The following is a 67,299-nucleotide window of genomic DNA, read 5'->3' as shown; positions in this document are numbered from 1 at the left end:
ATCGAGTTCCAACAAAATAAATAATTATTATCTTTATAAAAAAATTATATTATTAAACCAAATATAAATTACTTCGTGATTGTACATAAATTAAATTAAAAAATTTGAATTAAAAAATTATACAAAAAAATGAGGAATTTCATATAGTTAATTTGATACTAATGTCGATATATTTTTGTCAAATTTTTATGATATCTTCAAACATATATTTTATTCAAAAATAAAAACATCATCGTTTTCTCAAAATCACATAAAGCCATATTATAACATCGACTGAGATAAATAATAAAATGAAATATTAAAATCACGATGTATCTCGCTGCATTGCGCGAGTACGCTTCTAGTGTTATCTAAAATAAAGATTTTTATAGATTTAAGAGTGAAAATCTTTAAATCTTCAGATTTCTCAAGTTCGTTTAAGGAGAAAAAAGAAGGAAAGAGAATGAAAATCATGTCGGTTTTTTACCCAAAACTTTTCTCTTAAATGTCGGAGGAAAGGAAAGAAGCCCGATTGGTTTGAACTTGGGGCTCGAAAGGTCAAAAGTGTCTAGAGATCTCAAGTTCGAATCCAATGAGAAATAAAAATTTCTTTTGTGGCCACGGATGTTCAGATGGGGTGACTCCGGGCTACCCGCGAAGCAAGTGGCCGTCCTGGGATTAGTCGACTCGCATAACGAGTTGGATATCCTGATTAATTAAAAAATGGAAAGAAAATGATTTATTACAATTATAAATATTTATAAAATTACAAATTTATCTATCCATTACGTTCCACATTAAAATAAATAAGGGTATATTTTTAAAATAATTACGTTACACATCTGAAAGGGACTCCACGCTTTAAGTCATATGAACCCATCTAGCCTCTATATACGTTAGAACGTCTCTTCTTTCCCGATTGGCTCTTTTGAAATAATCGAATGAGATTCCGCATATCCAAACATAGTATCAACTCCTCCAACTGAAAGGGACTCGACAGTTTAGGCATTTGCACGTATCTGGCCTTGGTATATGTTGGAACATTTCTCTCTCCGACAGCTCTTTTACAGTAATCTAATATGTTCCACGTGTTTAACAAAAATCAGAAAGGGACTGATACTTTATGACACCTGCACCTATCTAGCCTCAGAATATGTTGGAATATCTATTTTCTCTTCCAGGTGTTCTTTAAAGTATTTTCTCCAGACAAGTAGGATAAAACAGGACAATACATGATAGAACAGTTGTTCAGTGTTTGGTAAGACAAAATTGATAAAATGACTAATTTACCCGTAATGAGTTGTTTATATCTTTCATGTATTTTGATTGATTAATGTAATTTATTGAATTATAATAAAATAAATATTTTTATAATAAAATATATTCTTATAAAGTTTTTATCAAGACGATTAATATGATACCAAAATAAAAGATTTATGTAGTTTTCATTTTTTACTTTAAACATTTTTTATTATTAAATCAATTATATAAATTAACCAAAATGTATAAACCGTATAAAAATAATATTTTTAAGGACATTAAAGTGAAAATTTTAAAAACATAAAATACAATAAATAAAATTTAAAGAATGAATAAAATGTAAAAGGAGATGCATGTCTTAGAAAATAATTATGTTTTTTTTATGATATATCAGTAAAACGTAGGCTTGTTCCACTCCGCTCCACATAATTTTTTTTGCTAAACATGGAACAGTGATCATTGTTTACTTCTATCCAGTGTACCAAACGCTTCCTCAGAGTGCGTTTGGAGACGGGACAATACGAGACATAATGATAGTAGAATCTGTTATCCTACATTTGACGTGACATTAGTCTGGGACAAGACATCATTTGAGCGAGACAAAAAGCATTTTTTACGTTCTACCGACATTAGGGAGACGAGCATGAGGTAAATCACTAAACTACTCAAGCCAAATTAAAACCCTAAAACCTTCTACAATCTTTCAAACGTATGCCTAAATCTCGTCCTTCCAGTCCTATCCGTTCACCTCCCGTCCCTATACCAAACACACTCGTAACGCTCTTTTACAGTAAGCGAATGAGATTTCACATATCTAACAGGTATCCGACTCTCCATCTGATACTAGCGATTCTATACCTGTCAAACCTTAATATATATGTTGGAACATCCCTTCTATTCAATAACAAGATGGTCGGAACAAAAAACCGAGACAAAATTATTAGAAAAACATAAATTACACGTGGAATACAAGTCATTTCCAACAAAATTAATTAATTAATTATAAATAATTAACAAGAAAAATGAGAGAAGCCATTGGAGAGCTTGAGATGAACACCAGACTCTTTCTTCTTCATCGTCTTCTTGAATTGCTTTGATGCTGCCTTCAAAACCTTCTTCCATCCCTGTTCCAAATTCATCAAATCACTCCATTTTTTTCACAGAAATCTACTCATTTCAATGAACAACAAACATGGGTTATCTTTACCTTTCTTTGATTTGGGGAGGAACAACCAGAATCTGCAACAACACCAGAAGAATCCGAAGAAATCGGTCCCAATTGATCAAACCCTCTGAAGCTGTTCCTCCTTCTCTTCATCATCACCATCTTCTTCTTCCCAATTTTGGGATGAATTCTGAAGCAACTAAACACACACGAATCTGCAATCTTATCCTTGATATTTGCCGTCAGTTTCTTCATCATCACCGCCGCCGTACTGGTGTCTCCGCTGTGCCAGACCATCCCGTCGCTGCCGTGTTCATCATCGTCGTACGAAAGCTTCCTCTGCAGATCCGGCGCCGGTGATGATGGGTTGGAAGGGTGGGGGACTAACGGCGACCAAATTGAGCTCTGGGTGTAGTCGAAATCGAAGGCGGAGTTGTCGGGAAACTTGCAGAGAAGTTCGTTGGACATGGATGACAGCATGTATTCCACAACCTTCACCGACGGGATGCCGCCGTAGGTGTTCATGAGGAGGCATTCTCTGTCTTCTTGTTGGTGAATTGGTTCAGGTCCGTTGAAATCCATGGATGGTTGGTGGATTTTGGTGGGTGTTTGCAGATGAATTTCATGGAGAAATTCGAAGATAAAAGTAGCCGGTAATGAAGAAGATGACAAAAACTAGCCGTTGGAGAGACAATCTGGGAGACTCCATTAATGAAGTTAAAATAAGGAAGCATGGGCTTCTAGCTAAGCCCATGATGTTTTAGATTGGGCTCGTGTTTGTTTTTTTGGGCCGATTTAAAATTTAAAGTATATATAAATGGTTATTAGAGATGGTTAAAAATGGGTGTTGGGTCGTAGGGGTGTTCAAAATACCGGTCAACTCAACCCGAAAAAACCCAAACTTAGGTAATTCGACACATAGTTGATATAAAGTTAGGTCAAAACGCATCCATTGGATTGCAATTGGGTTTGGATCGTTTGAACTCAACCAAACTCGATGAACCGGATGTCTTTCTATATTGTGAATTTAATATGATTATTTAGTCAAGGATTAATAAATTTAAGTAGAAGTTAGATTAATCCGTGATTAAATATATTCAAAATTATATTACAAATCGTAATTTTACTTTTTTATTTGCATGAACCTTCAACTTTCTTTTTTAAGTTTGCTACTCTCTTTTGTATGTTATCGATTTGGTTTTAGTTCTTTTAAGCACAAACGTGTGGCTAGATTGTAAAATAATGTATTGAAATTGTCAACTCGACCAACCCAATCCAACCCGCACGGTGTGGGTTAGGTTGAGATTTTTCAAACTGCAAACATTGGGTTGAGTTGTACAAATGTCTTCAACTCGGCCATCGCAACCCATTACCCATGTGCAACCCTACTGGGTTGGGGTGGGCCACTCCCTAATTGGTCCATTCAAAATCGGGTAGGCCGATCTTGGTCCCGACCCTGACCAAAAATCCTAGAACCAATCTAGGTCCAGTTACTCGCCTGGCCCAATTTTAAAAAAAGAAATATATATGTTCTAAATCTTTTCCACACAAAAATGATATACATTTTTTTATAATTATAATTCTTCAATTTTAGTATTGAAATACATTTTAAATAATAATTTTAAGTAGATAACATCTTAAAAAATGAAAAAAAAAACACGAAAATCTTATAACAACATTGAAAACTTATAATATAATTTATATAATTTGGAAAATCTGGCCTGTATATAATTGGTCCCGGACGAAGCCGCACCTTAAAAAATGTGTAACCAGTCCTAGACTGTCAGGCTGCAACTGGTCCCTACCAGAGCAGGGACCTTTACCAGGCCAGGTCAGGCCAAATTTGGTCATACTAAAAATTAAGTTTAATTGGCCGTTGTTGACTAGTGATACAAAATGAGACGAAGGACCGGAGTAGCTTGACTAAGATTAGTTACACAAAGAATTGTAATAGAGCATGCACGCTTAATAACCCTATCAATCTTATATTTGCATCGATTATTGTCGTGCCTGATCCAAATCCGTTTAATGGGTCAGGAAAAAAAGTTGATAAAATGTCTACTACTTATGTTTATAGTTTTAACTTTTTAATCGTAATGTTTTTATCTTTAACTTTTTACTCGTGGAAAGACATTTTGTCTCTCATTACTACTAATTTGAGGGGTATTATAAAAAATCTAAAATTTTATTGGGTTTGACGTATTTTTTGAATCATAAAAGGATATCTGCAAAAGGGTGTGTGTGTATATATATATATATGTGTGTATGTATATATATATATATATATGATTGGATTCACGTGTGACTAACTTGTTTTTATAAGACCTATGAGACCACGTTATATTTGTTATAATAGAAAACATTAAAGCATATTATAATAAGAAATTTCTCTCCCTCTCTCTCTCTCTCTCTTGTTATTTTGATATTAAAAAATAATAATACCAACATGAAAGACTATAATAAAGATTCTAAATGGCGTAAGGAGTGACTTATAGCGACAAATTATGTATATCACACATACACACACACACACACACACACATATATATAGTCTTTCATGTTGGGATCACGTGAGACTGATATGTTTTCGTGAGACCCGTAAGACCACTTTTTACACTTGACAACAAAACACTGTGAAGACAACCTTCAGAGTGTTTTTGCTGAGAATGTTCGACTTTTTTTTTTGCTTTCACAACGTTTTATTATAAAGTTTCAAGTGTATAATTAAAAAACAATATATCAGAAGAAACTCAACCTAGCTTCAACTACGGTCATCTACATATGTGCTTGTAGGCCACTAAGAGGTTTACCTAAGGCTATAGACATAACCTATAGTCCTAGAATTTATGTGGCAAAACTTGGGATCACCCATTTTTTTTTTAATATAAATATTTTATCTATAAAATACATATTATATATAATACAACTATTTTATATAAGATTTAAATAAGTAATGATTAAAGATGTCTGTTTCATTAAGCCAATGATTTAGATCAGAAGGAAACTTGGTAACATGGATTAGTTCCCTTTGCATAATGGCAAATGATTAATCCAACCAAGCAAAAACTAAACTAGCTTATAGGGAACAATTATGAGCTTAATTGTTACATAGGAAGACAAACATCCAGTCCACTACTTAGTTGTCTTATCACTAACTAAACTATACCTAATTATGCCACCATCTTAATCAAACTACTGATACCATATTTAACTGATAATGTCTTGAGTTCGTTTTTCAATGATCATCAGTTCGAGTCCGTTCAAAACCACAGGAGATTTCTCTATGCTAGTTGTTCACATATGGCAATTTTGACTGATTTATTCAGTTATATTTTAACTGTAAATAGTCAAATAGGTAAAATCTTAAAACTTAACTAACAAGAGATGAATCAAAACAGTTAAACCGTTCAAAATTTATCCAGATGCTTACAACTTTTTAAATCACGTTATTTTAGAAAACTAGATTATTATTTGTAATGATATTTCATATATTAAGTACCGATAAGATTTAGATAAATGGTCAACAATATGTTGGCAGATCAATTGAACCCTGTTCATTTTGACTATATAAACGTAAATCTGTGTTAACACAATACACAACTCGTTTGACACGTTTATTTTGCCAGCTCCAGCTATAATGATTAAAGTTAGAATAAAAAAATAATATAATGATGAAATATAAACGTCCATAATTAAAAAAACACAGTATTAGCATTGTGCAATCATTACAGTTTTAATTAACTAAATGACAGTGAGAGAAAAACTTTTCTCCATCTCATAATTAAGGATAGGGGTGCTCATGAGTTGGGTTTGATCGTGTTGAAGACATTTGAACAACCCAACTTACTGCTTCCGGTTTGAAAGATCTTAACCCAACCCAACCCAACCTAACCCAACCCAATCCAAACTGTACGAGTTGGTCAGGTTGATACTTTGATACATTAAAATATTATTCTAACATTGAATATGTTATTTTTCTACTCATAATTTCTTGTTCATCATCAACCATTTGATACAACTTATCCATACTTCTTACGTATATCACATTCAATTAATTTTCTTAATTTACATATATATGTTCACAGTCAATGAACATATATACAAATGAGTTATATAGAGATGTGAATAGATTGAATATATGTGTATATGAAGAGCTACATGATAGTGTAATTGTCTGATATGTATATATTAATAGAAATTCAACAATCATATTAAATTCAAGAAATAAAAGGATATCGGATTCATCAGGTTGATTTGAGTTCAAATAATAATAACCTAATATCAACAAAATACCTACAGTTTGAAAATTTTACAACTCGATTAAACATCGTGTTGCTTCAGGTTAAGTTATTTTGCATGGGTTGGGTTGGATTGATCGGTTGGTCGGGTTTTTGAGCACCCCTAATTAAGGATATAATGAGAAAGTAAACATTATTTTTATGTCTACCAAAAATATTATTATTCATTTTATTTTGTTTTTTATAATTTTTATGGAAAAAAAGGGAATGGTCCCAAATGGTATAGAGGGATAAGTAGGGACATAAAAGTCAAAATCATGTGATAAATGGTCAAATTTTATAAAATGGGTTGCCCTTAGAAAGGCCAACATCCCATTTTCTATCACAATGGAGGCTTGCATAAAGAATGATAGTCTTATGTATCCTCATAACCATCTTTTTGTTTGTTTCTATCACAACAAATGTTTTTGGCCCTAATCATTGGCATTCGGTTTCGCTGGACCCGACTCGGTAAAATTGTGACGTGGGTCGATAACGATAACAGATAAAGATTACTTTAGATTGATTCAGAGTCGTAAACTCGTGTTTCGGTCATTTATGATTGCACTGATTTGATTGGTGGAAATCACAATTCAAGATACCATTTTGTAACAATAAATAGGTAGTGGGTACCATTATCCCATTATATTTAATTCTAAATCTGAATGATTGTTCAACTGGTAATATCTTGAGTTTGTTCCATATAAGTCATCTGTTTAAGTTTCTTTAAAGCCATTAGAGGGTTTGTGTTGTTGTCAATTTCAGGTACCCGTAAGATTAATTGAGTTGTGTGCAAGTTAACTCAGATATTTATACTTACCAAAAAAGGATTACGTGAACAAATAACCGAACTGGTAAATGACAAAATAATGAATCTAATTACTTTGTAATTGTCACAAAAACCTGATTGATCGAATACGACAATCGAGCTGAGGAGTTGAATCATAATTCTAACATGAAAAGGACTGAAAGATCCCTTTGTCCAAAAACTGATATAATCTGACTTAAAATGTAATACAACTGAAAGTTTCTTTAATAACAAAATACCGAAAATACCAATTAATACGCAAAAAAAGGAAGAAACTTGTGGACCATAACCATTTTCTTGAATATCTTGAAACAGTTACTAAGAAGTAAATAGGTCATGCTGAAAATAAAATTTTCAAGAAATAAAATTTGATCTAACGATATTTGGGTTACTGGTAGAGTAAATAAGTCATCTTGACAACTCACAACCGTTAAGACACAAACTGCTACCAAATGGTCTTTGATCTAGTGGTATTTGAGTTACTAATAGAGTCAAACCTTTCAGAAGATCAACTATTCAAATCTTATACACATTTACCACATATATATAGACTTGAGATCATGTGAGACCAAGGGTTTTTCGTGAGACCTGTAAGATCAATTCTCAACCTTTGGATTAGATCTACAATTTGACAATCTGAACATTCATAAACACCACGAGACTTCTTAATAATCACAAAATTATCACTGTGCGACTTTAGACTATTGGATCATTAGCTTATAAAGTTGATCAATAAACATAAATTGGTCTTACGGGTCTCATGAAAAACACTTGATCTCACGTGAACCCAACCCTATATATATATATATATATATATATATATATATATATATATATATATATATATATATACATATATTTGTATATTTTTGGAGAATGGCATTGAGATGAGAATCCTAAATGAACCCTCAAATTAAAATCCAAAAAAAATTGAAAAACATTAAAAAAAAAAAAAACTTCATCATAATAATAAGGAATTAATATGCAAAGGAATAATGGTGCAATTGTCCCAAGCACATGATCCACCATGAAATGTAAATGAGATGGTCCCAAAAGGGTATTATAGTAATTTCACTTCAAATCGTAGTTGACTATATAAACCCATTGGATGCTTATTCCCCATGCATCCAAAATCCTCAAAACATTTCAAGAAGAATTAGGGAGAAGATGGTTTCAAAGGTGGAGCAAGCAAAGGAAAGTCAACAACAAAAAAGTCAAAATCACCACCATAACGACCACCACCACCACCATCACCGGCGGCAATTGGTGATCCAAAAAGAGACAATAATGCAGTGCAACAAAGGCAACACGACTAAGTTCAAGAGAAGCACCTCCCACCTTGAAGACGACGGTGTTTCCTCTGCCATTTTGTTGCTAGCGTGCATCGCTTGCGGTCCATGATCCATTTACGTGAAGTTCAAATCATCGATGACTTACCAGTATATGTATATGTGTTTTATAATTTTCTTAGTTCATATCAGTTACTTGCAATTTTTCACTAGAATTACTGTACTGTTTAGTGCTTATTACAATATCACATTCAAGAAAGTAATTGGATCAATAAGCATGATAAAAATTTAAGGTACATTCAGTTAAACTCGTATAAAAATGTTGTATCATTGCAGAAACTGTGTTTTTAGAGATGAATGCCATCTGAGTTTGATTTACGAGACAAACCTTGTCGGTGGGTTGTAATACGAAAGTTTCAAGAAAACCAAATAGGTAATATGTACAGTTTAAGATTAGGTAAATGGGTAGGCAGCGACGGAGACACTCTAACCAGTATAGTGATATTGACAGGGTGGTGTGGCTGGCTCAGGGGTTTTCGGTTACAAACCCTTTAGCAGAAACACGGTGATATTGTCGGTTTTGTCCACAAGTTGCAATCTGGAGTCACTATTATAAAAACACATCATATTTATTACTATTTTAAAGTATAAAATTAAGAGTAAATTACGTTTTTCATCCTTATGGTTTATTGAAATTGTTATTTTCATCCTTGTACTTTTGAAATTACAATTTTCATTCTTATGGATTAGAATTTATTATTGTTTTAGGACAAAAACAACAATTTCGAACTCATAAGAACAAAATCCGCTACTTTTAATAAACCATAGGGAGGGAAAACGTAACTTAATCTAATATGTGGGCAGTCACAAATGAGTTATACCCTCCTTTTGGCAAGATTTAGGTACCGTTTATCAAACGCTTACCCGGTAAGTGCTTGTTAAGTTATATTAACTTACCGGATGAATATGACAAAGACCAAAAATCTTACACGATAAGAACGAGACAATGAACAAGATTCTTACCCGGTAAGTGAAGATGACGATTCTTACCACGGTAAGAGTTTATCGGGTAAATTATTGCATACGGTGCCGTTTTGGTGAATTAAAATCATACCCGGTAAATAAGTAATAGTGTTGAATTTTACCGATAAGCATTTTTATTTTACTGATGGAATTTATTTAAACTATTACATCTACAAATCTGGGAACTTGTGCATTTTTTTTATTTTTATAAACCTACAAGTGATGATATTCAATGAATGTATTCCATAAGAAGACGTGGGGCACGTGGTTGAATCTAGGAAGTCACATGCCACAGAAGTCGACCAGACCACAAGACCAATTAGGGTGTGGGCTACATACATACAAATACAATGAACCGAATGGGTTTACTTGCTTAAGTCACGTGCCGTTGTTTTGGGAAGGAGTCATAGACCAACAAAACTACTACCGTTGTATATGGGGCTACATACAAGCAACCACCCAAATCCAAATGTAAGAGGATGTCATCAAATAAATCAACTTAAAACTCTTTTGTCTTGAAAGATATATATATATATATATATATATATATATATATATATATATATATATATTAGTTGTATATCCGTGCAATGTGGTGGGAGTCGTGAATTTTAATGATTTTGAAGTTTTACTGGTTTTATTAGAAAAGATTTAACTATGATATAAGTTACATTTGGTCTTTACATATTAATACAATTTGAATAAATAGAGTTATGGTTCCAATTACAGTCTATTGATGAAAAAAATTATATGACAGTTTAAAATCCAACATATTTAAACAACTTTACAAATGTGCTCGATTTACGTCAAGAGCAAAGAATCAAGAATCGAGAGCGAGAGCGAGACCGAGAGTTATAGAGCAATTGAATGGGAGATGAATAGGAGAACTTTTAATAACTCATGGTGAATATCAGTTTGAATCTCATCTTGGGGGATGTGGAGAAGACATAGGAGGTATGAGAGGGTGAAAACTTGAATGAAATGTGTCAAAAATATATTGGGAACATGAAAAGAAAAAGTAATAATGTCCATTGGTAACTTGTATTGTATGTTATTGTAATTGTAGATTAAGAGATTTTAAGATTGAATGTATAAAGTAGTAGTACTTAATGCATTATGAGTTGTTTTTAAGATTTTTAATACTTTGTGCATAAATGTATAGTACTTTATGCATTAAAAATTGTTTTTAAGAATTTTGATAAATCTGGTTTATAAAGTAGTTTATATATATATATATATATATATATATATATATATATAAATTGGTTTTCTGCTTTCAGTTAGTAAAGAGGCAAAACAACTTTACTTAGATATACAAAAGGTTTAAGTTCAGATTCATTGAATGTGAACTAGGGGTTCATCCAAACCGTCCACACCGCAGTTTAGAACATGTGCTGTTTCCGTACTATACGATGCTTTTGCAGTTTTGAGTTACCAAATCGCGGTTCAAAGCACACCGCACTGCATATTTTATATATTTTGAGTTTTATATATAATATACACATTAAGATTAAGGATCAAGACGGAAACAAAAGTGTGACACTTGGACAGTTCACAACTCACAAGTTCAATTTAGTTTTAAGTTTTTTTTTATTTACTTATTAGACAATTTTTAATTATACAATATGTATTTTGGAATCAAATGTATTGAAACTCTTTCTTTTTATGGACTATGGTCATGTTATCATTGATATTATAATGTATTTTCAAACTTATAATCATTGAATTGTAGGCATGAAATACAACAGGTAAAAACCACATAAACCGCACCGCACTGCATTTTGCGATGCCAGGTTTGGGAAAATGCTCAAACCGTATATGGGGTACGGTTTGGGGCGAATACCCCTAGCATGAACCCTTCTACTAGCCTTAACCACTAAATCAGCTCTGAAATGCCTCCTTACAGGTGGTTCCTATGGGGCAGGTTCTGCATTGGATTCGTTATGGTTTCTGGTAATCAACTTTTACTCAAAATTTAAGATTTCTTTGTCATAACATAGGTTACTAGTTCGAGGTTCTTTAAGGGTCATTAGGGCACATACAAACTAACCCGGACACCCACGATTAAAGATGGACAAACCAGTTAACCAGTCCCTGCTGTAAAAGATCACGTTGTACCAGGTCCAATTATGATCAGTTGCCTTGTAAAAATCTATGACTAGGGTAACCTGTAATAACCAGTCCTTCATAACGGGTAGGGAACCGGTTGTAACTGGTGGTGGTTGCTATTTCAATTTTCAACTCTTTCTTTATTATTATACTAGAATTATACTCGTGCAATACAAAATTATTTCGTCTCTCCCGATTTTATTTTACGGATTTGTGTAGTTAAGAGAGACAAACAGAGTTAGAGAGTCTTATGTTAGTTATTAGTTTTATGAACATTTTGTCGTATTAATAGGGCTAATTGTATTTGTACGTTTATCAGTTTTTCATAAGTTAGTTAACTTTGAGAATTAGTGCATCATGTGTTATTTTATATGATTTTTTTTCCATCTAAGATCAAGATTTAGAATATTAATTAACATATATTTGTTTTACAATATGTTTGTTTCACAATGTAAACATTTTTAGTTTGTTTGTGAAACAAAAGTTACACATAAAAAAGTTTCATACTGTGAACCACATACATATGAAGCGAACACATTGTGAAACAAATATATGTTTATCAATGCATTAAATGTTAGCCTTAGATGAGCAAAAATCATGTGAAACAATACCTTGAGATAAAAGTTCTCACGGTTATCCCAATCAGTTACGCAAGGCCCGATGTAAGACCTATTTACGTAACTAGTTGAGCCGGTTACATAACTAGCGCGATCAATCCCGATTTAATTACCATTCCACTTAGAATGTAGATATAAATAACAGTTTATACGTGTTCATAAATAAATGGCTGGATTCTAACACAAACCCGACATATATCGATCACCACCACAATATTCTTCTAAAAAACCCACGTTTTTGTCGTTCCATGCTCTTCATATCCTCGACTGCAAACAATAGAAACAAGTTACTAACTCCAACGTACACACACACACATATATATAGGTGAAGATCGTGTGAGAAGGGAAATTATGGTGAGAAGCGTAAGAAATGATCTCCACCCTTACATGCACATTAGATAGAGATGCACCGGATCAATCCTCGTATCAAACGCGATTTATGGGTGGGTTTGAGATTAAAGGGGATCAAAGGTCCAGATCCCTTCTTAAGCTTCTCATAACTATCCTCCTCACATGATCATTCGCGCGCGCGCACGCGCACACGCACACACACACACACATATATAGGGACCAAATCAAATGAGAACCATAAAGAAATGTTATAAGCCTTTGAGAACGATTTAGAAAGATCTTTTATGTGATTTTTTTTCCCACTAAATGAGAGGATTTAAGATATTGCTTCACATATATTTGTTTGATAGTGATAATCTCACATGTATTTGTTTCATCACGTGAATCTTTTTTACGTTTATCTTTTGAACCGATATAAAAATATATATTGAACAAAAAAAGTTCCACATGTAATTTTTCAGAAAGCGAACACAAACATATGTGAAACAATACCTTAAATTATAGATCTTGATGAAAAAAATCATGTAAAAAATATTTTTATATCGGTTCTCACGGGTTTGCAACTTTTTTGTGGTTTTCATTTGATTATTGTCATATATATATATATATATATAGAGAGAGAGAGAGAGAGAGAGAGAGTTACAAGAAATGAGAGAAGAGCCAAATCGCAAGTGATTCTAGAGCAAAACCGCATGTGATACAACACGTCCGGAAGGACGCACGCGACCAAGGTCATGTGAAAACTCGGGCGTGCAATGGCGGGTCAATGCGCCTTGTTTATATACACGTGACTTTACTCTAGAATCACATGTTATTTGGCCCTTCTCACATTTCTTGTAAGTTGGTTGCACATAATTACATGTGATTTCACTCGGTGCATTTATTGTAGAATCACATGTGAATTGGTGATTCTCGTGTTGTTCTCTTATTTGGTCATTGCTCTCATTCGAACCCGACTCTCTCTCTCTCTATATATATATATACATACACACACACGATCTCAAGATATAAACACTTACGCACCTTTTAGCCTGCCCGCAAGATATAAAGCTTCTTCGGCAATCGGTCTCCATTGCTCCGCACACGAGTAGTTGATTCCTAGACCGACGCTAAGCCCTCTCAACAATTGCACCGTCCGAAGAACAGAAAACAATTCCTCCGGGAAACCCTAAACAACGTATCTGTTAGACTCCCACATTTGCTAGCCATGAATAACTAAGATCAAGATTACGGATAATTTCGGGGACATTTCTTCGTGTAATGTTATTTTGAAGTTAAAATCGCATACATACCCGAACAGCGATCTTCTTTATAGAAGAATCATCCGAGAACGGCTGCAAAATCTTGACTCCGTCTGGCAACTTTGTATCGAACATGACTTGAGCTAGCTTAAATAATTCTGCCCGTTCATCCGAACATAGGCTTAACGTATCTATGCCAAGTTCCCTGATCCAATTATACGTATATTTATATATGGTATATACTTACACAAACTTCTCACATTTGGTGAGGTTTGAGCCCTTAACATCCTGTGAGGTTGGGCTCTAATGATAACCCGTCTGCTATTGGGCCAAAAACCTTTCGGTTAGAATTCACGTAATTTGCATATATCTATACCTATATATGTATATATATTTACCGGAATCCTTCTGACGCCTTCGTGTGATCCTTATCCGCTATAGCAAGAACCAGATTGGCGTAACCAAGCCTCAAGGCGTTCGGAAGATCTTTCACTTGTCCGTAGTCAAGCAACGCAACCTGAAAATAATAAAAAAAAATATAAAAAAAAATAGAGCATCTAACAACATTAGATCCAAATATATTCGGGTTGGCAGGGATACCAAACCCACCAAAGTGGCAAATTGGTCATTTTATAAGTTCCGTCCTGCCAGGGATACCAAACCCACCAAGGTGGTTTTTGGTTTGCAAAATGTTTTTTTTGAAGAAATTGGAATATGAAGGAATTAGAATAGAATTTAATCATGTTTGACCATATGTTTGGCTGGCAGGAACCGGAATAGAATCTGTTTGTTTGGTTTGCAGAATGCAGCTTTGGAATTAGAATTAAACAACGATAAATGACCAAAATACCCTTTTACAATATTCATAGTTTTCTGGCTGTGATGCTACTCGTTGCTTAAAAATAGAAATTTCCGTTGTGTGCTTACCTCCGAGCCTTTACAAATGAGAATATTCCCGGGGTGGGGATCCGCATGAAAGAATCCGCTCTTGAGTATCATTTGTCCATACGCAAGAGTAAGACTTTTTAGGATGTTCCTGCATTTAAAGATATCTCGTGAACTCTAAAACCAAATCATATCGAACACGCCCAATAAGTCCCGCACAGAAGTAGGGTCCGGTTGATATGCAGACCTGACCTCTATCCCAAAGAGCAAAATAGTTGTTTCCATGAAGACCCATCTCTCGTTGAAAAAGTTTTTGCCAAAAGAAATTAGTGAAAAAGTTGTCGGGATGCAACACTCACAAGTCACACACAAGCATGCTTAACTGCAAAGTTCTAATGGGATCTGGTGCATTAGTGCCAGTATAAGGGGGTGAGTTTAGGGATACTATTCAAGTAGAAAGTGGCAAACGAAAAATTTTCATACTCTCTCGAGTCTGTGGATCTTACTGCTTTGCTGCTGCCGCCATCTTACCGTCGGGATTTATTCCCCTTTTCATGATCTCATCTCCAAGATTCAAGATTGGGACCCCATCCATGTAATCCATCACCAGCACCCGCCTACACAATTTAGAAACGAAAATTTATCAAAAACGGATACAGCATGTTTACCTATGAGGGGCATTTTAGACATTTGACTAACAGTCGGTTACTAATATAAACCATGAGGGGGTTAGGACTCAAATCTCATATAACATTTAGGGCTCGTTTGGTATATTGGACAGATAGAACAGAACATGATAGGAATCACCGTTCCACGTTTAACAGGACTTTTATGTGGAACAGACAGATAGGAACAGAGGAATCAAGATTGGAACAAAGTGGAACAACCCTACCCCCTGGAACAAGGTGGAACAGACCTATATTTTACCAACATAACTTTAAAATAAAACCTAATTCTATTCTAAAACATCAAATACGTCTCCCACTTTATATTTTATTCATTCTTTTAAACTTTCTAATGATATATTTTGTTATAAGAAGTACTTATTTTATAATAATTTAATAATTACATAAATTAATCAAAATATATTAAATATATAAACAACTCATTAGGGGTAAATTAGTCATTTTATCTATTATGTCATGTCCAGTTCTGTCTTACCAAAAATTGAACATTTGTTTGTCATGTTTGGATACCAATACGCCCTTATCGTTACTCACCTGGTGACTGCACCCCGTATAACCCGTGGCACTTTAACCGGTGATTTTCGGTTAATCGTGTATAGAAAAGTTCTGATTCTATCCATGGCATCAGCTTCTCTTGTGAAATCGAATTCATACCCTATCTTGAATGACATTAACGGAAACAAAATTAGCATATTTACAAAATAAACGAGAATCCAAAATAGCCGAATAGGATTGGTGTTTCACCTGTTTCTCCATTTCTTTACACACCGAGAAGAAATCAAATTTTACGTCCGTCTTCTGTATGCATAACGCAAAAGCTTTCAAATTCTGGAGATCCGTCATCATCAAATCTTGAACACCGGGATGTTGTACCTACAGTGTAGATAATGATTAGAAAAGACTACATTACCCTTACCTCTTAATCACAAAAGAGTGACAACGAAGGCTCGTTTCCCTCCGTCCCAATATAAGTATCCACATTTCTATTTCAGTTTGTCTTGAAATAAGTACCCACTTCAAAAGTAAGTGTCCACTTTCCAATTCTACCCTTAATTATGAGACGGATAAATTCATCACCCCCTCTACTATGAAGGGTAAAATTGTTATTTAGTTAATTAAAAAGTGTAACAGTACACATTTCTCAAACTGTGTTGTTGTCATTGTGGACATTCATTTTGGTACCGAGGAAGTAGTAGTTAGAACCGGTGGCGGAGCCGAGAGGGGCTAGCAGGTGCAGCGACACCCGACCCCCAAACCCAAAAAAAGACGTTCAAAATTTTAGTATAAAATCATAAATTTTCTATCTTTGCCACCGGTTATAGCCTCACGCAAGAACCATTGTTTATGTAGGCTTACCTTCACAACAACATCAAGCTTGCTGCCTTTTAGTCTAGCTCGATGAACCTAAATTGACGGAAAAACAACCAAAATATTACATGTTGATAATTTAATACGCCTAAAACTCAACGTAGGTTATAAGCGCAGGTTTTTTAATGTAAACCATACCAAACGAGTGCAATATATCCCATCCAGAGGTGGGTCCCCGTCCCCGGGGGCAGGGAGATGTACATAGACCTGATCTAACCCTAAAGAGTAGAGCGGCAAGACCAGGTTTTTTAATGTCATACAACCAAATATCCTCAAGATAACACCATTTGAGGTTTAATATCATATTCAACTACAAAAGTCGAACGATTCAATAATTGGATATTTCTAAGTCACGCATAAAATAAGCAAGTTTTGGGTTTTAATTTCTTGAGTGCACGAAACAGCCATAAGATACCTGTGCAATTGAAGCGGAGCCGATTGGATCCCATTCGAATCTTTCAAACATTTCATCGACATTTTTACCCAACTCCTTCTCGAGAACAAGTTGCACCATGTTAGATGGGGTTGCTGGAGCTTGATCACACAGAGTAACTAACCTCCTCACCCATGCAGCCGGTGCTAAGTCTGGCTTCCCGAGAACTTGGGCAATCTAACAAATCCCCAATTTTTTACATCAAGATTCAGCCTTTATTACGTAACAAGTATTATAATTCTACAATCAAGACACGCAAAATGACAGCCCTTTTGCACCAAGATTCCTTGGCTTGCCTTTCCCTTGCATTCTGCAAGGAGGCGGTTTCCATGACTCAAACCTGTGACCTTCCAATCAGAAAAGAAAATTAAGAAGAGAACTCCCCCAAAAATCCAAACAATACACAAATAAGACGAAGGGTGTGTTTTTGTTAGCAGCTTAATGAGATTAATGGGACTCACAACTTATTCGGTCAGCTATACATGGAGTAATGGTTTAATGATATAGAAAGTGGCTTATTCGGCAAGCTTCTAAGGGGAAGCTTTATGCAGAAAGCCAAGTTTTTTTTCCAAACCTGCCCCACCCAATTAAAAAAACATGATCCTTCTATCTATGAAAAAACCCTCATAAACAAAAACATTTCCTCTCTATATAGAGAAATTAATCCACACAGACAGCTTTATCTATACAGGACTTAATGGAAAACTAACTAAACAGCACCTGGATTCTTTTGACTTCTCACAAACTTACCATTTACCACCGAATTCATCTTGAAACAAAAATACAAGCATCCAAACTAAATGCTTCTTAGTGTTGGAGTCCCATATCACTTAGATTTGAACCATTTGTCCTCGGTACATGATGAAGCCTCTCCTCAAGTCCCTTTTAAAGAGTGATCCAATCGTGTTCCATATACTCTTGCATGGTATCAGAGCCAATGTCTATTCGCTCTAAGGACTCGACACTTCGGGGGAATATGCACTCGTCTAGTCCCCTCATCCGTCTAGCCTCTCTGCTCCACACGCTAGACAATATGTGTCCATCTAGCCTCTGTTGAAGGGGGCTATCAAAGTCCCACATCAACTACACTTGGACCATTTCTCTTCAATATATGTTAGAATGTCTCTTCTCTAATCTAACAGGGTTCCACATATTCTCACGTTTAGAGTCCATAAAAGGGCATAAAGAATAACACCCATCGTAGAGAAAGTGTGATAGCACCAAAGATTCTTTGGTTAGCTAAGGCGTAAGTCTTTCATGTCCCGAAATTGCCACATTGCGGTCACTAGGTTCAACCTCCAACACACACCCCTAAAATACTCTTGGTTTCTTAAAAACTGGCCAATTTACCTAACCCAATTCATCCTACAACAGAAACCCCAAAACCAGTCGGGTTGCGGCGCCTACTTAAAGGCTCAGGGGATGCAGTGGAGGTTCACCTGCGATGACTCAGGCCATTCATGGTCTCCCGGGGATTAGTCTATGGACGTAAGCTGGCCCGGAAACCCCAACAAAAATCCCAAAACCCAAATCGAGTTACACATTAACAGTCTATAAGAAGGCACAATAAAAAACTCGTCATAGAAGATTCAAAATTTTCCATCAAACCAGCCCAATTCATCATATACAACTAGAAATCCTAAAACCCCAAATCGAATTACACATTAAGAGTCTATAAAAATGCATAATAACAACACCGAATCATAAAAAGATCCAAATTTTTGCAACAAACCAACCCAATTCATCATATACAACAGAAATCCTAAAAACCCAAATCAAATTACACATCAAGACTCCATAAAAAGACCAGCCCGATTCATCATATACAACAGAAATCCTAAAACCCCAAATCGAATTACACATTAAGAGTCTATAAAAAGGCATAATAACAACACTGAATCATAAAAAGATCCAAATTTTTGCAACAAACCAACCCAATTCATCATATACAACAGAAATCCTAAAAACCCAAATCAAATTACACATCAAGACTCCATAAAAAGACCAGCCCGATTCATCATATACAACAGAAATCCTAAAAACCCAAATCAAATTACACATCAAGACTCCATAAAAAGACATATAACATTCATCGTAAAAAGATTCAAAACCTTGGATCAAAAACCAACCTTGAGAAAGAACCCACCCATTTCAGAGCACATGGAATAAGCTTTTTCAGCCGCTTGCTCATGTTGTCTCTCCCACATTGCCTCTGCCTTCTCCACATCCTTCACAAGATTAACCCGAACCTGAAACACCTAATAACAACACCCACAAAAAGAAAACATCAAGAAAACCCACAAAAAAGAAAACCCACAAATGGAGGGCTGGTTTTCTATCGATTGTTCGAATCTGTTACCTTATAACCAGTGTAGATATCGAGAGCTCGAACCCAGAATTGGAAGGAACGCTGCCATGGTCTGAAGCCAGTTGATAACTTCTCTTGAAATTCTTTGAAATCAATTGGCATTCTGTAATCTATACTGTTTGATCGCGTCTGCTGTGCTTCAACTTGAAACTGGACGCAAATTGAAGGAAAATAAATGGATAGATAAAGGGCGTTTTCCTCGAGTGTTTACGTGATTCAAGTGGCCACCAATTTGCCGAACAAAATTGGAGCCATGAGTGAAAGATTTGGAGTATATCTGTTAAATGTGGCTACAATGGAAATACGGAATTCTGGGGTTGCTGCTGGTCCCTTCTATTTACATGTGGAGTGCTGATGCATGCCACAACCTTTTTTTGGAGGGTATGATTATATTCGGGAAAAAATCAGAGTTTTAGTTGTGTTTTTTTATAGCGAACGAAAAAGGAAATAAATGGAAAAGGAAATCATGTTTTGAAATGGAAAGAAATGAAAAGAAATATATCGCTTTATAAATATATTTTTATTTAATTTATAGATAAATATATAATTTTATAAATATTTTTAATTGTTATAAATTATTTATCTATACTATATTATAAAACATTTGACAAAAACTCTTAAAAATCACTTTTTATGCGTAAAATACTGTTTATTAATGCATATTACTTAAAACTCAAGATTGCAAGTAAATTGTACTTAAGTACAAGTTATTAAAACTTCATATATGAATTCGTGTAACTAACTGCAGATAAACATAATCAAATACAGAATAAATATCACATTTTAAATATATAAAATCTAAAATATAATTAAAATAATCATTGAGTTCTAAGAGAATACTTAATTGTTATTATTTATAAAATGTTAAACCAAAAATAAATTATTTCATTATTAAACTTAAATTAAATTTATAATAAAAATAATAAATTAAAGAAATTACATAAAAAAATGAGAACTTTTAAATAGTTGATTTGATATTAACATTGATATTTTTTTTTCAAATTTTTATGATATCTTCAAATTTATATTTTATTCAAAAATAAAATCATTATTTCTTTTTAAAAACACATAAAATCGTATTATAACATCGACGTAGATAAATAATAAAATAGAACATTAGAATCGAGATGTGTTTCGTTGCATTGCACGAGTACTCTTCTAGTTTAGGAAAAATATTTTTCTTTCATTTCTTTTTTTAATGTTGTGTTCTCGAATTTGAGAATTAAAAAAATGATGGAGAAAAAGGGGAAAATTATTTGTCCTTCTAAGAGGAAATGACAAAAAATGAATTTTCAGGTTCTTAAGAATGAGAGAAAAATGTCAATCTTACAAATTTACTCGTATTTGTTTTCCAATAGATTGTAATTAATTAAAAGATTAAACCACAAGGACGATGTTTGATTGGTTTGAGTTTGGACTCTAAAGATCAAAAGTTTTAGAAATGAGATATTTGAGGAACTAAAATACAACATTTTAATATGTATATGGTTTTAGAGAGATATAGGATGAATTCACAATACTACGCTTTAGCCAAAACCTAGAAAATCAAGAGAATGCTAAAAAAAATGGAGATGAACACTTGAATCTTGGACCCTAAACTTGAATCATTAGCTTTGATGATGATAAACCCCTTTGAAATGGTTGAGGAAGTGTTTTTAATGCTTCAAAAGTTGGAGTAAATAATGAAGAGGGAAGGAAGAAAATCAAGAAAAGTGTAGGTTAAGAAAAAGACCCAAAACCGGCCTCTTTATGCTGGGCAGACCAACCACGCAACCTGGCCTGCGACTTGAAGTCACGTTGCAGGTCGCCAAGAACCTGACCCCTTACACACAGTGTATCTCGCGACCCGAGCAGCGACTTAAGTCGTGCAACAAGTCACTGGACCACTGTTTTCATGTGGTTTCACCCTTTTTTTTCAGATTTTCAAGCCTAACAAGTTACCAGCGATACTGATTAATAAAGACGCTTAAGAAGAATTAATTTGAGTCCAAATTCATGGCCAAATTCCACATTCGTACTAGAAATTTTCGGGTGTTACAGGCACCCTGCACCATCAACCTCTTTCCATTGGCCGACAACTATTATTTCTGGCGTCTGTCGAGCCAGAAGTTGCAACCAACGACCATCCTTTCCTGTGACTAACGACCATTTTTTTCCATAAAGATATCGATTTCCTCCCTCTTATACGTGTGTTATCTTTTTCTCTATTTTTCTACATTGATTTCTCCTTCTGTGGGATGTATGATATCGATTTCTTACTTCTATGGCAGCTTATACTTTTTTTTTTTTTTGTTACAATGTATTGGTGGTCATTCCACTCAACGCTCCCAATTCTCCCTTAAATCAGTTGCTTTAAATTTAATCATCATAAAATATATTTATACATTTATATCCAAAGCAATCCACATAAATTCCGCAAACCCCTTGGTGAATGAACATGTAAAAGAATTGAATCGACACTAACCATAAACCCGGAATAATGTGCCATCAAATCCTTCGAAGGAAGAGGAATCAAATCAAGCAAACAAGAATATCTTGTCACGTCTCTCAGCCTCTTCCAAGATTTCGGTTAGTTGGTTTCCTTAACAACGGCTTGATGATGATAAAGGGGAGATCGACAGGCTAAAAGCCAAGCGTCAATGAATCCACCATATGATCCTGGCTAATGCACAATCCATGCAGCCATTGTTGCAGATCCTGCACAGGCTAAACAACGAGCCTGCATAGAGAAAGCAGCTGTTAATGTAGATCGTATATAGCAAATAATGTGGCGAAATCTTTTAGTTTTGTGAGAATAAGTGGAGCCCCGCTAAATTACTCTCCAAAATAGTCAGAGGAGAGAAAGGAGGTTTCAGCATATAATGAGGAGAAATAATCCAAATCTAGCAGACATGAGACTCTTGCATGCCCCCTCCGACAGAGACTAGACGAGCACAAATTGTCCCAAAGTGTCGAGTCTATAGAATGGTAGACCTTGCCTATGATATCATGTGAGAATATATAGAACCTCATTAGATTAGTTCACAGAAAAAACCTCAAGAGAGAAGTGAGGTTCTGGCATCTATCAAGGAGACAAGATCCAAATCTGGCCAAAGTGGGACTCTTAACAGGTTTTACTATGGGGTCTATTAAGGGTGCGTTTGGTATGCGGCAGGCCTGGCCTTGGCCACATGTGGCCGGACAGGGCATCAAGTTTTCTATTTATTATAATTAATAAAAATTGGCGTGCGGATGAACTGCCTAGCTTGACTTGGTTCCAAATTGTTTAAAAATATACGGCGTTTTTATAGCATTTCAGTACAGGGCATCAGAAACCCCAGGACCGGTGGTCCTGGTATGCGGATGGGACTTGACAGGACTAGACAGGCAAGATCGAGGTAGGCAGGTGAAGAAATTCTGAAAGGTTTTAAAGTTTAAAATTTAACATGGGTAATTTAGTAGTTTATCAATCTTGTCTCATCTCATTTTTGTTCCACCTATTTTGGTGGGACGAAAAAAATGCATTTTTGTCCCACTCTGGTTCCAAGTCTAATATCACGCGAAACGTGGGACAAGTTTTCTACTGTCATGTCCGTCATGTCCCGTGTACCAAATGCACCCTTAGAACATTTCTGAAAGAAGTCATTAGCTAACATACATTTGAACATGCTCCAAATAAAACCTAGTGATACTCTGAGTGAGTATTTGGCGATGTTGATGCAGTTCGAAACGGATCTAGGAAACACTAGGAAGACATCCAATTACAGTTACAGATTTAGTACTATAGTCCTAAACTCAGGCGGACATTGAAGAATGGGCGAAAAAGGAAAAACATACCTAAAGATCAATAACACGAGAAAGCTTCTGAATCCGATTCAACAAGAAGTCCCCTTGCTTAACAGTTGCTTGATAGAGAGCGTTCTTTGCATCTGGACGATTAGTTTCTAATACACCTGCGACTTTATCAATCTTGCAATGAAGCTTCCCGGCCGCAATGAAACGTGACAGCTCCCTGATGACAACAAAGGATGGTCGGTTGGACACATCAGTTACCGACAAAACAACTTTATGTGTGTCGAAAAAATTCAGGGTCGTCAAGCAATAGTATATGGCATTCATAAGATCTTATTTTCAAACATGGATGTGTATGTGCAACAAGGATTCAGGACTATTAATTGTTGGTGATATTAGTGTCATCATCTATTTAGTGTAACTGAGATTTACAAGAGACCAAAGGCTTTTGGTTAAGTTATAACACGGGTTAGGAGGTGCAGACACACTTGCATAAGCTAACTTGAATCCAGGCTCGCCATACAGCAGGGGTCAAGGTGGCCGCACCCCCTTGAGGGGTCAAGGGTGCAATAAGTGAGTGCTTTCTGTGGCACTGCAGCACGTGCCTTCAGTGACACTGATCAGTGAGTGCCTTCCATGGGTCATTGGTGCTGACCAGGGAACTCACTTATGCCGGTAACCACGTACCTATAAAAGGAGTTTTCAAACTCGTTTTTACAGATGAATAATATTTTGAGAGAACTCATGGTTGGTCAACTACCATGATATGAATTTCATAAGGAAGGTGAAGTTTTCTAAACATGTGTGTGCGTTGGGAAGGATTCAGGGTTGTGAACCATGATGGGGTGCCTTTACAAACGAAGGGTCAAAATTTCCTATTTTTTCAGAGGGCGCTTGACTCATGTTAAGGGAATAGAAATGGCCACTGGGAATGAAAAGTCAATCCCCCCCCCCCCAAATTTTTTTTTTACTAGGGTGGGTATATGAGTACCCACTTTCAAGTAATCGATCATTGCATTATATTGACCAAGCACCATTATTCTTTCATCATTACCGTTCCCCACCCCCTAATACCCACAACCAAGCACTCCCTCAGTTTTAGGGAACTAAAAATACAATGAGGAATAGCTTACAGATCAATGAAATCTACTTTCACACCGAATGCCTTTGCCATTGCCTCAATGGTGACACTCTTGTAAGATTCCAAGAACTGCGAATAGACAACAGTTCTTATCTCCCTCATATAAAACCGGAAGTGTGGATACAAATAGCGGTCCAACTTAATATGCTCCGTAAGCCCAGCTGCAATAATGAAGATTAAATAATATTTCAACCAAGCATGCAAAGCATATAAATAAACAAAATTATTACAGCCTAAAAAGCTTAGGGGACGTTGGGTTCGCAGTCAAAATCTGAAGGAAATGGAATGATCAATTCCGTTGACCAAATTCCATTCAGGTATTTGGTCTACCAGTGGAATGGAATTGAATTCCACACATTCTACCATTCATGGATTTGGTCATTCCATCACAATTGAGAAGAAATTCAATTCCATATCATCCCATTTTCTCAAAAACACAAAATTATCCCCATCCTCCCTACTTGATTTACCAAGATCCATATGACCTCCATCTGGAAACAACGCAGACCACCCCCGTTATGAACTACCGCCGACCACCACTGATTTAAACCACCGTTCTAAAGCACTGCCGACCACCACATATTCCGTTCCATTTCATTCCAACCAAACATGCGGTCAAATTCCATTCCAATTCCTTCAAAGTCAAATTCCTTTGACAGATTCCATTCCTTCGGAAAACGTTCTGCAAATCAAACGCCCCCTTACAGATATATGTTTACAAAATTAAAATTATGTGCAACTGACTGTTATGTCCCAACCATGCAAACAAACCCAAAAAAGAAATAATCATTAATATGCAAAAGTAAACGACTGATACAGCAAAAACTCAAGAATGACTAGTAATTAATAACATTAGTTTCGTTAAATGAGACTTGACATCACATTGCCTTTCAAAACAACCTGCTACAGCTTTGTTGGATCTGGTAGAACTTTTAATATGCAGATAAATCATAACCTTGGACCGTTTGCAAAATAAATGCCACTAAAAGGATCAAATATTAATCATCTTAACCATCTCTCCACCAAGTATTAATCACCTTTTTTTGTGAATCTCTGCACCAACTTTTTGTTACAGCAAAAGCCATATGATCCAAGTGACAAGTGTGTATTGTTTTATATAAATAATGCTTCACGCAAGTTAGAAATAGTTCACTTAGCCAAATGAGAAATTATCCTATGGAAAAAAATCTTATTTTAGAATTTATGAGCATTAGAAAGGTGAAAAGATTACAAGTGCTTGGATGAGGATGAAGCAATTTATTCAATACCATAAGATGATATGAGCACTAAACTCAGAGCAGATATACTTACCAAAAGCAGAGAAAAATGATTTGTATTGGCAATCATACAAAGAGTTCATAAACTCAGATAAGTAAGGAATTTTTCCAATTACTGTCAGGATCTCTGGTGCATCCACTACCTGCACAGTAAGTACTACGTAGTAATTTAGATGTCAATAGAGCAGACAGCATTAGACATGAGCAGCCTCTTGCACAGAGAATTTGAAGAGAAAAAAGATGGAAAAAGAAGTTAGGCGTGACCCAAATGGAGAAATAGTGAAATACCTTTTGCTTTAGAGAAACTCTATCCAATGAAATAATGCTTGCCAGGACAGTGTAGAATATGAAGGTGTCATAGGGGAAAAGTTCATAAGTAGTGAATGTTGATATAGAATCAAGGAACAGATCAGCGGCTTTCTTAAAGTTGCGAGTGGACATGCAGTACAAGCCTTCATACACTTTCAATCGGTTCTTCCTCTCCCAATCACCTCCTTCCTCAAACAATCTGTCATCAACATTACGGCTAAGAACAGAAACAAAAACAACCGAAGATGACAATTGAAGCCAGTACAGAAGAATTTCAACTTACTTCTTTGCTTTATCAATGCTTCTCGAAATAAGATCAAAATCCATGTAGAAGAAACCCATTTGTAGTGTATAAAACACCAAGTCCATCCTTTGTCCTACAGCAACTGTTTTACCTTCTGTCACCTTGAGTTGTTCCAGTGCCTTCTCCTAAGTGCATCCAAAAACGTGCAAAAGAGGCTTACTTACTGGCATATTAAAGCAGTAAGTTTAAAAGAGCTGATTAATTATCCTTGTTGTCTACCTTGTCACCAATCCGAATGTAGAACAAGGATTTAGCCAAATGAGCTTCCCGGACTTCACTTTCTCCTAAATTTTCCTCAGCATCAGCTATCCTAATGCAAATAAGCAAACAGAAATCAGTGATGGTAAATTAAGTATGTTGCACATTTCAATTGAATAAACATAATAGAAGTTCACAAGACGCCAGTTTTGCTTTTGTTTTGCAAGTCAGGGTCTTTACGGACCTCTCTATCCTCCCGGGTAGAGGCAAGGTCTGCATACATCTTAATTCCTACCCTCAGACATAAGTCGGTGTGGGAGATAAGGAACTTTCTTGGTGAAGACTTAGAACCCTTTAATTACCAACATCTTACAAACCAGATGCACTATTGGAACCTCAATTCAAGAAAACCAGAACTGCACAAGAATATTTGCATCAAGGATCAAATCCGAACAATGTTGTCCAGCTCATCAAATTAAAGATGCTATCTACTACGATTAGGGCTACTATTTTATGGAACCATAGTAGACTGCTATACCAACACAAATGAGCTATAATCGAGGTAAGCTCAAATACAGATGTTACATGTTAGGCTTACTTAAAATCATCCTACAGTTACACATCACACGGATTAGGTTTATGTAAAAGAATATCAATGGCTCCAAGCCACTCTATACCTTGCTTAATTTCCTGTAACATGAAAAAGTCTGACATCATTCCGTAGTCAGAACCTACTACGAAGGTAACAGTAAGGCCCATTCAAGTTTTAACGGCTGGCACTCATATTGTATCACATAGTCAAAGACAGAAGAACATGGCATTCAACGATAACCAAATTGAGCAAACAGTGAATGTACATGTTCGGGGTTTTTTTAGTACCATCTGAAACTATAACGGTCCCCGACAGTCTGCAATATAAGGATCACCTCGGATTACTCTTAGTTATCACACATTGTGATACACTCCAACTACCAAAATGCACTGGAACCCAAACTCCACTATTTTCAATTAGAATCTTATATTCTATGGTTCTATGCCCACATTTCAGACTTTTCATTTCAACCTACTCAGATATGTCTGCAAGTATATTGAAAAGGTTTCACATTTCAGACTTTATTACAGACAAGTCATCCCCGCATACCAATTTCAGAACATACACTTCCTATATTAAGATATTAACATCGAATTTAAATGGAGTAACATAGCAAACTTTTATAGAGAAATTAACAACATACTTTCTTTCAAATTGGAGGTCTCTAGGCCTATACATGCTCATACATTAACATAGAATGATCGTCCATGCAACTACACTACTGCAAAAAATATACTCTTACTTGTCATCAAGTTTCTTGAGCTCCTCGTCAATTCTAACACGCATCGAATCTAAAACCTTCTGGTCCAGCTTCAACACGGAACCCGCAGTTAGGGTTTCGTACAACGGAGCCATATCTGCGAAACGAAAATCATAAAATCCAAAAACTGATCAAAAATCACAAATCACGCAAAAAACTAATCTAATGTATAAGGAGGTAATAAAATCCGTTCGAGCAATTCTAGTGGTGGTTACCGTCGGCGACGACGGTGGACGTGACCTCGTCGCGGAGTCTGACTTTTTCAATGTCGTCGACATCGGAGTGTGTAAGAAGGAATAACTTGTTGGCGAACACTAGGTGCGGTTGCTGTGTGCCTTCCGTATCTTCCATGACGTCTCGGTCTTTTCTCTCCGGTGATGGGCTTTTGAACTCTGTTGTGCTTAGCTTGCGGAAGAAGAAACTTATTTATAAATGTACCCCCTGCTCTTTGATTCTATTACATTTGTAGTCCCTGTACTTTCAATGGTATCATGACATGACTGATTCTTGAACAAGTGTAATGTAGTTTGTATGTAAATGTACCCCCTTATATTTGATTCTATTACATTTTTAGTCCCTGTACTTTCAATGGTATCATGACATGAATGATACTTGAACAAGTGTTACCGTAGTTTGTATGTATGCTCGTTATTTACCTCTTAACAGTTTCATTAAAAGGCAACATCTGAATCGTTAAGATGTGAATCTTATTTGGCAAAAAAATGTTGTCTTTTAATGGTTCTAAAATCCTTAGAATGATTTGCAATTAGTGTCTCTCTTAACCATTCAGCGCCCTAATTTCATTGTAAACAATTACTAAACAATTATATTTTATTTTGCACTATATTATGAGAGTCTCTTAATCATTCTGACCACTTAATCATTCTACACCAGATCATTTAACAACTACCAAACAATCCCTAATTGGACAAAAGCCATTAACTCCATGTGCAATGACCTTATGTGTAGAAGTACACGTAACAGTGTTAGTTAACGAACTTATTAGAATGTATTTTTTCAATTCTTGGATAAATATACGTACATTTGTGTCGTATTTGGCGTGTTTGCTTGACATACGATGATGTTTGTGGGGGTGTGGAAGAACATACCATTGAGAAGGCGTGAACAAAGACGTTTTCGTCTACATTTGTTATGATAACGTCTTTTTAATAGAGCACGAGGTCGAGTTGGATAGACACAACTCTTTATCTCGAGTTCGTTGCTTCTACTTTTTCACTATATTAGTCTTATTATTTAAACCTCACACTATGCATATACATGTACAAGTGTGTATGCATGTATGTGTTTAGCGTCCCCTAAAACACCAAAAATATTATATATCCGACTTACAAAACGATATATTTTTCATTATATCCAACGCACTATCTTTTATCTGTTATCGTTTCTAATTCTATTTTTATGTTCATTCGATAACATTTAAGAGGTTTTTTTAAGTATATAATATTTATATACGACAAATAGAACAAATAAACTCAAACACCCTTCTCACCTTTGGTGAGGTTTGAATCTTCTATGAGGTCAATGACTCACATACCGCTATGTCAAAGACCCTTTGATAGGTTGTTTTATTGTTTTATTAAAGGAATACTCAGATAACAACGATGAAGATATTAAAAAATTTATTTATTATATATACTTGGCGAGGATAAGTTGGAAAAATATATCATCGTGTCATTATTAGTTCAATAGAATGAATTTTGTCGTTTTACAAGAATTAACTAGTTTTATAGAATTTACGTCATACAACTGTTTATAACATGACAAATTGCTCTTATAATACTTTTGAAGTATTACTTGAAGTCTAATGAGCCGTTTATCAAACACTTACTTGGTAAGCGCTTACTAGTAAAATTTAACAGTAACACTCACTTAGCGGGTAAGATTTTAGTCCACCAAGACGGCATTGTATGCAATAACTTATTCAGTAAGCGCTTACCGTGGTAAGAGTCGTTGTCCTCGCTTATTGGGTAAGACTCTTGGTCCTCCTCAATAGCTTTGTATTCAACTTTACTTATTTCTCTGGAACAAAGAACTTCATTAGTATGTTGAGTAAATCATGTTTTTCGTCCATGTGGTTTGTGGGAATTTTTCTGCTTTCAAGAATAATGGTAGGGGGTTAAGTCCCTCCACTGTCTCCTCCTCTCCATACGACCCCAACGTGACTTAAGTTGCTTGATGGATCGTCCAATTCACTAGAACATGAAAATAGAGCCCTGTGCGGCCTTGTCCATGGCTAAAACCACCCGTCTACCCACCTAACCTGCTGGACGAATCTCGCAGGTAATTGGTCACAAGACCAGTTGCCCACACCCCCTGATCCGAGTAGCAGCATGAGATATTACAATTATTATATTTATTTCCCCTTAAACTATCTTTATTCTCTGTTTAAGGACGAACCACTAACTTTACTTTTATTTTCATGCTTCTGAATTATTAATAAAGAGGTTTTCCTGAGAGTTTCTCATAATGGATGGTTTTACGTCTATAACCTTGTAATTGTTAGGTTTAGATGGATATGTTATTTCAAAAAAGTGTTAGTACACTTGAAAACTGTGTTAGGGGATGTTTGGTTCGTTTTCTATTAAATCCTGTATGAATAAAGATGACCGTGTGAATTAATCTGTTTCTGTGGATTGAGAGAGTTTTTGTTTGAAAGAGTTTTTCATAGATGGAAGAAGAATATTTTTTACCTTGGAGGAGCGGTTTTGGAAAAGAAAACCTGGCTTTATGAATTAAGCTTCCCCTAGAAGCTTACTGAATAAGTCAATTTTCTATATCATTTAACCACTACCAAACAGTCATGTATAACTGACCGAATAAGTTGCACGTCTCATTAGCTCAATAGTGCCCCTTTGTGACTTTTGAGAAAAAGGGAAGTTTTAAAACAATTTGAAAAACTTAAAGGGCCTAAAAGAAAAAAAGTGAAAACATACGAGGGTTAAGTGTAAATTTAGAAACGTTTCATTTTAACCCTTTAACTTTCGAAAATCTTTCGGATTTATGATTATTTTTCAGTTTTCACCTCCCTATTGAATTTGCCAAAATCCAGCAAAAGGGAAGAAGAGAGAAATTCGTTCGAATCAAGGAGATGGCGAGGCCGAAAGTTAGGGCATATAAATTCATCGTCGTCTTGATTTCGTTACAATTGATGATTCGAGTCTTCGCAATTTCAGAGGTCTGTTTTCTTCTGATTCCCAATTTAATAGCAAAAATGGTGTTTTCGGTTTACGTTGTTTCACGTTCTAGGATGAATTTCTTTTACCTGATGTCATTTTAACATTTTCTAATTGCTTGTTTATGTTAAGGACGTGTTTATACAGTTGATGAATACGATATTTTTTGAAACATGATTTCGTCCCAGATTTCTAGTTTGAGTCACTTATCATTTTTGCAGTGCGAGTCTGCCAGTTCTAAACTTGTTTTTGAATAATTTTTTGATTTCGATTCAAATCCAGTTTGATGTTCTTAATCGTATTCTAAGGAAATCTTTTGATTTTAATATGTTAAAAGGTTTTTAGAAGAGTCTCCAATTATTGTAACAGGTAGAAGGAATAAGTTCTGCTATTGAACCCTTTGTCTTGTTGGAAATATCAAGATAGGTATCAATCAGATTAATTTAGGGGTATGTGTGATTAAGAACTGGATACAAAGACACATAGATATGAGAGTTTGTGGATTATTCTGCCCCTTGAGTTCTATTTTTGGAACCAAATGTTCTTCTAAAACCCAACCTTTTGTCCTGGAAAAAAGCCCCCTTATGATTCATCTTCATTCTAATTTATTCCATTTCAAGTTTTATCTTTAAGATTTAACTATTTAAGACTAACCTGATGCTCCTAAATAAACATTCCTGTTTATAAAGATTGAGATAAAATCAGTATAATAATTTGTGTTTAACCGAAGGTGAAAATTTTCATAAATCCGATGGACTCACTTTTGCTTCGGGATGGGGGACTAATTTGTTACAGGCTTTGAGAGGTCATATGCTGTGGTATGACAGAGAATAATAAATCGTGATTGCTAAGGATATTAGTTTTAAGGCTGTGTATGATAAATTGTACATATTACTGCATCTCACAACATATGATTCAAAAGTCATGTGCTCTGGAATTCAGGTGATAACTATGTGAAACATGTGAACTTCGAGCATTTCAAGATGCCAATATTGGTTTTTGCTATTTGTGTCACTATGGTAGAAACAAGAGAAGTGATTTTGTTGACCAAATTTGTTGTTCCCAAAGAAAAAGGAACGAGAGATCCCACCGAATTAAATTGGGTCCAGGATTACAATAAATAGTGAGAATTATTGATCTCTATCAATTCTGAAATCCACGTGCCTTATATTTGGCTTTGAATAATCCCGTTGATGTGTACAAATATGTAATTCTTGTGGTCAATAGCTTTTCTTTGTAATTTTGCTAAAAGGAAAGTTGAATTCATTGCATATCTAGTTTCAGCCTTTGGAAGAACCTAATTGGCAAATATACCTGCTGTTTATTTTACTGTTGGAGCATAAATGGAGGCGTGGGTGTTATCAAATTGCTTCATATGTGATGCTTAATGGGATGGTTTATTTTACTTAACTTTGCAAACCACTTTCTGAGTCAAACCATGTACTTCCCAAAATTGCCATATAAGTGAAAGTTTTGTTGTTGAATTATATGTTTATGTTCGTGGCAAGGCTATAGACACTCTATATATTGTCCGAGTAAAACCTAATGGTCTTAAGCTAGCTGCATAATTGCAACTTTGCAACATTTAACCTTTTATTTTGTGTATGTGTATATGAGGCATGATAATGTGTCATTGGTTTTACAACATTGATTGCAACTTTGCGCTTCTGCCTATTAAAGTCACCACAATTGTTGTAGGTCCAGCATTCAGAAGAGCACACTAATGAAGTTCATTGTTCCAGAGAAAGAAGTAGGGCTGCATACAAAATTATTGAGGAGGTATTTGCAATTGATAGTTCTCAGATGTAGTTGGCATCAGCTATTGATATTAGTCATGTTCAATTGTCACAATTTGGGCACCACCTTGTGATGCATGAGACTTTCAACAAATAACTTGCCCTTGTACTATGCAGTATTTGATTCCATTCGTGGAACGAGAAAAATTTCGGATGTCACATAGGTGTAAACTTCATCATAGCAATGACATTTTTAGAGAGCAAGAGGAGCACAAGATTCATGTGGACGTGAATGAATGGCGTTGTGGATACTGTAAGAAAAGCTTTCGAGCAGAGAAATTTCTTGATCAACATTTTGACAACAGGCACTACAATCTTCTAAATGTTGTATGTGCGATCTGTTTTACATTTTTATGATATATTATGGGTTTAAGTTTTATAGTGTTTAATCCAAACTGCCATGCTTCGTTTTAAGTGCAGCAACATACATCTTGTTTTTGTAGCATGTCTGCATGTATCCTTCAATACCACTAGCCATCATGTTCCATTGACAGATTCTCAATTTTCTCTTGCATTGAACTTCTCTACTTATTTCAGGCACCTGCATTCATGTATGATGTATGAATGAGGGAGCATTAAATTTTGTTGGGTTATTACTCATATTCTAATTAATTTTGTTTGAGATGTCGAATGAGATGCTGCTCTAAGGAGCTACTTGCTGTATAATGAAATTGAGGGAGATCGAAGTTAATAATAGAGTTCAAATTTTTGGGAACATATTGATGTTGATTCCTTGCAAGTCTTAACCATGAAACTTGTTCACTTCTTTGGTTAATAGCTTGCATTTAGGAAGTTTTTTACTTAATTCTGTTAAGATCAACAAGCCTTTATCCCAGAGTTGTGGGGGTAGGTTATAAATGAAACCCGTCAGGAGTTGCAACTGTTTCCATGTCTTGACCTGATATTCTTTCCATGGTAATTATTCTGTGCATCTGTGGACTTGATTCAGACTTGTTTCTCACTAGATTTTTTGTATTATAAGTATATTCTTTGAACTTTAGAGTGGCAGCAATTGCTTGGCAGAGCTATGTGGAGCATTGCACTGTGATCATGCAACGAATTCTGTTGTTCCCAAAACAAAGTGCAATCCTGCAGCTGCAGCAAGAAACCGCCACTTATGTGAGGTTGTCTACTACCAGATTTCATGAATTTCACTACAATTTTTTTTTTGGCTAAAAATACATTTTTAATGCAGAGCCTTGCAGACAGCTGTTTTCCTGTTCATCAAGGTCCATCAGCAAGCCGACTTCATGGTATCCTTTGATGTTTCTATGGATCTATATGCTGTTTTATCATGTACATTACTAGACCTTATGATTTCCTATTGGCAGAACTGTTTTTGCGCCAGTTCTGTGATGCCCACACTTGTTCGGGCAACGTCAAACCTTTTCCTAGGGGAGGAAGGGTAAGTATTCACTCTTATAATATCTGATATATCTTGGTTAACGAACAAAATCTACTAAGGATTGGATGCTAGAAGTTTAAAATAGGTTATAGAATAGCCATACCGCGCTTATGTGCTATGCCAGCATTGGTCATTTGCATTTTTTTTCTCAATCTGCCGTCGAGGAGAGAGATTTTCTTGATCTGATTTTGCCATAGAGTTTGCATACAATGCCAATTTTGGGCCGTTGAAAGTGCTCTTTCAACTGCTCATTTTGATTTTTTATGCCATACATCTTCTGGCTGTCAGTTCCATAAAGATTTACTCGAAAGGTGTCAGGAGCCCAGCATGTTCACCCACTAGGCCGAGTATTCACACACTTCAGCGTCTTCGCCTTTAGATAACAAAAAGTGTCCTCCCGCTAAACTACGACGAACATAGACTACTCTTTTGATTGTCAAAAAATCTATTATACTTTACTCCCTCCATTCCACAATATACGCCCACAATGAAAAGGACACAATCTAAAAAATGTATAATTATTACACGTTTTAATCAACAAAATGACAAATTTACCCTTAATAATAGAGGGAGTAAAGAATTTCTCCACCTCATAATTAAAGGTAAAATTGGAAAATAGGCACTTATTTTGGGACAAACTAAAATAGAAATGTGGGCACTTATTGTGGGATTGAAGGAGTGATTTAGAAACTTTTAGAGGGTGTTTGGTTCATTGAATTCATAAGATTTCAAGGGAATTGGAATGGTCGATCCCTTTGTTTGGCTGCATATTGAAAATGTAGAAATCCTTTGAATTCCATTAAATTCCTTTGATTGACGATTTCACCATTCCACTGGTGATATCCCAAAGATTCTAATTCTTTCCATCCAACCAAACGCCTAGTCAAATTCCATTCCAATCCCTTCAAAATCAAACGCCCCATTTAGAATCCTTCCACTACAAGTCTAAAAAAATCTGCCTAAGTTCATGAATTTATCTTTCCCTATGTGAATTGTCTGCCTTGGTGGTGGTAACTGATGACTTTTGTTAATTGTTTGCAGAAGCATACCAACATTTTCTACTTGGCTTCATCAATCTTGATTCTGATGCTGCTCCCTCTCTTCTATCTCATAGTATTTTTGTACCAAAGGTGCCCACATATGTAAAGTCACATTTCTTACTTCTCGTCTATATTTCGATTCAACCTACAATATAACCGATCTTTATGTTGCAGAGAAATGAGAAAGGGGACACAGGTACTAAGACGCATCTCAAAACCGAGTCTAAAGAAAAAGCCATCTTAGTTGGTAAGTTTTGAGATATTATTACTTGGTACAAGATTGCTCAGTTATAGAAAACAATTTTTATGTTCTTTTCCACATCGCCTACTAACTGTGAACATCTAATAATTTCATAGAACATTCCTTAAGAAAGTAATTACCCATATTTACCCTTACTAGGGGGTGTTTGGTTGGTATTTTATTAAGTCCTGTATGGATAAGGTTGTCCTTGTGAATTAATCTGTCTGTATGGATTGCAAAGGTTATATGTTCGGGAGGGTTTTTTCGTAGATGGAAGGAGTGTTTTTTTCAACTCGGAGGGACAAGTTTGGAAAAAAAAACTTGGCATTCTGCATAAAGCTCCTCTTAGAAGCTTACCGAGTAAGCTACTTTCTATTATTAAGTCACTACCAAACAGTTATGTATAGCTGACTGAATAAGCTAATTAAGCTGCTAACAAACATGTCCTTAGTCGTTTCTACATGATTTTAGGCCACAAAATTGTTGCAGTTGCATGTGCAACACGTACATCATAACCGTATTAATCTTTTCTCAAGTCATCTGAAGTAGTCGTGGTATGGATAGAGCAATAAAGTTTCGACATCCTTTTGATGTTACAGGTGAAGCTCGTGGATCATATGGCATCGTTCAGAAAGATTAGTGACGTGCCATTGTAGAATTATCTTGTGATACACTTTCATTTCGAGTACTGCATCAATTTCGTGAGAGCATTCAATTCTTGAAGATTTGTACCATTAGACAACTGTCGGAAATTACAGGTGTGCCCCTATTTTTCGAAATCTTAGCTCTCGTATCTTGTATTACTAACTAGGATGTGAAATATCACCAACCATTTGATCTCATCTTTAGCATTGCATTCCATATACTCCCAAAATTGTTTACTGTTAGAAAGGCAGACCTTATTCCGGGGTAAAAATGACCTAATCCGTGACGTATAATTCTGCTCCGACCGTAACATTATCTTCTGGATTTGGTCATTCTTCATTTGATAAAAATGTGTTGCATAAGGCTTGGATCAGGCTTTTTGAGGGTGCGTTTGGTACATGGACTGGACTGGATCAGAGGGACGAGAGTGAAAGAGTTCTGGGAAGGTTTTAGGGTTTTAGTTTGACATGAGTAGTTTATTAATATACCAATCTTGTCCCATCTGGTTGATTTTTGTTCCTTTCATTTTGGTGGGATAGAAAAGAAATGCATTTTTGTTCGAGGTCTTGTCATGTCCTAAATCCTAATCTAATGTTGGGCTGAATGTGGAAAAGTTTTTGTATTGTGAGGGTGCGTTTGGTACGAGGACCGGACCGGAAGAGAGAGGGAGAGAGAGTTCTGGAAGGTTTTAGGGTTTTAGTTTGACATGGGTAGTTTAGTAATTTACCAATTTTGTCCTATCTACTTGTTTTTTGTTCCATCTATCTTGGTGGGATAGAAAAGAAAGGCATTTTTTTGTCCCATGTCTTGTCCTGTCCTGATATAATATTTGGTTGAACATCGGAAAAGTTTTTGTACTGTGTGGGATTGTTGGTCAATACATTACTATGCCAAATTTAGAGACCCTTAGACCACCAACGTTCGAGTAGGACATGATCGGATTGGTTCTTATTCCTTGGAAGTTGGCTTGGACCAAATTGGTCGTTGTTGAGTGAGGTAGGGTATTGGGAGAATAAGGTATTTGTAGACCTTACTTTTGCTCTTGGCTTGCAAAAAGGTTATGTGAAGGGTTTTTGGAGTCCGTTTGGTTTGCAGGATTTCTACGGAATATGAAGGAATTGGAATGTTCAAATTCCATTGATCAAATTTCATTAAAATGCTTGGTTTGCAGATGAAATGGAATTGGAATTCCATAGATTCCATTGTTCACAGATTTCATTGTTCTACCACATATACGATTTAAATTTCATTTGTAACTATTTTTCAAAAAAAACGACAAATTGCCTCAAAAACCCTAACCTACTATATACATGGCCGCCACCGCCCTTTACTCGCCGGCCACACTAACCTCACCATTGCCGCTATCGTCAATTAATATTATCAGTATTTTTATCTTTTATATAGTATTATAATTTAAGCAAGAAATTATGAAAATTTAATAAACGAGTATCTTGGTCATCTATTATCATTTCATTCCAATTCCGAAACTATAATCTGTCAATCAAACATGGATATTCCAATTCATTTGAGAGATTCTGTTGCAATTCTTGCCAACCAAACATGTGGTTGAACTTTACTGAATTCAATTCCAATTTCATCAGATTCTATTTTTCATTTATCGGTATTTTCAGTAACTATCAATAACCAATATATAATATAGTTGATTAATTTTAATGGTTTCTTAGCATTTCCCCCCTTTAAATACGAATTGTTATACGTTGTTTAAAAAAAAGATAATTATACATGTATTTTGAACTTAAAATGTTCTTTACATTTACAGTATTTTATTGTGAAGTTTCGAGTGTAAAAAAATAGTCTTACGGGTCTTACAAAAACATACTGGTTTTATGTGAACCTAACTCTATATATATATATATATATATATATATATATATATATATTATATGCATCTTACCAACTCGTTATCACTATTGGATTACTTGAATTGCAAAAAAAGGAAACAATTTTAATGGAAATTGAATTGAATTCATTATCTTTCACAATCAAGATGTTTGATCAACAATTGTTGGGTTAGATCACCTATATCACCAATTTAATGCAATGAGCAAACAAAATATGATATGATCTGATATATATATATATACGATCAGAAATGTCTTCAGAGATTGATCTAGGTCCGTTGTTGCTACTGATCTTAGTTTCCATTGTTTACGTGGGAGCTCAAGAGTTGATCGATCGAAATTATAGTTGGTTTTCATGTTCAAATGTTATGCTGATGTGTCTACTCTTCTTCTTGATCAGTTGTCCTGGTTCATTCTTTTTAGTTGCTTACAGCGGCGTCATCCTCTGTTTTGCAGTTTGTTTGTATTACTTCGATCATCTTTGAACTTGCTTGATCGTCTTGGTTATGTAATCTTGCTCAAACTCTATAAAATTTATTTAACTCTCTTCATTATCATCCCGTATTTTGTTCTTGAGCGCGTTAGGGTTATGAGAAAAACGAAATCATTTATTTGATTCTCGTAATCTAATTATATGCCATTTTATTCCTTATCTTTAGAGCATCTCCAAGAGGTAGGGGTGTGCAAAACTTGAATGGTCCAAAATCCGACACGAACTGAAAATAAGGTATTTATCCAAAACCCGGATGCCCGAAATCCCCAAACCCGAAAACCGACTTTTGGGGAAATTTGGGTTCGGTTTGGGTTTGGGTTTGATTTTTGTCCTAGTCGATTGTGCTTTTTTCTAATTTCTAAGTATACAATCGATTTATCAATCTTCTAAATCGATTGAATTTATCCTCAAAATTAATTGAATTCATCCTCAAAATCGATTGAATATATATCTTTTTTGCATTATAACTAAACCCGAACGACCTCAACTTGACCAACCGAACCAGAAGCAATCCGAAATCCGAAACCCAGAATCGGGACTTGATTTCCAAATATGAAATCCGATCCGCCTTTTGATTTCTCCACCTGAACCCGCCCAATACACACCCCTACCAACATGTATGCCATATGTTTTTTCAAATTTAGATATTTCTCCATTCTTTTTTTTTTATTTTAGGAGAGAGTTTAACACATTCTTCAAAAAAAAATTCAAATTGCAGAATCATAATTCAAAAGCCTGGAGATCATAACATCAACATGATAATCGGTTAATGCTTCAATCAGTTACCCAAGTACTTAAATATTTAAAACTTTACATCTTAAGTACCAACATGAAAGTTTTGAAAGTATCTTACCCAAAATACGAATGAAATATTAAATTACACAACTACCCTTGTTACAACCAACAAATTTTTTGTTCTGATTTTGATTTTAATAATAATTATTTTGAAAAAAAAAGTATTTTTATATTTATATTAATAATTTCGATTATAAAATACATAAAAAGTTTTGAGTAATGATTAGGTTTTATTTATCAAAAGATGAACCCTAATTGCATACTTTGAGAAAAAAATTTCGTATTTTCTTACCGCATGCTATTAACATATTATTTTTTATTTTAAATAATATTTGAAATATTGTCTTAAAAACATCAAATTATATTAAAAAATAAAATAAAATGAAAAAATAGAAGTTAAATGAACGTGTCCCCATAAAGCTTTTACTACCGAACCCTCCGAGTCTAATCACAACCCATTTTGCATGCGCATTTATTCACCATACATCAATTTTTTTATAATAAACTACAAATATGGTCCTTATAGTTTGTAAAAGATAACACTTTTTATCCCTACAGTTTAAAATTTATAAGATAGTCATCATGGTTTGTTAAAACGTTCAGGTTTGATGCTTTTTTGTAATGTCTATTAAAAACTTCCATTAAATAAGTACTTTCGTCTATGACGTGTAGCTCAATTGGGAAAGAGGTGAAGTGGGTTTATCCAAATACAGAATAGGTCTTGGTTTCGATCGCAAGATTCCTGCTAGCCTTACCTACTCAGGGAGCTAAAAAATGTCTCATCATACTGGTGTCCTTGAAGATGGTCATGTGTTGGACCGGTTGAGATTGTCGGTAATCAACTTTTTGTCTAAATCAGGACTATTTTTATATTTTTATGAATTTTTTAATCATTTATCAATCGAAAACCACGTGGACCAAATCATAAAATTGATTTTGATTGGTTAAAGGATAAAAAATCGATGAAGGGACGAAAAGGACCCTCATTTAGCGGAAATTTTAACGGTTGTGAGAGAGATGAATCAAATCCAGACTTTTTGGAAATCACGATAGCCATCTTGTAGTTTCAAAACTGTAAGCACAAAAAATATTGTTTTCGTACACTATATGGACCAGATTTGTAGTTTGCTCAGAAAACAATTTAAAACTAAATTAGAGAAAAATACATAAGAACCCAAATGACTTTTTGATTTTGTTTCGTTATGACCGTTTACCCAAATACTTCCCGATAAAATTCAACACCATCATTTACCTTATCTAGTAACATTATAGTCCATCAAAGCGGCAACAATTTACTCGATAAACACTAATATGATAAGAGTCATCACTCTCACTTACCTCAGTCCTTGCCATTGCTCGTTATCGGATAAAATTCTTGGTCATCGACATGTTAATTCAACAGAGTAAGTGAGGCGGTAAGTGGTTTATCGGGTAAACGCTTAGTAAACGCCCCTTAAATGTTTTTTTAACAAATAAATTGTTGGACTTATCAAAACCGATTAAATACATCTTTTGACCTATAAAAACAATTAATGTGGTAAAATAATGGGGAATATCAAGATTTTAAACATTAGGAATATTTATCTTCTCGATAAAAAAAATTAAAAACAAACCCTAAAATCTAAATCAAAACATAAATCAAGTGGAGTACAATGCTAACCACAAGGAAACGATATAATCCCCTGTCCTTATTCATCACACTATAATTTTTTATACTACGACGGATAAATAAAATAGTGACATGTGTCACCGTATTCAACAGAATGGGTCTGTTCATGCAATGCCCTAATAAAAATAATATGGAAATACATTGTTGTAATAAGAAAAAAGTAAAAGTACATTGCTATAATAAAGAAATTTATAAAAATATGTTGTTATTTTGATTTTCTTATCTTAAAAAGATTAACATAAAGAAAAATGGCAAAAATTCTAGTATCCACTCGAGTTTACTCACGAAACCGGTTACAAGTCAAAAAAATTTATTTAATTGGTTTTAAACAGTTTAGAACTGATTTGTTTAAAAAGACTGTTTAGAAACTTAATCATTCAAAATCGAAAATTCATAAAGTTATTAAATTAATTTAATATTTCATAAGTGTTATTATATTTTATTTAAGTTTGTTTTATACAAACTTAATTAATAATTTAAATTTTATATATAATAAATTTGAATTAATGTGAGTTTCTTTAATCATACGATAACCAATATATGAAAACTGGTTTACGGGTTCATGTAATTTATTACGTACAACTTATATTTCATACTTTTTCTTCATCAGACCACTCATATTTTGTACTTCTTATCACTCAGATACCAGTAATATAAGAAGGGGTATAAATAAAACCGACATTTTTCAAGTTTTTTTTATTAACCTAGATATTCAACCCGCTATATGAGCCGACTAATCCCAGAAAGACCACCCGCTTTGCAGGTAGCCTGAAGTCACTGTATTTGAACCTCCATGACCACAAGGGATTTTTATTTCTCATTGAATTCGAACCAGAGATCTCTAGACACTTTTGACCTTTGGAGCTCAAGCTCAAACCAATCGAACGCTATCCTTATGGTTGAAATTTTGTATTCTTAAACTCGTTATCACTCAAATACCACTAATATAGAAGGGGATATAAATAAAATCGACTTTTTTTATATCCTTAGTTTTAAATAGTTGAGTGGGTTTGGCTCAAAACAGAGAGGGAACATGTTTGGTGGAATACATGGCTTTGAATACAATGATAATAACAAGTTGGACAAGTACAACAACATACATATAAAGTCATTTTTAACCTCTTAACCTTATTTTATTTTCAAAAATAAAATAAAATAAATTTATATTATATTATAAAATATTTGATAGAAATTTTTAAAAATCATTTTTATGTCTGAAGTACTGTTTATTGATGTATATTACTTAAAATTCAAGATTACAAATAAATTGTGTATAAGTATAACTTATTAAAGCTTTATGTTTAAAATAGTATAACTAATTGTGGATAAACATAATCAAATAAAAGATAAATATTTTATTTATCTTATTTTAAAATATAAAAAATTTAAAATATAATTAAGATAATTATTGAATTATAATAAAATATTTAATAAATCCCAAACACCGGTTGTCATGCATCATGTATAAAAGAGGCAAAGCAAATAAGGCAACAAAAGCTACAGAGAGAGAGAGAGAGAGAGAAATGGAAGGAGGAGAGTTGTATTCAAGATTCAAAAATGGCGTTTCTTCAAAACTTGGGAATCCATGGCAGAACCTGCAAAATAACTTGAATCATTCCATTTCCAACACCAAAATCGGCAAATACTTTAAATTAGACGCCAGGAAAACCTCTTTCACCAAAGAACTCCGGGCCGCCACCGCCACCTTCCTCACCATGGCCTATATCATCACCGTCAACGCTACCATCCTAGCTGATTCCGGCGGCACTTGCTCCGTTTCCGACTGCACACCACCACCACCACCACCACCATCCAACCAATCAGCGGCGGTTGCTTTTGCCGACGATTGCAAGTTCAAACCCAACGTAGGTTATGAAAACTGCCTTTCCAAGACTAAAAATGACCTTATCGCCGCCACCGTTTGGTCGTCGATGATCGGTTCCTTAGCCATGGGTGGTCTCGCCAACCTGCCGCTGGCACTGGCTCCCGGAATGGGACCGAACGCTTACTTGGCCTACAACTTAGTCGGGTTTCATGGGTCGGGTTCCATTTCGTATCGGACCGCGATGGCTATCGTCTTGGTTGAAGCTTGCATCTTTCTAACAATCGCGGCTCTAGGACTCCGAGCCAAGCTAGCACGGCTCATACCTCGATCGGTCCGGTTAGCTTGTGCGGCTGGGATCGGTCTTTTTATAGCATTCGTCGGTTTGCAATCTAACCAGGGTGTTGGATTGGTAGGGCCCGATCCCGACACCCTGGTGACGTTAGCCGCATGCACCGGTAAAAACACAGTGACCGGAGTATGTACCGGTGGGATCATGCAGAGCCCGACGTTTTGGTTGGGTTTTGCCGGGTTCTTGATCACGTGTTATGGGTTAATGAAGGATGTTAAAGGAAGCATGATTTATGGTATCGTGTTTGTGACGTTAACGTCTTGGATTAGGCACACGTCCGTAACGGTTTTTCCCGACACCCCTGACGGTGACACGAAATACCGTTACTTCAAAAAAGTGGTCGATTTTCACAAAATCGAGTCCACTCTGGGCGTAATCAGCTTCACCGGTTTTAACACCAGTGAAGTCTGGGTTGCCCTATTTACGTTATTGTATGTAGACGTACTGGCGACCACCAGCACGCTATACACGATGGCGGAACTTGGAGGCTTTGCGGATCAAAAAGGCAGTTTCGAAGGAGAGTACATGGCGTACTTGGTCGATGCAGGGACCTCGATTGTGGGGTCCACACTCGGGGTCTCTCCAATCTCCACGTACGTCGAATCCTCTGCTGGGATTCGAGAAGGTGGACGGTCAGGATTGACCGCCATCATTGTTGGTTTCTATTTCTTTTTGTCGATATTTTTTATTCCACTGTTTAGCAGTGTGCCGCCGTGGGCCATTGGCCCGTCTTTAGTGATGGTCGGGGTGATGATGATGAAGGTGATCAAAGATATCGATTGGAACGACGTTAAAGAAGCTGTGCCTGCATTCGTCACCATTTTACTGATGCCGTTAACATACTCGATTTCAAACGGGATTATCGGAGGAATCGGGATGCACGTTGCCCTTAGCTTGTATGATTACGGAGTTTGGTGGTTCAAATGGTTGATCAAGATGAAGAAAAGGGTTTCAAGAGAACAAAATCAAGTTTCGGCCACCGTTGCAGCCGATCGAATCGTCGAGATCTTGTAAATATGTTCGGTAGCGGATCTCCGATTCTCGCTCATCGTCTTTTTGTTGAGTCTAGTTTTAAGTTATTAAGACATGTCTTGAAAAACGGCAAAAGATGCACGGGCTACCACGAGAAAGTTTTTCTTTGGCCGTTCGTGCATCTTTTGACAATGTAGTTTAGCCTATTTCGACGTTTACGTTTTCGTGTGTCTCGTTTGTGATTGACTCATAAGTTTATGAGGTTATGTTTTACAAATTAGTTGATAAGTTAACTCTTAGCAAAAAAAATTAGTTGTTAGATCATAAGCTCGTTGATAAATCTAGAAGTTAGTTGATAAACTAGATGACAATATAAAATGACATAGAAGGACATGTTTACGAGAGCTTTTCATAGATGGAAGAAACATGTTTTTTAATTGAAATTGATAGGCTTGGAAAAAACTTGACTTTCTGCATAAAATCCTTATAAAGTAATTTTTTAAACTTGGAAAAAAACTTGACTTTAGATGTTTAATGAAAGTAATGTTTTAAACTTGAGGGAAGTAATTGTACAAAGCTCAAAGTATAGGGGTATTCCTTAAATTATTCATTTACAAGTCTACCAAGATTTTGAGGGTGGGACACGTGCAGATGGAAAGAAACAAGTCTCCTACAAATGGCAACTCATGTCGATTCATCGTTTCATTTTTTAATGTAACTACCGTTAGATATAGTTATGCGATGATCAAAATTCAATTTTTAAAAAATATATATAAACTTCGACTCTATGAAAGTGTAATGTGTTTGAAAATTCGGGATCGTATTTATATTTATAACGTCTTCTTTAATATTGTAAATCACGATTTGGAGAATACTAACATCAGATGAAAACTTATATATATATATATATATATATATATATATATAGATAGATAGATAGAGAGAGAGAGGTGAATTATTATACAACCCTTTACATTTGTACAACCAATACAACACAATCTCAACCGTCCATTGAATTTGATGAATATGTAATTTCATAAAAATTTTGATTGTTTCATAATATAAAATATTGATCATAATTAATTAACATTATTCATCTTCCATAAATATTTAAATCATAATAAATGAACTCTCRTCATTTCAATAAATATTTCAATTTATTGGGTTGCATTGGTTGTACAAATGTGATGAGTTGCATTTAAAACAAACTTTCTCTCTCTCTCTCTCTCTCTCTCTATATATATATATATATATATATATATATATATATTGGGTTCAATCCCGTGTATATATTTTAGTCTACCAAAACGACATCGTGTGAAACAATTTATCCGGTAAGCACTAACCGTGGTAAGAGTCCTCGTCATCACTTACCAAATAAGATTCTTGGTCCTTGCTTTCGCTCTTACTAGGTAAGATTATTGGTTCTTGCCATATTCATCCGGTAAAGAAATGTGACTTAATAAGCGCTATCCGAATAAGAATTTGTAAACTACCCCAGCCTAGAAGACGCTAGACAAGAATCTATAAAACTTTAACTTTATTATCGATCCGCCATGTTGCATCTTCTTCTAATGTTTAAAGATTCAAAGAAAAAGAAAATTACAAAATAAATGAAAAAGAAAACTAAATCTAATGTAAATAAAAGGAGAAGTTTGGGATTGCTTATTTGAAACAACTTATACTTTTATACAAAAATGCTTATCAACTTATTATAAGTGCTTATTTTATTACGTTTTACCTTTTTTTAATTTAGTTACTTCTTCGCAAAATGTCCGGTCTTTCGCTTGTGACGGCTAAAGTCTGACACGAACCTAAACGAGCGTCCACACCCTTCTGTCGTACAAGTATACGGGCGTGCACCCGTGTGGACCCTAACGTGTTCGGTGCGAGCCCATGCCCATTTGAACGTCACTTGGCAACCTTTCCACGGGCACTTGAAAGGACGATCGTCCATATGTACACGCTTATGCTGCATAAGATACTTGTGGGAAAATAATTTCTTCCCGCATCCCTTTTCCGGACACACATTCTTTTTGTGAGCCATAAGATCTTTTCGGTTGTCGAAACTCATGATGCAACCCTCAATATCACAACCAAATTCACCCTCCTCTGATTCCACCGCTTTCTTGGTCCTAAGGGTTCTCGTACGCTGCCGCCTAAAACCACCACTCAACGACAAGTTGCCTAGCGGAGATGATGGTGGTGGTGGTGGTGATGACTGCATTGTAGTGAACTTCATTGGCTTACTTATTGTCATATTCTTTCTTTTCCTTTTCCTTAGATTCTTGATAACTACAACTTGGGTGATTTCGGGTCGTTTTTCAAGTTTCGCATCCATTCTTGAAAAACCCGAAACATCAGTTTTATCGCGTTCTTGATGTTCAACATCACGTACGACTAGCAACGGATGAACCTCATTCGACATCCATACCTTCCCACACCATTTTCCTACCACGGTGATCTTTTTATGCTTGCTCGATGGCTTAGAGCTTACTGGGTCACTAGATGGAGAACCGTTTACGAATGCTTTACAGATAACGGAATTGTAAGGCATCTGTTTGCGATAGAGCGGAGAACGACTAAGTTTGCAACTATGGAAAAGATCAAGCCCCAGTCTTGCAGCCCAATCATGGTTGCAATGTGTGGCTTCTTGTTTATGTAGAGCTGATTGAATCATCTGTTTATCATGTTTGGTAGCCTCTTTAAATTCAAGATCTGTCCAGATATGATCAGTTCCAAACTCTTTTTCCACTAATCTTGCTTCTGTTTCTAGCTTGGGATATTCTGCAAGATGCACCATCATTTTGTTAACTAAGTAGACAGTATTAACTTTACAAACTCATCTGAATCGTTCATTTTTTGAACACCTTCATTTTACGAGAATGCGAGAACACTCTTTTACTATAGACAATCACATGTGATACTATTATTCCATCACATATGATACACATGAGACCGCGAGTGATTTTAGATGCGATCTTGGTTGCGGGCCAAGTCGTCCTTACACCACTAAGCCCCCTCACAAGTATTATCACATGTGATAAGGGTGTTGTTGATATTGATGCTATAATCTTGATAGACTATCACATGTGATGCTAAATCATAGACGGTGACAACTTTTGGCGTGGTCTAAGTCGTAGAACACGTGTCCGTATCACATGTGATAAGGGTGTTCTCTCATTCTCGTAAAATTGAGGTATTCTCGTTTGAACTTCCACCTCTCTCTATATATGTGTGTGCACGGTTAGATTCTGATGAGAATAGAAGTTATGGTAAGAAACGCTAGAAGAGATCACCACCTTATCAACCTAATTGAATGTCAACACTGATGAGGTGCACCAAGATGCACCAGATCAATCTTTTCTAACATGCAATTCATGAGTAGGTATGAGATTATAATTGATCAATGATTCAAATCTCTTCTTACGATTCTAATGATAACTTCACTTCTCACACAATTCTTTGTCTATATATATATATATATATATACATATATATATATACATATATATATATATACATATATATATATACATATATAGGGGCTCATTCAAGGGAGAACTGATTAGTTTGTGGTAACTTGAGATCCAATCTCAACCACAAATCAACGGATAAATTAGGAAATTAATAATTATGTTAATTTGAGTTAAAATTATAATTAGAGGGCATTTTAGGTATTTTTAAAAAACTCACTCTCCTCTCTCCTCTCTCATCTCTCCGGCCTCCGGTGAATATTAATCCGGCAGGTACCAAGTAATCACAAAGATACACAATGTGATACTCATTGTGATATATTGTGCTACCATTGTGATAACAACTATGATACCAACCCAAACCTTAAAAAAATATACACAATGTGATACCCATTGTGATATGCTGTGATACCGATTTCACCGGAGGCCGGAGATTGGAGGTCTGAGAGAGGAGAGAAGAGTTTTTTAAAAATACCTAATATGCCCTCTAATTATAATTTTAACTCAAACTACCATAATTATTAATTTCCTAATTTATCCGTTGATTTGTGGTTGAGATTAGACCTCACAGTTACCACAAACTACAACCACAAATTATTCAGTTCTCATTTGATTAGACCCATATATATATCCATTAATCAATTAATAAGTTGTTTTGTAGTTTTTCATTTATTCAGAGTTTTCCTTTGCACCTCCTTCTCTATGTATATAAGGTCAGATTAAGAGGAAAATGCTAAATAAATAAAAAAAACCATGAAAAAACGCTTGAAAAAGTATATCAATATGAATATCAAATTAATGAAAAAATATAATCGTTTCTTTGGTGTAATTTATTTCGCTCGAATTTTGTTTACTTTTCGTCTTTTTCTGAATCAAAAATAAGGGGGGGGGGGATCAAGGTTTTCAATTTAAAATTTAAATATATTGTTGTAACATTTAATCATATCCATTAAATCAATTAATCCAACGGTTGATAAATTGTTTTTTAAATTTTCATTTATTTAGAGTTTTCCTTAAATCTCCATATATACCCTATATATATACCCTATATATATATATATATATATATATATAGGGGCTTAGTCATTTGAAAAATTCATATATTGTGATAAACGCGAGAACTTTTATCTTAAGATAGTGTTTCACATGATTTATTTCTCATCTAAGACTAACATTTAATGTATTGCTAAACATATATTTGTCTCACAATGTGTTTGTTAATTTTACATGTATGCGGTTTGCATTATGGAACTTTTTACTTCTAAGTTTTGTTTCACAAATAGACTAAAAAGATTCAAATTGTGAAACAAATATATGTTAATCAATATTCTAAATCCTAGTATTAGATGAAAAAAATCATATAAAATAGCATATAATGCACCAATTCTCAAAGATATCCCCCTATATGTGTGTGTGTCTCTTTTATTTAAGAAATATGTTGATGGTAATACAAATGAAAACCGTAAATATTTTGAGATCTTGGGAATTAACTATTCACGTATTATTCATGATGAATGTCATAGTAAAATATTCATCACAAAAATTATTCATAATGAAAATACATGATTCTTCAGCGTCATTCATCATAAATAATACACAAAATAGTTGGTTCCCGGTTCTCAAAAACGTACCTTGACGACAGAGTAGCAAGATACGAACTCCACCGATCCGTCGAAGGCATTGCTCTACTTCGGCAGCATGTTGAAGACAAAAGATGTGCATTCTCGAAGTATCGTCATCGCGTGTTGGATTCATCTGCGTGTTCCCAGCTTGTGTTATCGACTTGCCAATGATCAACGCTTCAGATTCATTTGCATTCGATGAAGGTTTCCTCTCGGAATGAGGCACTTGTATTTGATACTCAAATCGACCCATTGAACAATTCGATTCCATGAAGAATCTGTTGCATTTTGAGCGAACAAAATTGGCGATTCGATAACTAGATTCCCCAATCTTAACTCTACCATCAACACGATCTCCGTTATAGTTGGTTGTTGTACCATCGTCGCTAATGTTTAGCGAAACATTGCTAGAATAATTTACACGAATGTCGCTCTCAGAATCCGAATGATCGCCATACGCTAAAGCCAAAAGATCGAGTGCTGAATTGACTTTCGGTGATCCAGTAGCTGAAATCGTATTCGTGTTATTATCTACAACTTGAATTTGGTAACCCGATCGGTAAAGGAGTAACATGATGAACAATGGTATACCTGAAGAGGGTTTCAGATCCACCAAATTTGCATCTTCGTTGGCAGCGAAGACGTCGGTAGCAGCAACTAGATCGGTAATCGCTCTACAATCAACCGACATGAGGTAACGTGCAGTTGCTTCTGTTGGTTGAATAATTGCAACACAAGCGTAGCACAAAATACCGCATCTAACACATGAAAATAAACCACGGGTGGGAAGCATCGGACTTACATTCAACTGAGATCCAAAACACGAATCTTTGGAAGTCGAACTGTATAAAGCATCTTCGTGAAGAACAACAATCGGAGATCCTTTCCCGAGAGTGTGAAGCAGCTCGTTGTTTTGCATCATGTCGTGCAAGAAAAGTCGTTTTACCAAGAATTCTCCTTCAGCCATTAACATGTCTTTTGATCGCGAACTACGGGGTTGAGGCTTGATGCTTGTTCGTACACTGTTGAAAGGAGTGAAGCAAAAAGTTGTAAGCATTTCTCATGTCCGGATAGGACAAGTAATAAGGAACGGAATCAGCTATTTCATGAGTTATTCATAATGGATACTAACTCCAAAATATTCATGAATATTATTCATAATGAATAGTTGATTCTTAGTTTCTTAAAATATTTACGGTTCTCGTTTGAACGTGTCACTAGTTAGAGAACGAACCTTGCAGATAGTGATACAGCTAGATCATACAGCAGCTGAAAGTGCGACACCATGGGTGCGGAGTTAACAGAAGCTCGTCGAATTGCAGCATCTCGTGCAACTCTCAGCCATCCAGGGGTTGCAATATTAGCTGCTTCCGCACAGTTGAACCCTATATGGAAAAATCATACAAATACGCCCGATGTTTGCTAATAAGTTTCTTATAGACGAGAGAAAGAAACATGAACGTTAGGAGAAGCAGGCGAAAGATCGTGTGAGAAAGAGAGTTAAGGTAAAAAGAAGCGTAAGATGAAATCTCGACCCTTGATCACACCTTAAATCTCAAACCAAAGGTGAAGGTCTCTTCTTACGCTTCTCACTTTTAACTCTCCTTCTCACTGGAACCCAAGTGTGGAAGTAATGGTGTTTTACCATGACTGAAGCCTGAGTGATAAGCTCTAGGAAAGGTGACAACAAATTCTCCAGCCTTTTGCACCAACCTATTTAAAAAGCAACATAGTGAGCTTTCAGATATACTGATTAATCCAAACCGGTACATCCCACTCCATCCAGATCCTGGTTTAGGGTTTAGGGTTTAGGCATTAGCTATTGCATAAGTCGGGTGTCTTCTCAGAATCATCAACATTACCATTTCGAGATAGAGATCAGGATTGCGTACATCCAACCCCTCTTAGACTCCGTTTTAGAGTGGAAAATACTGGGTTTGTTTGGTTTGACTGATTCAAACTAGACACGAATAGAGAGAATAGGTCGATCAAGGTATCACCTGCAGCAAGGAACCCCCGCCTTAAGCAGCACGTCTGGGGACATAACCGTGGTCTTCTCTCCTAGAGTAGCAAAAGTTACTGAAAATAACACGAAGAAACTCGAGCTCAAAAATACGAATCAAATGTATAAGATTATCTAAATCGTTATAAATGAAACTATCGGGTAAGGCTTTAATCCACCAAAATGGTATCAAATACAACAATTTACCTGTTAAGCTTTAATCCTGGTAAGAGCCATCATTCTTACTTACCGGGTAAGATTCTCGGTACTTACCTTTGCTCTTACCCAGTAAGATTCTTATTACTTACCAAGTTACCATATTCATCTGATAACGTTATGTTACTTGATAAACGCTTATTCGGGTAAGAGTTTGGTAAATTGCCCCTAAGTGTTTTGTTGACACGAAGTGAAATATAACGTGTTAAATGAATTTATATTATAAAACATTTGACAAAAACTCTTAAAAACCATATTTTATGCATAATGTACTGTATATTGATGCATATTATTTAAAATTCAAGATTACAAGTAAATTATGCATAAGTACAACTTATTAAAGCTCCATGTTTGAATTCGTGTAACTAACTACGGATAAACATAATCAAATAGAGGATAAACATCTCATTTTAAAATATACATAATCTAAAATATAATTAAGAAAATTATCGAGTTCTAACAAAATAATTAATTAGTATTTTTATAAGAAAATTATATTATTAAACCAAATATAAATTACTTCGTTATTGTACCTAAATTAAATTATAATAAAAAATGAATCAAAAAATTCCACAAAAAATAAGAATTTTAAATAGTTAATTTGATAGTAATATCGATATATTTTTGTCAAATTTTTAATGATATTTTTAAATTTATATTTTATTCAAAAATAAAAATGTTATCACTTTTTCAAAATCACGTAAGATCATACTATAACATCGACGAAGATAAAAAACAAAATAAAATATTAAAATCAAAATGTATATCGCAACAAGTAGCTTCTCTTATATATTAATACAATAGAAAAAAAAAAGGAGGAAAACCACGAAACTCACAGATTGGATTAATCTCTCCGCCATAGCCATGATCTCTGATCACATCTTCAAACACAACAGCAGCGTCTTTGGGTACTCCATACCAAGTCTTCCCAGCACCCATATGCATATAATTCAAGCTATGGAACTCATGATCTTCAACATGCCAAGCGAACCAGCTAAACATCATAGCCATATAAACCATTGGTGACGTCACACCAGGTATTTCCTCCTTCACGAACTTCAATAGAGACCCTTTAGCCCTTGAAACCTCTCTCATATTCCACCCAGTCTCCCCCACCGTCAATCCGTCGCCAATCTCCTTTATCCCCTGTTTCTTTCCACCACACCCACCACCTGTTTGATGAAATGCCGAGCCGGGAATGTCATTTGCATATTCGATCAAAAACGGTTTGTCCATTTGAGCTTTCCAGTAAAGGGTCTCCATCTCCAATGCCGTGAAACCCTTCTTCGAATTCGATCCCTTTTTCATGTAATTTTTCTCGAAATTTTTGGCTTTGGCTTCGAATTGTGGGAGAGTGTAGGTCTCGCCGCTCTGCCAAACGGATTTGTGGACCGGTCGGCGGTGTCTACGTGGGCAAAAACCGATCTGCTGCTGTCTGGTGGTGAATGTAGGTGAAGAATCAGGGTTTTGGGCGGACAGAGACTGGTTCAGGTTCGCAATTGTGGTTTTCTTCGGCGAAGCAGAGACAGGTGGCACGATTTTACAGATTCCATACTTCGAAGCTTCGTCTTCGATCTTGAAAATATACCCAATTGGATCTTGAAACTCGGTTAGGGTTGGATGGTACTCTGGTGCTAGCGGCAGAGACTTCAACCATGGGAAAACCTCGTCTGCCATCAAATCAAGAATCACCACAACTCACACACAGTCGGTTTCGACGATAAGCATTACGATAGTGTAAAAGAGATCTTTGAAGCTCGATCAATGGAGGTTTACGGGAAATGGCGAAAGAGAAAACAGAGAGAAGAAGGGGAAAACAGAGGAAATGGTGAAAACAGGGGAAGAGGAAGGGGGTTTAATGGTGGGTTTGAGAGAAACCCCCTTAAAAAATGTTGGGTTCTTTTCCGCGTTTGTAGCCACCGGGAGATTTATTTTAGAGTTGCGGTGAAATCTACATTAGGTTGCGATTTGTCATGGGATCAGTCTCGACGAACCCTCAGATCAGCAATTTTCAGAAGAAAAAAAAAAGACGGTGGTTTTTTGCTTGATTTGTGGTTTTTAGCGGTTATAATTTGAATTCGAGGATCGAATGAAGTCATCCATGAGGAAATTTGGATTCTTTCTGGATTACGTGTCTTGAAATTACGCATTTATAATCTTTTTTTTTTCTTTCAAGTAAGACTTCGAGAATTAAAGTTTCTTCGGTCCATGTTAAATGAACCGACTGATTGTGTGATAAGGTATGAATTGATAAAGATAAGGATGAGTCAAATCGGTTGGATTTATTTAGATGTTTGATATGGTTGCAACAAGATTTTTTTGAAAGATGTAATTACAGATCAAACTGTTGTAAATGTTTCTAGATTTTGATCATGTTCTGCAAACAGAGAAACGATGATGGGTTGCAAGACGGATTATGAACGTTTTGAAATCTTGATCCTGTTTTGTAAACAGAGAAACAGTTTTGTGTTGCAGAACAAATTAAGAACGTTTTTGAAATCTTGATCTTGTTCTGCGAAAAGAGAAACAATTACGTGTTGCAGAACAAATTATAAACGTTTTTGAAATTTTAATCATGTTGTAAAAACAGAGTAACAGTTAAGATATTTGAAAATATACAATTGTCAAAATGATATGAACATGTACGAATTTCTTCGTCTCAGATCATGTACGTGGTCATTCGAATTAGTTATGAAAGGTGTTTGCATGTTAACCACCACCGTATGAATTTCAAAATCTTGATTTGGCAGTGTTTTAAGGTTTTCTTTTACGGCGTTCAAATAGCGTGTTTTTTTTAATTAACCTGGATATCCAACCCGTTATGCGAGCCGACTAATCCCAGGACGACCACCTGCTTTACGGGTAGCCCGGAGTCACCACATTTGAATCTCTGTGGCCACAAGATGATTTTTATTCCTCCGTGTCTTTCTATCCATTTTTCTTGGATTTCTTTAGAAAAGTGATTAGTTCCTTATACGTGAAGGTTCAAAATAAAGGGTTGTGAACATTTTATCGAAGTGGGTTGTAAAATTGACGTACTGTTACATTCGCTTTTGTTTGATGGTTAGTTAATTAACTGCTTTCATAAACAGACATTAACGGTGGCACGGTCTTTTCTATAACCACCATGATTGTTTTGCGTGTAGATCAATTCCTTCCTTGCCTTGATTATTTATTTCTTTCCTTTACTGATTTCCATAAAAGCATTTTAAGCTTTCGCTTATCCGTTTGATTTCTTCATTCTTATTTAATCAAATTACCATCAAGTATACCGAAAATGTCCTGAATTATAGAATATTATCGTATGGTGTAATATATATTTTTGCACTAAAATGTAATACCCCCGAAATCTTCTATTATTTAATATGAGTTTTGGCCTTGTGTTCGACCTAAAGTGATGATCTATCAAGCCTAAATAACAGTTAGTTTCGTTTGACTTGGAATCTAGAAAAAGAAAACACAATGCGAAACAGGAGGTCCGACGACTTGGTGGGAGATCTCGAGTCGTCGCCCAATCGCGTGAAACACTGTTTGCGAGGCCAGGGACGTAGGTGACCTGCGCTGCGACTTAAGTTGCGGGAAGGGTGCAAGTGCGCATATAGGGCCGATTTTGGGTTATTTTCTTTCATTTTCTGGCCTAACTCAATTTCTTCCTCTCCCTTTTTCTTGATTTCCATGTTTTCTTCAGAACCTAGCATTGTGAGTTCATCCTACATTTTTCTAAAACTATATGATGTTAAAATATTATATTTTAGAGCGAATGATCTAATGAGAAGAGAAGTTATGGTAAGAAACATAAGAAAAGATCTGAACCATTGATCACTTTTGATCTCATGTTCACCCATGAATTGCAATCTAGATGAGAATTGATCTGGTACATTTTGGTACACCTCATTAGTGTTGACATTCAATTAGAATTAATCCAAGGGTGGATATCTCTTCTTACACTTCTCACCATAACTTTCTTTCTCACGAAACCCAACCCTATATTTTAGTTTCTTAAAGCTCCCATTTCGTGTATTTCATACTTTGTTGGTTTTCGACCATTTAGGTCAAATTTTGGGGGTTCGGGGGACTGTGTGCATTTTGATAAACTAAGTATGGGGAATGATTTTATATATTATACAGATTGTTATTTCAAAACTATGAAGGGTTTTGGAACCAAAATTTAGAAATAGTCTTATTAGGTATGTTGATAAAATGGGGATTCTACCCATTTGATAGCTATTTATACGCAAATGCTTATGTGTTTGGATATGGTTCGGCATATCTAGAAATTTATAATGTATTAGACGGTACTAAAATAAATCCATAGGCATAAGATTCGGTTTTACTGATATGAACATTCCGTAGTTGTACCTTGAAATATGCATTGGGCCTTCATAGGCAATATATTATGGCGTAGGCTCTTGAAGTCGGGAATCAACTACTGACTAATATGATGTAATTTCTAGTGAACGAGCTTAAACCATGATTCTTGAATATTTCAAGCTTTAGACCTAGAGTGGTTGAGCTTGATAACCCATTAAACTATAAACCTGGGGTACTTGAACTCAATGAATGTTGATTCGTAAGTGATTCTCATTAACATATACATGTGACCTACTTTTGTGTTCCGTCATTGTCAGGGGTAAATCGGGTCTCCCACGTCATCGCAAGATGTATTGTGCTTTCATGATGGCGAGAATGGTATTATTGTTAAACGGTTTGGCTAATCAAAATAAGGTAGTTGGTTTCGGTTATTTTTGTCCAATTTGGCTAAACCAAATGACCCAAAACCAATTAAACCAAACCTTATTTGGTTTGGTTATCGGATAGTTTGGAAAAAGTTGAAAAACGAAAGAACCAAAACCCGATTAAACCGACCAAATAAGACCACTAATATTTCCTCCCTAAAATGGCCTAAAAACCTACTTCCAATGTGTTAATAAATTAGAAACAACAGTTTAGTTTCATCTTTCACATGTTAAACATTACATTCCCTACCATCTTTTTACCTTTCCTGAACCTGTTTCTTCACAGAATGCCCTGTTTTCCGCTTATGTCGGCTAAAATCCGACACGAACCTGAACGTTTGTCCACACCCATCCTCGTTACAAACATATGGCCGTGCCCCTGTGTGCACCCTAATGTGTTCGGTCCGAGCCCATGCCCATTTGAACGTCATTTTGCACCCTTTCCACGGGCACTGCAATGGGCGGTCATCCATGTGGACCCGCCTATGCTGCACGAGATACTTATGAGAGAAGAATTTCTTCCCGCATCCCTTCACCGGGCACACGTTTCTTTTGTGAACCAGAAGTTCTTGTTTGCTGTCGAAACTCATATTGCAGCCCTCCATATCACAAGCAAATTCTCCATCTTCTTCTCTTGCTTCCATGGCAGGAGGAGGTTTCTTTGCTTTCTTGATGCCACTCTGCTTCTTGATCGCTTGCTTCGTTTCTATCTTGACTCCGAGTTCTTTTGATGGCGGTTTTATGATTCTTTTTCTTAATCTTGTGCTGGGCCCGCCATCCGTTTCTGATTCTCTCTCGGAATCCATGTCAAATTGTCTTGCTTTCTGATCAAGAATGTTTCTTGGGGTTGTTTCCTTTCTAATTTGCTTGTTTCTGAGGTTTGTCCTAGGCTGCCGCCTGAAACCGCCATTCAGTGTCGGCAAATCATCCACTGGCGGAGGTGGTGGTGCTGGTGCTGGTGATGACGATCGCTCTACTTTCGGGAACTTTGTCTTCACACTCATTCGCCTACTTTCTAAAACATTCTTCTTCCTCTTTCTTGCATTCTTACTAATCACCATTTGGGTGTTTTCAGATTGTCTTGCAGGTTTTACATCATCTTGTTCTTCGGGATCTCTTGCTACTAACAACGGATGCGCCTGATTCGACATCCATACTTTCCCGCACCATTTTCCCGCCACAACGATCTTTTTCTGCCTGCTGGAAGGCTTCGGTTTTGTAGGGCTACTAGATGGAGAATTATGTCCAAATGCATTATAAATAACGAAATTATATGGCATTTGCTTGCTGTAAAGAGGAGAGCGGCTAAGGCTAGCACTGTAGAAGAGATTAATCCCCAATTTTACAGCCCAGTCTCGGTTGCCATGGGTGGCTTCTTCGCTATCCAGAGCCGATTGTATCCACTCTTTGTCTTCTTGAATACCCTCTCTGAATCCGATATCGGTCCAGCCATCATCAATTCCCAGTTCTTTTGCAACTAACTTTGCTTCAGAGTCTAGAGAGGAATAATCTGCAAATGGAGTGCAAATATGTGCCAATCCAAGAAAATCTTGATCATTTTATATGAAAAAAGGTAAATGAATTGCAAATAGACAAAACGGTGGCTTTGTACGAGTTAAAGATGCCACAGAAGCTCGTATGTTTTGTGAAAATATGTGGAACCCATTAGATTACTCTCCAAAAGAGCCCTTGAGAAGAGAAGGTGGTTCCAATGTATATAGAGGAGAAATGGTCTACGTCTAGCCGATGTGGGACTCCAACACGCCCCTAGGGCGTTGAAAGAGGGCTAGACAGGTGAGGAGCCTAGACGTGTATAGATTGCCCCAGAAAGCCGAGTCCCTAGAATGGTAGATATCGACTATGATACCATGTGAGAAAACTTTGGGTTTGTGGATGGAATCCCCCGAGAAGGGTTAAAATGGAATTTTGAACAACAAAAGGCAAGTAATCAAGTCCGACAACGGGTTTTCCATATATGGAACCGCATTAGATTACTTTCCAAAATAGCCCTTGAGGAGAGGAGAGAGGTTCCAATATATATAGAGAGATGTTCATGGGAGAACTCTGTCTTTTATGAGAACTGTGAGATCCATTCACTGCCAAACATATTGAACTTATACATGGTAATTCACACTGTGATTTCTATTTCGAACATTAAACCCGAACATGGTAATTCATACTGTTAATACTCATTGATCCAAGGAATGAGTGTTTTATGTCTCAAACATTAAACCAGACATCGTAATTCATACTGTGGATGCTCATTAAAATAGTGGATATGGTTGGATCTCACAGTTCTCACAAATAACATGGTTCTCAAATGATTACCACCCTATATATAGGGTTGGGTTCCGGTGAGAAAAGAAGTTATGGTGATAAGTGTAGGAAGAGATCTCCACCCTTGAATCAATCATAATTGAATATCAACACCAATGAGGTGCACTCAGATGCACTGGATCAATTCTCTTCTAAAGCGCAATTCATGGGTGGGCATGAGATTTAAAGTGATCAAGGATTCAGATCTCTTCTTACGCTTCTCACCATAACTTCTTTTCTCACACAATCCTTTGCCTACATAATATATATATATATAGGGCCTATTCAAGGGAGAACTGAGTTGTTTGTGGTAACTGTGAGAACCAATATTAACCACAAATCAATAGATAAATTAGGAAATTTATAAATTTGGTAATTTTAAATTAAAATCTTAATGCAAGGATATTTTTGGTATTTTAAAACTCTCCTCTCTCCTCTCTTCTCTCTCCGGCCACCGTTCTCCGGCCTCCGGCCACCGTCCTCCGGTGATACCACTATGATACCACTGTGATACCTAAAAATATTGACTCTATTAAACAAAAGATACATTGTGATACCTAATCATATATAAGATGCATAGTGATACCACTGTGTTACATCTTCGATCGACCACACAAACGACATCAATGTGATACCCAAGCACATATATGATGCATTGTGATTCCATTATAGTATCACCGGAGGACGGTGGCCGGAGGACGGTGGCCGGAGAGAGAAGAGAGGAGGGAGGAAAGTTTTAAAATACCAAAAATATCCTTGCATTAATATTTTAATTCAAAATTGCCAAAATTATAAATTTCCTAATTTATCTATTGAGTTGTGGTTAATATTGGTTCTCACAGTTACCACAAACTAATTAGTTCTCATTTGATTAGGCCCCTATATATATATATATATATATATATATATATATGAGGAATGGTTAGTCTAGCTGATGTGGACTCCAACATGTTTGACTAAAAGTATGAATTAGAACAAGGGTAAACCATACTCATATTTCTATATATGTATTTAGTTACAATGGTTATGTGTTTCTTGTAGTCGCTTCTATTTGTATGTTATTGCTTTCTCTTAACCAAATTTTCAATTCTTTACCATTATTGACCCTCTCTTTGATACACTTCTCACGAGCATGGTCTTCATAGAAACCGCTGCTTTATTCATTGGGGTAGAGGTTAGGTCCATGTAGATTTTACCCTCCCCGACTCCACTTCCACTCGGGGTATGTATTTGACTCCATTTGGTTATTAGGGACTAGGACCTCTAACAGGTAAATTAGAGAGGGGGAACAATACGTGTGTTTTATGACTTCTATCTAATTACAATTATGGTTTATTTCCTCTTTTACTTTCCTAAGCCATTAATCACCAAGCTTATCTATTTACTTGTATATTCTTTGAGCAGTTAGCTTTGAAGGACCATTGTACTTGACACTTCATTTTCAAAAAAAATAATATCTTTTTAACGTTCTCTGATTGTAAAGTGGCTTCAGAAGGCAAAATGTTCAGGTTTTACACACAGGCCACCCCGGAAAGGCCAAGAAAAAACGTACCTTGGTGACAGAGGAGCAGCATATGAACACCACCAACTGCACGCAGGCGTTGTTCAACTTCTAGAGCATGCTCAAGACAAAATATGTGCATTCTAGAAGATTCTTCATCGCATACTGTGGTTATAGGCGTGTTCTCAATTTGACGTACAGCCTTTTCTGAAACGTGCACATCCGATAAACAATTCTGTTCAGCAATTAGAGACTTTCCCGTTAAGCAATTTGAGTCCTTCAAACTTCTGTTTCTTTCAAACTCAACAGAACAGTCAAAAGTTTGATCGTTTATATACTTCATATCACCTCTTGCATCCTGATCATGATGATCCCCATGAGAGCTGGCTGCTCCAAGAAGTGCGGTTTTATTATTAGGGGGAAGATCACTAGAACAATTAGTATGGATATCTCCTTCGACACGATCATCATCAGAATCCGAAGAATCACCATAGGCTAAAGCCAAAAGGCCAAGAGAGGAATTGACTTTCTGGTCTGCAGTAGCTGGAGTTATACCCGGATTATCATCTACAGTCTGTGCTTCGTCAGTAGATTTTATCGGTACGTCAAACAAACCATCACGAGTGCTCTTTGGCATTTGCCCTGCATTCATGTAAACAAAGAAAGTTAGCAACAAATGCAGAAATGCGCAAAGGCCGTCATACCAAATATTATGCCTCTATGGAACCTTATCCAACCAATCTAAAGGCCTGTTTGTTAGCAGCTTAATGAGCTTAACAGGACTCGCAGCTTATTCGGTCAGTTATACATGATTGTTTGGTAGTGGCTAAAGATATAGAAAGTGGCTTATTCAATAAGCTTCTAGGGGAGAGCGGGAGTTTTTTGCAGAAAGCCAAATTTTTTTCAAATCTGCCCCTCCCTATTAAAAACACGCTTCTTCCATCTATGAAAAAACTCTCCCAAACAAAAAGCTTCTCAATCCATACAGATAGATTAATCCACAAAGACAACTTTATCCATACAAGACTTAAGGGATAACCGTTTTTCCATCAAGCTTTGTATGGATTCAGTTGTCTGTATAGATTAATTATTTGTTTTTAATGCTGAATAAACCGTCTGAATAACACATAAATGACCATTTTGGTTTTTTGTACATTCCATATAGAACATATACCGTCTGGATAACTTATGATACATTTAGGGGTTGTTTGCCGGTTGCTGAATATTTTGGTGCAAAATGATTAAGTGGTCAAAATGATTAAGAGACTCTCATGATATAATGCAAAATGAAATATAATTGTTTTGTAATTGTTTACAATGAAATTAGGATGCTGAATGATTAAGGGAGACCCAAGATACAAAATCAGAGGGTTTTAGAACCATCAAAAGGCAGATCTTTTTTTTGTCAAACAAGATTCACCTTTTAACGATTCAAAGACTGCCTCTTAATGAAACTATTAAGAGGTAAACAAACAATCCCTTAATTGGAACGAGACAGAATTAAACAAGAAAAAGAAGAGTCCCACTTTGGTTGGATAATAATTGTTCTGCAAGGAGATGGGCATCCTTGCAAAATGAGTGGGAGGTTTGGGATTCGACTCTAGAGACCACCTACCTGCCCTTGGGACACGCAATTATCTTCCTATGATGGCCGTGGGACCGGTACAGTGGGGGCGATAGGGTGGTGTCACACCCTTTTTACAGTATGGTTTGATAATAATTCATACTTGGGTAAATATAATCCAATTGTTTTCTACATGGAACCCCAAATGATTCTTTCTATAGTATCAGAAACATGTTATTCACATATGCAGGCCCAAAGGTGCACTTGCACAATCTTGATTCTAACCAAACAGCTCTATAATCTTCATAATATATTATAATCCCTCTGTTCTTAAAAGAGTCCACATTTGACCTGTTCTTTTAACTTCAAAAAATTGTCATGAATATAGTTTGTCAAAAAGACTATATATGTTAAACTATAAAAGCAGCAGTATAAAAAGGAATTGTGTTGTAAAAAGAGATGCATAAGGCCCGGGCTTTTTTAGTCCCAGGTCAGACCGGCCTTTGGGTTGAAAAAAAGGGCCCGATCGGGTTTAACCGAGCTTTTTCCAGACCCCTTTATTTCGGCCTGATCGGGCTTCAGGTTCACTAGGCCCGGGCTCTTTCAGGCCAGATTTTGGGCCTGGGCTTTTTTGTGCATCTCTAGACTTATAGGCATGAATTTATAGCATAAAAAGTGGACTCTTTTCCCTTTGTGCCAAAGTGTTGTCTTTTGATGGTTGTTAAGAAGATAAAGACTGACCATCTTTTAGGATGCAAATGACGGTTGTTGTGCATAGTTCGACTGGTTGAATTCGTAGTCTATGACTAGTTGCAAAATCATACACAAAACTAACAACGATGGAAAGCAAAATGGTGTACCTGAAGAGGATTTGGGATCCACCAAACTTGCATCTTCATTAGTGAATAAATCTGTGGCAGCAACCAGATCACTAATGCCTCTGCAATCAGCTGACATGAGATAATTTGCAGTTGCTTCTGTTGGTCGAATAATTGCAACGCTTGCATAGCACAAAATCCCGCAAGTAACACATGAAAATATACCAGTATCATGCGTTTTATCACATTCACCACCCTTATATCTTCCGGTGGCCGTATTCTGTGTCTGAGAAGCTAAACTACTTGATGAAGCGTCTTTCCCACCATTCAGTGAGAGTTCGTTATTCCTACCACAAAACGAAGAAAATTTTCTCATCGGCTTTCTGTCTAGATTAACATCATCATCAGAATCTGAACTATGTGTGGACTTCAATTCATCAACTTCTTGAGTGTGTAAACCGAACGAAAGCCTTGAAGTTCCATTAGATTGAAAGGCAATCCGTCTGTCTATAAAATTTTCAGGAAGAACTACGATAGGAGATCCTTTTGCAAGAATATGAAGAAGGTGATTGTTTTGCATCATATCTTGAAAAAACAGTCTTTTTACTAAGGCTTCTCCCTCAACTTTCAACTTATCTTTTAATCGGGAACTCCGAGGTTCAGGCTTGATGCTTGTTGGTACACTGTAGAACGGGAAGCGAAACAGGCTTCGTTAGCTTTTATCTTAAAATATTCATGTTTAACCTTAAAATAGAACAGCAAAGGACCAAGTATAGAGGCACAACTTCCGAACCAAATGAGCCCATTATATCCTACATGGAGGTAGGGTCTAGGGAGGGTAAGATGTAGAGCGGTTGTTTCCGTGAAAAGCCCCGACTTATGAAAAGTGTGCGAGAGTGAGAAAAGCAGGTATGCTTAAATGTAGAAAAGATGGACCTTGATTCACAAATAACGGGATTAGAGAATAGACCTTGAAGAGAATGATACTGCCAGATCATAAAGCAACTGAGAATGAGATACCATGGGAGCACAATTAATCGAAGCTCTACGAATTGCAGCATCTCGTGCAACTCTCAGCCAGCCAGGTGTTGCAATATTAGCTGCTTCCCCACAGTTGAATCCTAGATGACAAAAATAAAAAAATGATATATCTTTTACTGTTATCAACTTATCATAATAACAAATTTCACAATAGTAAGTTATTCATGCCCAACAATAAGATACCAACAAGAAAAAGAAGCGTGAAGGGTAAATAGAAGTAATAATATTTTACCATGACTGAACCCCGAGTGATAAGCTCTAGGGAAAGTGACAACAAATTCTCCAGCATTTTGCACCAATCTGATTACAAGAAAAGTTTATTAGCTTTCAGATGAACAGAAAATGGAATCTTGACAACCTATTCGAAGTCTTACCTGCAGCAAGGAACCCCGGCCTTAAGTAATACTTCGGGGGATATAATTGTGGTCTTCTCACCAAGAGTGGCAAAAGTCACTGAAAACACACAGTAGAAGTTGTTTAAGTTGCCTCTAAAATGGGTTAAAACTAGAAAAGCCACAGCCAAAACCGTTGTTACTTTAAAGAAAGTATCAAGTAGATGCAATTCTTGATCACCAAATAAGGTTTGTTAACATAATAAAGATTGGATATGCATTGTGAGTTTATGCCCTTTAATATAAATTTGAGGATGCTAGCAAGCAAAGATCAGACGGTAGTGACCTTCATCTATCATGTGGATTCCTTTTATCAGAAAAGCAACACTTGTGAAGAACAACAAATCTCTATGCACCACTTTCCTTCTTAGCTGAATTCATTTTTACATCCACTAATTGCAAGATCAAGAAACAATCGTTTTTGCTCCAAAAAGATTGTCTTGACTACAAGATAGAGAAAGCATGTAGGATAGAACTCTTTGATAGAAAGAATAAACCAAGCCTACATCATAGTGTCCACTAAAGATTCGGTACAAATCTAGACTTTGAGCATGAATTGGAACAATAACTGTACATGGTTCTTCCCTCCATGGATTGTATGCATGATTAAGAACCAAAAGATCCTTAGAACATTATAAACCAAAACAAAAAAGAACACTTCATATATACCATCTTCATGATACAGTTGCTAATTTCATGTTCATTTTTCCCATAGCGGCATCTTATATAAGCAGAAGTTAACCAAAACATGTACATAAAGCATTCAGTAACATATGTGCAATGGAAACAGAGCATGAAGTTAACCAAGAAACAGGGGAAATCCATAAGACATCCACCTATGATCTATCTGAATATGAATAGAACGAAAAACCTCAAAACTCACCAATAGGATTAATCTCTCCTCCATAGCCATGATCTCTGATCACATCCTCAAATGCAACAGCAGCATCTCTGGGTACTCCATACCAAGTCTTCCCTGCACCCATATGCATATAATTCAAGCTATGGAAGTCATGATCTTCAACATGCCAAGCAAACCAGCTAAACAGCATAGAGATGTAAACCATGGGTGAAGTAACACCAGGTATTTCTTCCTTCATAAACTTCAATAAAGACCCTTTTGCCCTTGAAACCCCTCTCATATTCCACTCAGTCTCCCCCACCGTCAAGGCGTCCCCGATATCCTTTTTCCCCTGTTTCTTTCCAGCAGACCCACCAACTGTTTGATCAAATGCCGAGCCCGGCATGTCATTTGCATACTCAACCGAAAATGGTTTATCCACATGAGCCTTCCAGTAAAGAGTCTCCACTTCCAACGGCGTTAAACCCTTCTTGGAATTTGATCCTTTCTTCAAGTAACTCTTCTCAAAAGCCTTGGCTTTGACTTCAAATTGGGGAACCGTGTATATCTCGCCGCTCTCCCAAACGGGTTTCTGAACCGGTCGGTGGTGCTTACGTGGGCAAAAACCGATCTGTTGCTGTCTGGTGGTAAATGTAGGTGATGAATCAGGGTTTCGTGCGGACAGAGACTTGTTGAGGTTAGCAATTGCAGTTTTCTTCGGCGAAGCAGAGACAGGTGGGACGATTTTACAGATTCCATACTTGGAAGCTTCTTCCTCGATCTTGAAAATAAATGAAATTGGATCTTGAAACTCGGCTAGGGTTGGATGGTACTCAGGTGCTAAAGGTAAAGACTTCAACCATGGAAAAACCTCTTCCGCCATTAGAGAGAAATCACCCAGACATACAAATAAAGTTAGTGAGATAGATCTGAGATGAGAACCTCTGATGAGAAGAGGTTCATGGCGAAAGAGAGAGAAAGATTGAAGGGCAGATTCTTGAATTTAGTTTGTATATATCGAAATGAATATATATTGCTGTCTCCTCTGTTTCTTTTATCTTCAATTTATATTGAATTTCCCCTGTTTTTGGCTTTTGAGGGTCGCAAGTTTTTCACAGACGAAATCGTGAAAATCTAGCGGCTCACACACCCAACTCCCAACGGGGTTTTCTTCTGGCTTTCCTTTTTCTTTTTTTAATATAAATTTATTAATTTCAGGGTTTTTGGAGAACTGCCAGAAAAGAAAAAACCCAGTCTTGACTCGAACTGCAAGAGAAATCTTATGGTCTAAGGACCGTTTACTAATTATTTACTCCGTAAGTGTTTATGGGTAAAATTTAACACTATTATTTACTTATCGGGTAAGATTTTAATCCAGTAAAACGACATCATATGCAACAATTTATCCGGTAAGCGCTTACCGTGATAAGGGTCGTTGTTCTCATTTATCGAGTAAAGACTTTTGATCATTGTCTCGCTCTTACCGGGTAAGATTCTTGGTCCTTACCATATTCATCCGGTGAGGTAATGTTACTTGGTAAGTCTTACCCGGATAAGCGTTTGGTAAACGGCCCCTAAGATTTGTTATCACTTGAATTAGTGTTAATTGGGCAACATCTTGGGGGCTGTTTGAAAGTTGTTGAATGGTTTGATGTAAAATAATTAATAGGCTTCATGATATAGTGCAAAATGAAATATAATTATTCGATAATTGTTTATAATAGAATTACGGTGCTTAAAGGTTAAGGAAGACCCGATATATGAAATCATTCATAGGGTTTTAGAAACATTAAGAGACAATTTTTTTTTGTCAAACAAGATTCACCAATTAACGATTCAAATATTGTCTTTTAATGAAACTATTAAGAGGTAAACAAACAATCCATTAGTTCTTCGTTGTGTAAGAAAATATATATTTTGTTGAATATTTGTAAAGAAAATAGTGAATTATGAATTTGGTCCATGTATTTTGATGTTTTCTTATTACTGGTATGTTTATTATGGTTTTAGTCCTTGCATTATTCAATTTGTTTTATCATGGTTCCTCTAACTAATACCGTTAATATATATATATATATATATATATACTATCTTATAAAGCAAATTYAACAAAAGTCTTAAAGTCTTAAAATACTAAATGACCAAGATACCCTTTATATTACTTTTTCACTTTTTCACTCTTTCCTCTCCTCACATACACTTACCCTCTCACAACCCATTTTTTAAAAATTATAATTTTAAATTTACATTTTATACCTCTATAATTAGTTAATTAAT

General features: G+C 35.9%; 7 protein-coding genes across 15 annotated transcripts; 2 read left to right on the top strand and 5 right to left on the bottom strand.

The window, feature by feature from the left end:
- Positions 1-2,155: 2,155 nt before the first annotated feature.
- LOC112510957 lies at positions 2,156-2,986 on the bottom strand. Its single transcript, XM_025116309.1, has 2 exons — positions 2,447-2,986; positions 2,156-2,363 (listed from the first exon to the last, which is right to left on the bottom strand). Exons 1-2 carry the CDS (start codon positions 2,984-2,986, stop codon positions 2,250-2,252), a joined length of 654 nt encoding a protein of 217 aa, XP_024972077.1. The 3' UTR covers positions 2,156-2,249.
- A 9,627-nt stretch (positions 2,987-12,613) lies between these two features.
- Positions 12,614-20,083, bottom strand: LOC112511708 (uncharacterized protein slr0889-like). The gene is made up of 12 exons (XM_025117421.1): positions 19,851-20,083; positions 19,621-19,749; positions 17,474-17,668; positions 17,047-17,094; positions 16,435-16,563; positions 16,225-16,349; positions 15,511-15,621; positions 15,047-15,155; positions 14,518-14,636; positions 14,171-14,324; positions 13,902-14,046; positions 12,614-12,794 (listed from the first exon to the last, which is right to left on the bottom strand). Exons 1-12 carry the CDS (start codon positions 19,959-19,961, stop codon positions 12,730-12,732), a joined length of 1,440 nt encoding a protein of 479 aa, XP_024973189.1. The 5' UTR covers positions 19,962-20,083; the 3' UTR covers positions 12,614-12,729.
- Positions 20,084-22,202: 2,119 nt separating this feature from the next.
- LOC112511752 (26S proteasome non-ATPase regulatory subunit 6 homolog) lies at positions 22,203-28,563 on the bottom strand. 3 transcript variants are annotated; one of them, XM_025117483.1, is made up of 9 exons: positions 28,427-28,563; positions 28,194-28,308; positions 26,881-26,971; positions 26,641-26,786; positions 26,337-26,556; positions 26,083-26,191; positions 24,764-24,932; positions 23,676-23,850; positions 22,203-22,578 (listed from the first exon to the last, which is right to left on the bottom strand). In XM_025117483.1, exons 1-8 carry the CDS (start codon positions 28,560-28,562, stop codon positions 23,676-23,678), a joined length of 1,161 nt encoding a protein of 386 aa, XP_024973251.1. In that variant the 5' UTR covers position 28,563; the 3' UTR covers positions 22,203-22,578. The 3 variants fall into 3 exon arrangements, 2 of the variants coding, with proteins under 2 accessions (XP_024973251.1, XP_024973252.1); XM_025117484.1 differs by lacking the exons at positions 28,194-28,308; positions 28,427-28,563 and adding an exon at positions 27,104-28,174; XR_003069119.1 differs by lacking the exons at positions 22,203-22,578; positions 23,676-23,850 and adding an exon at positions 25,242-25,453 and having other exon boundaries at positions 24,888-24,932.
- Positions 28,564-31,275: 2,712 nt separating this feature from the next.
- Positions 31,276-36,797, top strand: LOC112511771. 4 transcript variants are annotated; one of them, XM_025117516.1, is made up of 9 exons: positions 31,276-31,407; positions 33,110-33,184; positions 33,319-33,528; positions 34,203-34,325; positions 34,397-34,454; positions 34,533-34,606; positions 35,648-35,736; positions 35,821-35,893; positions 36,487-36,797. In XM_025117516.1, exons 1-8 carry the CDS (start codon positions 31,321-31,323, stop codon positions 35,888-35,890), a joined length of 786 nt encoding a protein of 261 aa, XP_024973284.1. In that variant the 5' UTR covers positions 31,276-31,320; the 3' UTR covers positions 35,891-35,893; positions 36,487-36,797. The 4 variants fall into 4 exon arrangements, 3 of the variants coding, with proteins under 3 accessions (XP_024973284.1, XP_024973283.1, XP_024973285.1); XM_025117515.1 differs by having other exon boundaries at positions 33,104-33,184; XR_003069121.1 differs by having other exon boundaries at positions 31,278-31,407; positions 33,104-33,184; positions 34,225-34,325.
- Positions 36,798-42,874: 6,077 nt separating this feature from the next.
- On the top strand, positions 42,875-44,717 carry LOC112510956 (adenine/guanine permease AZG2). Its single transcript, XM_025116308.1, has one exon. The coding sequence runs from the start codon at positions 42,875-42,877 to the stop codon at positions 44,537-44,539; it is 1,665 nt and encodes a 554-aa protein (XP_024972076.1). The 3' UTR covers positions 44,540-44,717.
- A 1,506-nt stretch (positions 44,718-46,223) lies between these two features.
- On the bottom strand, positions 46,224-53,747 carry LOC112511542 (lysine-specific demethylase REF6-like). Its single transcript, XM_025117208.1, has 7 exons — positions 52,650-53,747; positions 51,596-51,674; positions 51,241-51,308; positions 50,830-50,980; positions 50,187-50,617; positions 49,605-50,102; positions 46,224-47,284 (listed from the first exon to the last, which is right to left on the bottom strand). Exons 1-7 carry the CDS (start codon positions 53,488-53,490, stop codon positions 46,254-46,256), a joined length of 3,099 nt encoding a protein of 1,032 aa, XP_024972976.1. The 5' UTR covers positions 53,491-53,747; the 3' UTR covers positions 46,224-46,253.
- A 2,922-nt stretch (positions 53,748-56,669) lies between these two features.
- Positions 56,670-65,973, bottom strand: LOC112511820 (lysine-specific demethylase REF6-like). Of its 4 annotated transcripts, none has more exons than XM_025117608.1 (8): positions 65,246-65,973; positions 65,065-65,152; positions 64,164-64,242; positions 64,022-64,089; positions 63,719-63,869; positions 62,791-63,431; positions 60,418-61,008; positions 56,670-58,059 (listed from the first exon to the last, which is right to left on the bottom strand). In XM_025117608.1, the coding sequence occupies exons 1-8, from the start codon at positions 65,903-65,905 to the stop codon at positions 56,807-56,809; spliced, it is 3,531 nt and encodes a 1,176-aa protein (XP_024973376.1). In that variant the 5' UTR covers positions 65,906-65,973; the 3' UTR covers positions 56,670-56,806. The 4 variants fall into 4 exon arrangements, with proteins under 4 accessions (XP_024973376.1, XP_024973379.1, XP_024973378.1 ...); XM_025117611.1 differs by having other exon boundaries at positions 62,791-63,095; XM_025117610.1 differs by having other exon boundaries at positions 65,065-65,157; positions 65,263-65,973.
- Positions 65,974-67,299: the final 1,326 nt, after the last annotated feature.

The sequence above is a fragment of the Cynara cardunculus genome (genome assembly GCF_001531365.2).
Source record: "Cynara cardunculus var. scolymus isolate 2C chromosome LG 4, CcrdV1, whole genome shotgun sequence".
Classification (NCBI taxonomy): domain Eukaryota; kingdom Viridiplantae; phylum Streptophyta; class Magnoliopsida; order Asterales; family Asteraceae; genus Cynara; species Cynara cardunculus.
The sequence above is the reverse complement of the archived record's forward strand: the minus strand, read 5'-3'. Positions and strand labels throughout refer to the sequence as shown.

Bases quoted from the DNA above. Each gene is read 5' to 3' on its own strand.
- LOC112510957 (XM_025116309.1), bottom strand. From the start codon at position 2,986: ATGGATTTCAACGGACCTGAACCAATTCACCAACAAGAAGACAGAGAA. The intron at 2,364-2,446 runs GTAAAGATAACC...AATTTGGAACAG, and splicing joins CCTCCCCAAATCAAAGAAAG to GGATGGAAGAAGGTTTTGAA.
- LOC112511708 (XM_025117421.1), bottom strand. From the start codon at position 19,961: ATGCCAATTGATTTCAAAGAATTTCAAGAGAAGTTATCAACTGGCTTC. The intron at 17,095-17,473 runs GTATCTTATGGC...CCGTCAATTTAG, and splicing joins GCTCCGCTTCAATTGCACAG to GTTCATCGAGCTAGACTAAA. The intron at 14,637-15,046 runs GTAAGCACACAA...TATTATTTTCAG, and splicing joins TCATTTGTAAAGGCTCGGAG to GTTGCGTTGCTTGACTACGG.
- LOC112511752 (XM_025117483.1), bottom strand. From the start codon at position 28,562: ATGGAAGATACGGAAGGCACACAGCAACCGCACCTAGTGTTCGCCAAC. The intron at 26,787-26,880 runs GTAGACAACAAG...GGATGCACTTAG, and splicing joins ACATTCGGATTGGTGACAAG to GAGAAGGCACTGGAACAACT. The intron at 24,933-26,082 runs GTAAGTATATCT...TCATTATTGCAG, and splicing joins ATCATTTTTCTCTGCTTTTG to CTGGGCTTACGGAGCATATT.
- LOC112511771 (XM_025117515.1), top strand. From the start codon at position 31,321: ATGGCGAGGCCGAAAGTTAGGGCATATAAATTCATCGTCGTCTTGATT. The intron at 33,185-33,318 runs GTATTTGCAATT...TGTACTATGCAG, and splicing joins CATACAAAATTATTGAGGAG to TATTTGATTCCATTCGTGGA. The intron at 34,326-34,396 runs GTTGTCTACTAC...TTTTTAATGCAG, and splicing joins GAAACCGCCACTTATGTGAG to AGCCTTGCAGACAGCTGTTT.
- LOC112510956 (XM_025116308.1), top strand. From the start codon at position 42,875: ATGGAAGGAGGAGAGTTGTATTCAAGATTCAAAAATGGCGTTTCTTCA.
- LOC112511542 (XM_025117208.1), bottom strand. From the start codon at position 53,490: ATGGCAGACGAGGTTTTCCCATGGTTGAAGTCTCTGCCGCTAGCACCA. The intron at 51,309-51,595 runs GTGATACCTTGA...CTTTTTAAATAG, and splicing joins GCGGGGGTTCCTTGCTGCAG to GTTGGTGCAAAAGGCTGGAG. The intron at 50,103-50,186 runs GTATACCATTGT...ATACGATTTCAG, and splicing joins GGATCTGAAACCCTCTTCAG to CTACTGGATCACCGAAAGTC.
- LOC112511820 (XM_025117607.1), bottom strand. From the start codon at position 65,905: ATGGCGGAAGAGGTTTTTCCATGGTTGAAGTCTTTACCTTTAGCACCT. The intron at 64,243-65,064 runs GTGAGTTTTGAG...GTGTGTTTTCAG, and splicing joins AGGAGAGATTAATCCTATTG to TGACTTTTGCCACTCTTGGT. The intron at 63,870-64,021 runs GTAAAATATTAT...TTTGTCATCTAG, and splicing joins TCACTCGGGGTTCAGTCATG to GATTCAACTGTGGGGAAGCA.